Source organism: Schistocerca piceifrons, chromosome 2, assembly GCF_021461385.2.
Source record: "Schistocerca piceifrons isolate TAMUIC-IGC-003096 chromosome 2, iqSchPice1.1, whole genome shotgun sequence".
Classification (NCBI taxonomy): domain Eukaryota; kingdom Metazoa; phylum Arthropoda; class Insecta; order Orthoptera; family Acrididae; genus Schistocerca; species Schistocerca piceifrons.
The window spans coordinates 975,980,426-976,052,514 of NC_060139.1; the positions used below are offsets into that span (position 1 = coordinate 975,980,426).

The window sequence follows — 72,089 nt, forward strand, 5'->3', positions numbered from 1 at the left end:
GGATTCATGGGGTTGTCTCCATACTCATACAAGTCTGTCCGCTCAATAGAATCTGAAACGAGACTCGTCCGACCAGGCAATATGTTTCCAGTCCTCAACAGTCCAATGTCACTGAAGCCCATATCAATGATGTTTTGTTGAATGGTTTGCACGCTGACACTTGTTAATGGCCCAGTGTTGAAATGTGCAGCAATTTGTGGAAGGGTTGCATTTCTGTCATGTCGAACGATTCTTTTCAGTCATCGTTGGTCCTGTTCTTGCAGGATCTTTTTCCAGCCGCAGCAGTGTCTGAGATTTGATGCTTACCTGATTCCTGATATTCATGGTGCACTTGTGAAATGGTCATACAGGAAAATAGCCACTTCATCGCTACCTCAGAGATGCTGTGTTCCACCGCTTGTGCGACGAATATAACACAACATCCAAACTCACTTAAATCTTGATAACCTGCCATTGGAGCAGCAGTATCCCACCTAACAACTGTGCCAGACACTTGTTGTCTGATAGAGGCATTGCCAATCGCAGTGCCGTATTCTACCTGTTTACGTATCTCTGCATTTGAATATGCATGCCTATACTAGTTTCTTTAGCGCTTCAGTGTAGCTAAGTGTAGAGCACATAAAATTCATTAGCTTATTCAGTACAACCAAAGACCTCATCGGTGGAAAAGCATGTGTGAATAGACAGGAAAGAGTAGTATAATTGTAGTATGATTTTTTATGGGGGGGGGGGGGAGACATACCATAGAACAGAAATTATTGGCAATTTGATAAATTTATTAAGATGTTGATTAGTTTGTTTACCGAATCAGCAATTGTACGAAGAGCAAAAGATGCTTTCAAATTGTGGAGGAAGTCTGTTACTAATAGGTGTGTGGAATGTGTTTGCTTTTACAACCTGGTGCCCAATAAGAAGTCAACAATAAATGTATTTTCAACCACATGTGCATTTGAAATCAGTGAGGATAACACAACATGAAGTATGAATATTACACACTTCCTCTTGCTTAGGCAAGTGGTGCAAATCAGTTGGTTCTTTTTGCACATAATGTGGTCTACAGTGGGTCTTAAGAGGGTTATGGAAGCACCATCAGCTCATAGGTGGTTCCTTAAAATACTCCCAAACAAAGCTTTTTTTTTTTTTTTACCAAAACTGAGTAACAGGAAATGGGTGGAATTTTTACAGTATGTTCCTAAGATTCAGATCTTGAAGAGTCTTGAAATTTTTCTTACTTTTATCCATTTCTGAGATACAGAAGTTCAAAGTTACCCTACTTGTATGCACAAAATCTGTTGTGAGGAATGAAAGGTATTTTGTAAAGTGATGTGGCAGTGAGAAATATGCTATAAAATGTCTCTGTCATCATCAGAAGGGTTCTAGGAGCCCCATTTTGTAGTACTGAAGCACATGAAAATTTTTGTTCCTGTAAAATCTGGTCTAAGGTGTAAAATTAGTTTTGCTTTATTTCAATTTTGCGTAAGTAAACTACCCATATTTTACTGACCCATAAAGTTCTTTTCATATGATTGATGTGCCCTGCAGTGGCAGTGAAAAGAAAGGAAAATGCTCCTGTTGGAGCACAAAAAAGGCAAATATGCTCCAGTTTTAAAGACTGACTGAAAAGTAGGGCAACAGCAAAAGTAGCGTACCAGCTGCTTCATTCTACCTTCCGCAGCACCTTAAAAATTTTTGCATGGGAACATAGTCACACTTTTTTATGATGTGTGAGAAGGAGACAGCGGAAGTGGGAAAGAGACGGAAAAGTAATAAAGACTAGACAACAATGTGAGGGAAAGAGGGGGACAGAGTGTCAGTGGAACATAGTTGACAGTGACAGTACAGTGCTAGGAAAAGAATGGTGCCAGTGGGAGAGGCATAAAGAGAAGGAGAATGTGGATGTGGGTGAGAGCCAGTGATGGGAGACAAAAAGTCTTTGACAACGACAGTGAGGAAGAGAGATGTAGTGGCAATGTGAAGAAACATCAGCAGCACGAAGGAGTGAACGAGATAGTAGCAGTAAATGTGAATTTACACCTGTGCACCTAGCAGCTAGTAGCCGTGCAACTTCTTTCCCCACGCACAACTACAGGCACACGTTTAGGTGTGTGCCTCTTCCTCGACATGTGCGTGCAGGTGACTCCATTCACAGTGGACACATCTCCTGTGAGTGGGGCAAGCTGCAGCCACATGACGACTAGGTGCAAGGTGCACGGGTCTAAATGCACCTTTAGGGAGAGCATGAGGAAGACAGTGATGGTGAGTGGAGACATTAGTAGTAGGACAGAATGAAGCAGACTCTGGCTGTAAGACAGAGACAACTAGAGAGACACAAAGAGATCATGACAATGAGTTGGAATGAGTAAGTGAGTGAGAACAGACAAGTGGAAGTGAATGGATATGAGCGACTTAGAGTGACGGACTACTGGGTGTGAGTTACCATTAGGGGAGCTTGTGGGAGTGAGAGATGATTTGCACGTTAAAAGAGAGTGCAAGTATGTTAGCATCCAAAACTTTTGGGAAAATTTTTAAAGGTGCTGAGGAAGGTAGAAGGTTTTTCAGTCAGACTCTTTTGAAACAAGACCATATTTGCGTTTCTTTGTTCTCTGATAAGAGCATTATTCTTCGGCTTATGTTGGTCCACTTTTGAAACACAATACAGTAGTGATAGTGGGTGGCATGCATTCTACAAGTTCCTGGTAAGTTTTCAGAGGTACCTAATGTTTATGCATAGATCCTTCAATTGCCAAAAAATATGAGCTACTGAACTGTGGATGCGGAGCTCACATCAGATTGTGTTCCATCAGTTTCAGAATAGGTGAATTTTGTGGCCAAGAAATCAATGTGAGTTCTCTACCACACTCCTCAAACGACTGTAGCACAATTCTGGCCTTACGACATGGAAAATGCTATCAGTGTCAGGGAAGAGACAAGCATGAATGGCTGCAGGTGGTCAACAATAATGTTCACAGTCTGTACAATTCAGCAGGTGGTTTTTTTAAGTGTTGCCTGTGTTACAGGTATCATCTCCTCTTACAGAACTTACGATCCACTGGTTCTTTCTTTCCAAATTTGTTAATTCACTATGCGCTGCTATGTATAACATTATTTTGTGTCTTATTTCAGAGTTTATAGCACTCAATATAACATGCCTCCGGCCAGCCTCCTCATTTTGCTAACTATCCCAGCAGTAATTTTTCTGAACTTATTAAAGAAAAGCAGCTCTCATTTCCAATGTGGAAGTTAAAATTGGTATTTTGTGTACTACTTGTATTGTCTGCCTCCATAGCTGAGTGGTCAGCATGGCTGACTGCCATGAGGGGGACCTGGGTTTGATTACCAGTACTGCCAGGTTTTTTTCCTCGGTGGGACTAGTATGAGGTGCACTCCACCTCATGATGCCAACTGGGCAGCTACTCGATTGACTAGTAGCTCTTCCAAGGTCAAGAAACCTGACAACAACGTTGAGAGTGGTGTTCTAACCACATGCCTCTCCATATTTCATCCGATGACCCCATTGGTAGAGTGTGATATGGCCTTCAGTTGGGTGTGTTGACCATCTGAGCTCAGAATGCTCAACTTTTTTTTTTTTTTCATCGTATGGAATTTTTTTTTTTTTTACTACTTTCATCGTATGGAATATTATATTACAGACAGCCATGTTGTGGCAGTTCGGTTCAAGGAATCCTCCATAGACACGAGGCTATTTATGTGTTGGCCAGATTTCCTAGCATGGATTCTGTAGAGCACATCTAAGAATTCTGGGTAGCAAGTAAAAAATTGGGACTTGGATAGCAATAGTGAGATGGAAAGGAGAGTAAGAGCAGAGATATTACGATGAATGTAAGACTTTCATATGGATGTCTTGTACTGTATCATCATGGAAATAACTGTAGTTAGAATGTTCAATATGTTGCAGAGTGCTTCCACTAAACAATCACTATACTTCACAGCCACAGTGGTGAAACCTTGGCCAATGGGGAAATAGTTGTTCTTTTTATAAACATATTGTGTCACCAAGTTGGGATTGAGACAGGAAACTGCTGCAAGAATGTAACTGAGTAACTTCAGAATGATTTTTCAGAATGATTACCAAAGTGCGGGGCAGTCTCTGTCCTACAGTTATTGCCAGTCAGCAAAACAGATATCTGACTGCTGCAAATGTGGAATAGCAGACAATATTATTTAGTGCATCTACTTCCATGAGAGCATACATGATTTGTTGACTTAACAATCACTGAAATGTTATGTGTAATTGATTTTGGAATAATCTTATTTACTGAAATGTAAGGCCCATTAAAGACAGTGTTGCCCTCTGTTTATAGTTGGTAGCCATTGGAAAGAAGTCTATACCAATTATTGGCATTCACTTTCAGTCAACAGAGCTACTGCCATTGTAACCTCATTAAGAGTCTTCTTGTAAGGTGAATTCAAAAGAATACGAGTTGGAGGCTGTAAAATGAAAACTGTTGGAAGAATCATAATGTCACTGCCTGCGGAAGACAGTGTGGCCTGTATAAAGGTGCTGAGGCCTCAAACCCACTAGAGGGATATGGGGACACACTCACATGGCAACAAAGGGAACATGCACACATCCACTGTCCATTGTATTGAGTCACGCTGGAAACAATGAAATGAAGGCTTCAAAAGAAGAGCAAAGGTTTGTAGGGCTTTGTCTGGTAGCATAAGGCGTGGTGGGAATGGAAATTCATCGAAGAATGGCACAAGTGTATGGAGAGCACTGCATGTCCTCTGTAAGAGTAAAGGTATGGTACAAGTGATTCAGGGAAGGACAGAGTCGTAGGTTGATACTGCATGGTCTGGAGTGCCACACTGCATTACCAATGCCATTGTCCAGCCCATGGATGCCCTCATTATTCAAGGCGCGCAGGTTATGGTAGCAGCCATATAAGTTGGATTGTGCATCAGAGGTTTTCACACCATCATTAAGGACAGGTAGAAATTTTGCAAAGTGTGCACCCAGTAGGTGCCTCACTGTCTTCAAGCAGCACAGGAAACATGTTGAATGGGACTCTCTCTTGAACATTTGCAGTCCTAAGTCAAGGAAGTGAATGTGTTGTGACTCTTCAAGTTTTGATTTATTGTAAATAGTCTTCAAGGCTTTCATAGGTCACCTGAAAACTCTTAGATAGCAATCATCGGATTTCTTAGTAAGTTTAGATGTTGTGTCTTTGTTTACAAAGGTGCCCTTGCAGGACTCTTTGGAGCTCATTAGCAACAAGTTCGAGGAGGGCATAGTAGCATTATTTAACACGTGCTTACTTCAACATACTTCTTAGTTCATGACAAATATTTTGAACAAGTGGACGGTGTCGCCATGGGAAGCTCTCTGTCTCCTGTGGTGGCCAATTATTTTATAGAGGACTTTGAAGAAAAAGTACTGCAGTCAGCCACTCTGCGGTATGTGGACGATACATTTGTGGTGTGGCCACATGGACTTGATACTCTACCTACGTTTCTTCAGCATCTGAATTCGCTCCATCCGAATATAAACTTCACAATGGAAGTGGAAAAAGATGATACTTTATCTTTTCTTGATGTTTTGGTATGAAGGAAAGCAGATGGAACCTTGGGACACAGCGTCTACTGCAAGCCAATGCATACAGATCTATATCTGCAGGCCACAAGCTGCCATCATCCTGTACAATGCGGTAGTGCATTATGTACGTTAGTTCATAGAGCACATGTTGTATCTGATCCTGAAAGCCTGTCAAGTGAAATACAACATTTGAAGACAGTGTTCTGACAAAACAGTTATTCTGAGAGACATATACGTAATGCATTCAGGCCCAGGCAAGTTCAGTCTGAGGAACAGAATGAAGGTAGGAAGATACCCACCACTTTGGCCTTTTTGTCGTCTTTTGGTGCCATGTCGTCAAGAGTCGTAAGAGCCCTCGGAAGATATGGAATTAAGTGTGTTTTTCAACCATCTGCAAAACTGAAAAACCTGTTGGGTTTGGTTAAGGATGACCTCGGCCTGAGGAAATGTAGTGTGTACAAGATTCCTTGTCAATGTGGGGCAGGGTATATAGGCCAGACATGCCCCACAGTACAAGAATGCTGCGATGAACATCAGCGTCATACATGCCTTCGTCAACCGGAAAAGTCGGCAACTGCGGGACACTGTCTGAATACAGGACATTGGATGATTTATGAAAAGATGGAAGTTTTATCCCTGGTATCATCTATCTGGGATTGTGTCATTAAGGAAGCAGTACATATTCACAAGGCCGATAATCTCATCAACAAGTATGCGTATTCCAATTGAGCACATCCTGGAACCCTGCATTGGCTGCTATTAAATCACGGCGCTAAAATCAAGATTCTTTGATAACAGGCCTATCATAACATTGGTCTAATGCGGCCATTGGTGAGTAACATCTGGTCGCACTGTTTGCAAATGCAGCATACAGCGCAAGTGCAGGAGAGTCACTCTGTGATTTTCAGCAGAGGGAGTTTGATTATGTCACCATCTATCTGCAAATCATTGCATACGCACGATTTCCGTGCCTGCACATTCTTTGCATGTGTGTTCTAGAAACAGGGTGTCAACATGCAGATACTGTCAGTCATACCTAGCCACCAGCAAGGTTGAACCACCTGAAGATGTCGGACAGTTGCTCCAAGAAAATTTTGTGGAATTTGCACAATGTGATCCAGTGGCAAACCTGTGAAGACTATTTACAAATGAATGTGTTCTTGTCGCAAATGGTCAGTGGAGATGAGACACAGTGTCATTACTTCAAACCTCAGTCAAAATGACAAAATTTCCAATGCAAGTATGCAGGGTTGCTGCCACCCAAAAAATCCAAGGTCATCCCTACAAGTGTGGGAAAGGCAATGCACACTTACTTCTTTGAGCGGAAAGGCCCCTGCAGCATAGGAGAAACTTGGGCTGCAGTGTTCTTCTTCGGCATGCCGTCAGCAATTTTCCTTTGTGAGAGACAATTTGTACAAGATCATGTGTTGATTTAATGTTCTATATTCACTTATTTTATTGTTAATGTCACATCTTCTGCATAATCTTTGAGCAATTTGTAACAAATCTGCATTTGTGATTTAGTTACTGTAGCAGATTTTCTAACTAACATATTGTGTTACATCTAGTTTTCCCTTAAAGAGGAGTAGCCTTGTATATTATCATAAATTAACTCTGTTTTTGTGTTTGCTAACAACTATAATTAACATTAAAAGTTTTAGGAAACTAGTTATTTTTACCACAGGTTTCTGTGTTGCCTTATTAGAAATTTCGTTTTCTGTATCTGCTTCTATTCCTATAGTGAATTAGCAACTTTTTAGATCAACGGATTAAAACATAATCAGCAGGTTTAATTTAAATACATTTGTTCACTGCCTTTTAATATATTGCACCAGCCAAAATGCAGCCCCACTGTCAATGCTGTTGTCAAACATGGGATGAGTTGGTTGATATTGGTAATCAGATGGAAATTGCCCAGACTACTGTCAAACAATTGGCAGCTGCTGCGAATTGGTGTGTTGGAAGAGCTCCTTAGAGCACCTGTGATACCTGTCCCATAAGCACCTGAAGTACTAGCCTCTCCTGTGGATCCTGACTCCTCTGCAGAAAGTGCAGTGGTGTGTCAGTGGTAATCTAGGTGACCTGTACAGGATGGACAGAGACCAGGGAGGACTCAGGTTGTTGTAAAAATCCCTGTACCCAACAAGTTTAAGGTGCTGTCTTTCATTGAGATTGAAACTGAGGCAGTGGGACTCATTTCACCTATTTGGGGAAAATTTTTTTGGCCATTATCAACGGTAGGCAAACGCAAAAGGGTAGAGGTCCATTAATCATCGGCAGTTCAAATGTGTGGTGAATGATGGTACTCCTTAGGGAAATGGCAACGAAGAACAGGAAAGGATTCCAGGTGCACTCGTTGTGTATGCCTGGTGGCCTCATTTAGTATGTTGAAGAGGCTGTTATAGCAGCCACTGAGGGAACAGGGTGCAACCAACTGCAGCTTGTGGTGCATGTTGAAACAAATTATGCATGTCGTCTGGGCTCCTAGGTCATTCTTGGGTCATTAAAGCGACTGGCAGAGAAGGTTGAGAAGATCAGCCTTATGCATGGATTTTCAACAAAGCTCACAGTTTCCAGCATTGTCCCAAGAACTGATCATGACCTTTTGGTTCTGAGTCGAGTGGAAACGCTGAACCAGAGACTTTGAAGGTTCGGTGACAAGCTAGGCTGCAACTTACTGGAATTGTACCTTAGGGTTGAGAACTGTAGGGTCCTCTAAATAGGTAAGGTGTCCACTACACATTAGATGCTGCTACTAAATAGCTGACTATGTGTAGGGTGCACATAAAGGTTTTTTAGGTTAGGTGACACTCCATCCATTCCGGATACCAATAGCTGTATGAAACCCAGAAGTATCAATGTAAGATTGAAAGAAATGCACCCCACAGATAAAGAGTATTAAAATGCTCATGGTAAACTGCTGAAACATTCACAACAAAGTGCCAGAGTTTGCAGGACTCATGAAAAGCAGTGAAACTCACATAATGCTTAGGAACAGGAAGTTGGTTAAAATCTGAAATTGACAGCAGTGAGATTTTTGGGGAAATGGTTATTCGTAAAATTCTTATGCATTGATTGACACTAAGCTGTGACTTACCAACTAGAATAAATGGAGAAGATCTGAGAGTATGCTCTACATGTCGAGTAAGCTCAAGAGTTTTGAAGAGATGCTTGCAGATACTGCAAGATTGGCATCATGGATCACAGTTATGTTTACTGTTAAAATTCTGAGAATGCACATTTCCCCAAGGAGAGTGAAGCATAATACTTTATCTTATACAAAGGTGAAATTAAGATTGTAAAATCAGAGAAACTAGTGCTCAAATACATGCTTACTGACAGCCATTTTTTCTGTTCACTATTCATGAATGGAACAGGGAATGGGATACAGTATTGGCACCAGAAATACCCCCAGTCACAGTTTCCTTGCACCACATTTTATGTACCTACTGCATCACAAACTTTCTGTTTTATATGACAATGAGGCAAGTGTAGTGTATACAGAGTGAAGAAAAAAAGATGCACTTGGAGGTCAGCATGTGGTTCCTCATCCAGATTCAAGAAAAAATTTATTTAACAACATTGAATGTGTATCATCCCGCACTACTGTACCAGCCATCGTAGCTCATTGAGTAGACTGCTGGGACATCAAACCCACATCCACAATGGAGCTGTGGTTTGAATCCTCATCGGGTTCCTTTTTTATTTTTTAGATGTCCGTTTCCTAGTTGTTATCATTTATAAGCAGGACATCATTTTGGCGCACATGACAATAGCCTATCACATGACAGTTAGATCATTAAACTGCATGCATGTGTCTACTAACTGTGCAGTGGTTGCCATGCAGTACACAACCATAACTGGCCCTGTCAAGTTCACATAGGGTGGCTTCCCAATGGAGTGCACAAATGATGAAAATGTTAATGTGCTCTTGGTGCTGGGTGCATCCGATAAACAAGCTGCTGCTGCTCGTTCGTATGCTGCACGGGACCCTCAAAAGCACCATCTCGATAAGAACGTTCATTGTCACCTGGAGCAACGCCTTCAGGAAACTGGTAATATTCCTCGTAGGTAATGGACAGAGTTCATCCAAGGACTAGACCTACTCCATGGGCAGAGGATGCGATTCTTCAACTGTTAACCAGTCACCTCAGCGAAGTACCCATGATATTGCAAGCCAGTCCCAGATACCTCAAAGACTGACTGTTGAAGTGTTGCATGATGGAGAACTGCATCCAAATCTTAAGCATTAAGCATACTATTCTGTGAATGGCTTTTGCACCAAGTGGAAGATAACATTTTATAAATAACGTTATATGGACTGATGAATCTAACTTCTCTCATGGAGGTATTTTCAAGCTCCATAACAGCCATTATTGGTCGGAGTACAACCCATGTCACCCATGAACATGGCTTTCAGGCATAGTTTAGCAGAAACCTGTGGGCTGGAATCGTGGGAGGAGTGCTTTTGGGCCCTTGTCTGTTGCAGGACAAGTTGAATGCACCCCTGTATGGGATGTTTCTTTTGCAATACTTTGCCTTATGCATTAGAAAACATTCCACTTGGTTTTCAGTGACAGCTATGGTTTCAGCATGATGGTGCACTTCCACACTTCAGAATGAATGTGCATAAGTATTTAAATGAAGTGTTTCCAGGGAAATGGCTTGGTCATGGAGGTTCAATGTTATGGCCTCCATGTTCCCCAGACCTTTCCTCTAGAGTTCTATTTGCAGGACACTTGAAGGAACATGTTTATAGTAACCCACACATGGATGTGCACAAGCAAATAGCTCACATGCATGCCACTTTGGCAGTGTTGTATGCAGGAGTGTCATGTAGGGTCCAGCAAAGTGTGACCCAGCAAGTAGCGAAGTGTTTGCAAATGCAAGGTGGTCCCTTTGAACGTCTCCCGTAAAGTGAATGTTGTTCATATGTGTATGTACCAGCTCTGTGAAGATAAGTCTGGAGATCAAACATACAGATTGGAATTATTTTGTGCATAACATAATGTGCAGTCTATTGTAGCCTACCTATCGTATTTTTTGTATCTCATTGGATACAGACAATGTTACTGTATCCACTGTTATTTTCTATTGGCTTTATTTGTGCAATGGACGAAACAAAGTGGACTTTTACATGTGTAAGAAGCTCATTTATCTCCTAATGTTTAAATAACAGTAATAGTAACAGAAAAAAATACACAAGATACCACAACGTGGAGGTGTAAATTGGATACAATTTTATAATTTAGCTGAAAAAGAATATTGGGTGCAAACACAACTTGAACATCAGTTCTGTCTGTTCCCCACAGCATTACCTCATTTCATTGTGCTAATGGGACAGCTCTGACACAGCACAGAGCTCATACTCCTGCCCTTGGCCAGGCTTCAGGCAGTTACAGCATTGCTAGAACCTTGCTTTTTAGATCACATTTCTGTTAAGCCTATTGGTGGGACCAGGTTTTATTAGATACACTGTTTTCTTGAATTGGGATGAGGAATTACATGCTGACCGTCAAGTGCAATATTTTTTCTTTGCCCTGTATATTCTGTGTAGGTTCAGAAGCCCTTTGTTTTTTAAACTCTTTCATGTATCTTTTTTATGCTTTTGAGCATAGTCCACATGTTTATCTTTGATAGAGAACTTTGTCTCATTTGTGTCTCATCCTTTTATGCAAGGGCAATGAAGTTATTATGCACCCAGAAGCACAGGCCACAGGCATTTCCTTTCTCCTGTCCTTTTTCCAACTTAGATGATACTCCATCCCTATTGACTGTCACATCAACCAAACATTAAACTCGAATCTTCCGTGTTTTCTGGTGTCATGAGTTCATTACCTACTTAAAATAAAAATAGTTGAACCTTGTGGTGCTCATCTTCATCAGCCATTATCATGTGCACTTTTGTGTTGGCTGTGCTGCCAACATTCCTGCTGGTTCCTTGATGGGTTCTGGTACATCACAGAAGCTCTTACCGGGCATGCTCATACCAAACATTCTGGTTTATAACTGAAGCATTTCTACACCAGCATTCATATCTCATGTTGCTGTTTTTGCAATTCTCTATTGTCCTTGAAATTACATGAAACATTAATTGAAAACAGAATTTTGTGTAGCAGTTCTGTGTCTGATGACTTCAATCTCGATGGGAAGTTAAATCCTTATCTTCCTTCCTTCTTTTTATAAGAGAGAAGGAATGAGGTTGTATAAATGGACAAAGACAAAAATATTTACAAGCACTGAATTACTGTATTCTCTATTGCAAAAATGCTGCAACAAATAAAGCTGTACTATTGCACCACTTTGGCTATCAGCCCTTCACTGCACCTTTAACATACATTAAAAATCTGGCATCAATGCTTTTTTCTATTACACCTTAAATTGCAGTTTACAAGACTTGCTTTCAAGATTCTGTGGATATTATTAAAAATCACGGGAAATGTTACTCAAAAATAATACATTTATCGTGCATAATCAGACATTATCAGTAGTGTTTTTTTGTAACATGAATATTTATGTAAACTATTTAATTCTTATTTTAGGGAGACCCACAGTCTGAGACTGGAAGCCACTTGATGGGGAAAACCAAAGATCTATGTCCTGTAACAAATAGTCACACAAACACGAAAAATGATTTGTTTATTGTTTGCCACTGCCTTTAAACCTGCTGTTATTTATGATGACAAAAGTTTGGCTAAATGCTAGGTACACAAATAAGCTATCTAAGGCAGTGCCAAATGTGGAAGGTAAGCACTGATTTAATGCTTTAGTAAATATTGCAACCATCACTTAATTGTACACTAGATACCAAAAGATAAAGAGATTAGAAGGAGAGTCACTTCATGATAATTATCTTAACACTTGACTTTAGAATTTAAAAACGAACCTTGAGATCCTTGCTTACATTCTGTGGAATACTCCAATGTTGAGAGATGTATTATGTGCTGATCTGATCTATATGCACTAAAATCATGTGTGCAAAAAGTCACTTTGAGTGATTTGTAGAACGCAAGTTTCTTGAAGACTGTTTAACAAAAAACATGATTACTCTGTAAGCAGTTTTTCCTTTGCTGCTGGAAATTTTGAAGCCAACAAGAAGTCTTGCTATAAAGAAGAACTGAGGGCCCTTTACCATAAAATAAAATCAAAACATGCCGAAAAAAAATTTAACATGAGAGCAAATGTGAAAATGTTGGTGTCTGTCTGTCTTTTTTAACCTGAAAGGGTCAGTTCGCATGAATTTGTCCCTTAAGTTACCCAGCATTATTACATTCAAATGCTAAACAATGCACTACAGAAACAATTGAGCCTGTATTATTGCTAGTAAATGATTGTTTCTTCCATTATGACATTGATCCTGATCATGCTGCAGGCAGTTTTTGCTGAAAAAAAAATTGACAACATTTTTGCAGGCCCCCTACTCTCCAGATTCTGTCTCCTTAGAATTAGAAGGAGCCTTTTGTAGACAGGGGATGTGAAGTAAGGATTGCTGAATTTGTGAAGCAACATCTCCAAAAACAAGCACTTCAACGTAATTAATGTTTTCACACGTGGCTGGTGGTTGTGTAACTGATAAAAAACAGTATCTAGTGGAATCACCTTGCAGGATATATCCTCTCTGCCTGTAGAAAGGCATTTTTGGTCTCCCCCCCCCCCCCCCTTTCCTGTTTTAGGACAAACCATGGGCCACTCATTGCAGAGTCTAATTACTCTAGCTTAATCACTTGTGAGGTAGAAAAAACTGAAGTTTTAAGTCAGCTTGCAATGAGAAAACGGTGTTATCATTAAGCACTAGTCACAAAAGTCAAAGTTGAAAATTTCATTTACCATTATTTCAAAAGTGTATTTTTTTACGTAGTTTTTGTTTTGCTATTCTTGTATGAATTTTTCTTATTTACTCAACAGATACATCTTCATTTTTAGCTTCTGTTACTATTACAATTTTGCAAAAGATGCTTTCAGTTCACTCTTCTTTATTTCACACCTAGCAACCTGGCCCACCTGCACACGAGTAGCATTAGGTATCTACAGCAAGATGGCTTGACTTGGCGTAGTGTATATTGTTTGGGGCCACAAATAAAATTCTGAGAATAACATTAAGTAAGTGAATATTATCACTTTCACATAACTTATGTGATTTAAGCAGTGTACGCCATGAAAGTTGTCTGGAGGCATGAGTGTTATGGGTTCCATAATGATCCGGGGTTTGGAGTGGCAATGATGGGGAGCACATTGTGAGGTAAGTATTAGGTTTACAACCAGTGTAAATATTGTATGTGAATCATGGGTGTATGTGTGTGTGAGTGGTTCCGTATGTATCAAGGGTTGACTGAGACAGCACAAATAAAAAAAATAAAAGAAAAACAAGCATAATGTACATGATTAGCTCATATTTCAGCACTACTTTTGTGAAGCTTAGTACACACTGTGATGCATTGTTGAGACTCATTGCCAAAATTGTTCATTGTGGAGTCTTCCTGGTAGACTTCACTGCACGATGCAAAGAATCGTGTCCACATGCAGATTTCATTCGAGAAAAGCTGAAAGCTGAGTAATGTGCTGCTCTGCTGAAAGAACATATTGCATGTAAATAAAGCAAAGTTGATGAATTGATGAAGTACTTTTTTGGAAACATTTTACTTGAAGCATAAAAAAAGAAACACCATATTTTTTAGATTAGCAAGGTTTTTTCGCTATACAATTGTTCTCAAACAATTGCAGGGAAACTGTTGGTTAAAATGTTTGATTATTTCAAATTGTAAGTCTCACATCACAGCCCAATGACAAGGTGGTTATCTTTTCATTATTGGTCATATTTATTATGATACTTCAAAGTTGAGTAACTCACTGCCCATTGTCCAAAGAATTGGCAGTGAATTATGAATGTGAATTGCAACAGTCTGAGGGAAGCAAAAATTGTGCTCATATTTCAAAATGTGTTTGTGAACAATCTGTAGAAGTATTTCAAAATATTTTGTATTTATCCACAAGAAATTTCTGAATTCCAATCAAGAAGATAGTGACCAGGTCTTATATGACTTTTAAAAGACTCGAAACTCTTCCTTGTCAGTGGCAATTGATATACCAGTTCTCATGACACCCGTTCATGTTCATCATTTTTTATATACACTCCTGGAAATGGAAAAAAGAACACATTGACACCGGTGTGTCAGACCCACCATACTTGCTCCGGACACTGCGAGAGGGCTGTACAAGCAATGATCACACGCACGGCACAGCGGACACACCAGGAACCGCGGTGTTGGCCGTCGAATGGCGCTAGCTGCGCAGCATTTGTGCACCGCCGCCGTCAGTGTCAGCCAGTTTGCCGTGGCATACGGAGCTCCATCGCAGTCTTTAACACTGGTAGCATGCCGCGACAGCGTGGACGTGAACCGTATGTGCAGTTGACGGACTTTGAGCGAGGGCATATAGTGGGCATGCGGGAGGCCGGGTGGACGTACCGCCGAATTGCTCAACACGTGGGGCGTGAGGTCTCCACAGTACATCGATGTTGTCGCCAGTGGTCAGCGGAAGGTGCACGTGCCCGTCGACCTGGGACCGGACCGCAGCGACGCACGGATGCACGCCAAGACCGTAGGATCCTACGCAGTGCCGTAGGGGACCGCACCGCCACTTCCCAGCAAATTAGGGACACTGTTGCTCCTGGGGTATCGGCGAGGACCATTTGCAACCGTCTCCATGAAGCTGGGCTACGGTCCCGCACACCGTTAGGCCGTCTTCCGCTCACGCCCCAACATTGTGCAGCCCGCCTCCAGTGGTGTCGCGACAGGCGTGAATGGAGGGACGAATGGAGACGTGTTGTCTTTAGCGATGAGAGTCGCTTCTGCCTTGGTGCCAATGATGGTCGTATGCGTGTTTGGCGCCGTGCAGGTGAGCGCCACAATCAGGACTGCATACGACCGAGGCACACAGGGCCAACACCCGGCATCATGGTGTGGGGAGAGGTCTTCTACACTGGCCGTACACCACTGGTGATCGTCGAGGGGACACTGAATAGTGCACGGTACATCCAAACCGTCATCGAACCCATCGTTCTACCATTCCTAGACCGGCAAGGGAACTTGCTGTTCCAACAGGACAATGCACGTCCGCATGTATCCCGTGCCACCCAACGTGCTCTAGAAGGCGTAAGTCAACTACCCTGGCCAGCAAGATCTCCGGATCTGTCCCCCATTGAGCATGTTTGGGACTGGATGAAGCGTCGTCTCACGCGGTCTGCACGTCCAGCACGAACGCTGGTCCAACTGAGGCGCCAGGTGGAAATGGCATGGCAAGCCGTTCCACAGGACTACATCCAGCATCTCTACGATCGTCTCCATGGGAGAAAAGCAGCCTGCATTGCTGCGAAAGGTGGATATACACTGTACTAGTGCCGACATTGTGCATGCTCTGTTGCCTGTGTCTATGTGCCTGTGGTTCTGTCAGTGTGATCATGTGATGTATCTGACCCCAGGAATGTGTCAATAAAGTTTCCCCTTCCTGGGACAATGAATTCACGGTGTTCTTATTTCAATTTCCAGGAGTGTATATTGAGCATGCTGAGTTACTGTGCCGGCTGACTATTAGACCGTAAAACCAGATGCAAATTTGATCACCATTTCTGCTAATTCAGGCATTGTTGCTCTATTCAGTTATCATCATTGTTCCGGAGGTGACAATGGCATCGTTTTCACAACTTAACTTTAATCCATCAGAATTCAGACAATTTATGTGAAATGTTTATAAATCATGTACAGAAACCTTCCTCATGGATCAGTGTATCTGTTGAAAACCAATTAGTGATAGACAGATGGAAGCCAGGAAGCAACCTCAATCTATATATAGATAGATAAGCAGCTTTTATTTGTCTTCACTTTTGTGATTCTAGCATTGTTGTTTACTGTTGTGGCGTTCACATCTTGTAGAGTGATAGAGAAAGTATGCAAAGTTGGTGTTGGAGTAGATAAAAGACTATCTATCGCACATTCTTACCAGGAGGTTTATAGGGCATCTGTTAAGGTACCCAGGGAATAGATGTGGAAAAAATAAAGGAGACAAAGCTCAGGATATACACTGACAAGCTAAAACATAATGATTACCTGCTCAGTAGCGTGTTTGTCCAACTTTGGAATGCAATACAGAAGCAGTTCTGTATTTCATATATTTGATACATACTTGTTAGGCTTGCTGATGTATGTGGCACTAGATGTCTATGCACAGTTCACACAAGTCCCAGATGTGTTCTGTGGGGTTCAAATAAAGCAGATTTGGTGGCCAAGACACCTGCATGATTTCATTATCTTGCTCTCCAAAGCATCGTAGCATGATTCTGATTTTGTGAGATGCATAGTTATTCTGCTGGAAGATTCCATCATCATCAACGTAGGTTGGTTGATTTGGGGGAGGGGACCAAACAGCGAAGTCATTGGTCCTGTCAGATTAGGAAAGGATGAGGAAGGAAGTCAGCCATGCCCTTACAAAGGAACAATCCTTGCATTTGTCTGAAGCAATTTAGGAAAATCACGGAAAATTTAAATCAGGATGACTGGACACAGCTTTGGACTATCATCCTCCCAAATACTAATTATTGCAGCACCTTGCTCAGTCATCATCAAGGAAGATATCGAGTATGAAGGGATGCAGGTAGTCCACAAAAATGTTCACACAGTCCACAGCTGTCATGATGCCTTCGATACCACCACAGGTCCTGTGGAAGCCTAGGTAAAAATCTCCCATTACGTAATACTGCGCCCACTAGGCTACGTGTGCACTGCTGTGCATGTTACAAAGAGTGATTTGCCTGGATGATGGTTTATGTGGGCACAGCCACTGACGTACATCAACATCTGCATCTGAATCTACATGGCTACTCTGCAAATCACACTTGAGTGCCTGGCAGAGGGTTCATCAAATCACCTTCACAATAATTCTCTATTATTCCATTCTCGAACAGCACGCCGAGAAAATGAACACCTACATCTTTCTGTGCGAGCTCAGATTTCCCTTATTTTATTATGATGATCATTTCTCACTGTGTAGGTTGATGTCAACAAAATATTTTCGCATTCGGAGGAGAAAGTTGGTGATTGAAATTTTGTGAGATTATTCTGCCACAGTGAAAAATGCATTTATTTTAAATTTTGTGAGATGATTCTGCCACAGTGAAAAATGCATTTATTTTAATGGTGTCAATACTAAATCCTGTATCATGTCCATGACATTCTCTCCTCTATTTCACAATAATACAAAACATGCTGCTTTTCGTTGAACTTTCCAATATACTCTGTTAATCCTATCTGGTGAGGATCCCAGACCACACAGCAGTACTCCAGAAGAGGACGGGCAAGTGTAGTGTAGACAAGAGGCCAGTGTTCTGCCAATAAAACGCAGTCTTTGGTTTGCCTTTCCCACAACATTTTCTATGTGTTTCTTCCAATTTAAATTGTTTGTAATAGTAATTCCTAGGTATTTAGTTGATTTTACAGCCTTTAGATTTGACTGATTTATTGTGTAAACAAATTTTAATGGATGCCTTTTAGCACTCATATGGATATCCTCACACTTTTCATTATTTAGGATCAGTTGCAAAGTTTTGCACCATGCAGATCTCTCTTCTAAATTGTTTTGCAATTTGTTTTGATCTTCTAATGATTTAACTAGACAGTCATCATCTGCAAGCAACCTAAGACAGCTGCTGAGATTGTCTCCTAAATCACTGATATATAAGGAAGAGCAGAGGGCCTATAACACTACCTTGGGGAATGCCAGAAGCCTCTTCTGTTTTATTCAGTGCTTTTCCATCTGTTACTATGAATTGTGACCTCTCTGACAGGAAATCATAAATCCAGTCATATAACTAAGACAATATTCCATAAACATGCAATTTCACTACAAGCTGCTTTGTGGTACTGTGTCAAAAACCTTTTGGAAATCCAGAAATATGGAATCAATTTGGAATATCTATCAATAGCACTCAACACTTCGTTTCTGTAAAGAGCTAGTTTTGTTTCACATGAATGATGTTTTCTAAACACGTGTTGCTCTGTGTGTCAATAGACCATTCTCTTCGAGGTAATTCATAATGTTCGAACACAATATATGTTCCAAGATGCTGCTGTATATTGACATTAATGACATGGACCTTAATTTAGTGGGTTACTGCTACTACTTTTCTTGAGTATTGGTGTGACCTGTGCAACTTTCCATTCATTGGGTACAGATATTTTGTTGAGCAAGCGGTTGTATATGATTGATAAGAATGGAACTATTGCATCAGCATACTCTGAAAGGAACCTAATTGGTATATAGTCTAGACTGGAAGACTTGCTTTTATTAAGTGATTTGAAGATGCTTCACTACTCCAAGGATATCTTCTTTTAAGTTACTCAAGTTGGCAGCTGTTCTTGACTCGAATTCTGGAAAATTTATTTCATCGTCTTTGATGAAAGAATTTTGAAAGGCTATGTTTAGTAACTGTGCTTTTGCAGCACTGGCGTCGATAGTATTTCCATTGCTGTAACACAGAGAAGCCTTTGACTGTGTCTTGCCGCTAGCATACTTTACATACAACCAGAATCTCTTTGGATTTTCTGCCAGGTTTCAAGATAAAATTTCACTGTGGAAACTATTATAAGCATCTCACATTGATGTCCTTGCTAAATTACAAGCTTCTGTAAAATATCACCAATCTTGGAGATTTTGCATTCATTTAAATTTGGCATGCTTTTTTCATTCTGTCTGCAACAGTGTTCTGACCCAACAGTGTTCGGGTTTCGGTTTCCTGAATCAATTTATGAACAGGTTTTTTCATTAGATCCTGGATCTCATAGAGTTTTTCATTAGCATTGCAACTTGTTTTAAAATAGCTAACAATTTTTCTGGCCTTTTCCCGCATTATGCAGAGCTCACTGTTGCTGTTCAAATAACTTTTCACAACTAAATTGATGGTGTGTGCTAAACAAGGCACATGTTGCGTATCTATGTTGCCACTGTGAATAAGTTGCACGGCTGCCATCATGTTACTGGCGTTGTCAGTTGTGATGCTTACAACTTTGTTTTCAATGTTCCATTTTGAAATCACATTATCTAACGCCTCACTAATATTTAGCGCTGTATGCTTTTCCGGGAAACTGAATGTCTCCAGAGCTAAGGCTTTCAGGCACCAATTAGTGTTAATTAAATGACGAGTTACAGCGATATATGCCTCACTATTGAGTGAGATCCAAATATCGGTCGTTAAAGAAACACAAGTAGAGTCTTACACGGCCAAGTTTACAGCCTCTTTCTGTTTATGGTAATCGTCCTCAATCATGAGGCGCAACTTTTTTCTATTTGGTATCGAGTATTGTGGGTCCAACAGTGAAACAAAACGTCCAAAACCAGTGTCCTCGACGATTGAAAGCGATTGAAAATCGTCTGTTATCATGGCCACTAGTGCTTCATTTAGCTGTTGTTGCCGTTTACTTCCCTCTATGAAGATAAACGTAAGATTTAGATCAGTGCTCCTGCAAGGGGGTGCATTATGGTCGACAACTAGTCCAGTAAAATTACATATTGTATCGTGCAAAAGCTAGGATAGTATAGGTTTGATTTTGGGAGTATGATATCGGAGTACGATTAAAAAATCAATGTTTTTTAAGCGCGGCGGACTGCTTCGGACACTATCCGAACTTTTGCACGGAATTCACCTTTTGTACCATACGTACCTGGATATTTTGTATGTCTCCCACTATTGGAAGAATGAGTCTCTGTATCCACGGGCGTCGCTGTTTTATTGCTCGATAAATTGTGCAGTTTAAGATGTCTAATCATGCCCATTGTATTTTTTCATACATTATGGAGATTTTTACAACAAATGTTGCAAGTGACATTATCTCCATCCTCCGTAAAGTATTGCCAGCACCATGATGTTCGTTTTTGAGTGTCCATATTGATTTGAATAACAACTTTACTCGAATGAAACCTGAGATATAATAGTTACGATCACAGCGAGCAGCGAGCGTGTTTGTCTAGCAGCGGCATTCAATTCATAAAACAACAATGGCGCAGCATATGTTGTCGCAGCCAACTGGTGCGCAGCAGCACACGCCGCCGAGCCGTTTCTCGTGAGCTTCTCGAGAATTGCCCGAGAACTAGAGGCTCGAGGAATTCTCGGTGCGCTCGAGTCGCTGTGCCTCGTCATCCCATCACTGATGGGCCCTATAATGCGCCTAACATTAGAGCTCCCAACTACCAATAATCCCACCCTCTGTGATTGCCTGAATCTTGCGGACTGAGAAGTCCTCTCTGAAACAGGACAGGTGACTGCATTTGGCTGAGGGGCAGTGCCAGCGACAGACAGCAAATGGAACCTGTTTGTCAGACTGACCAGGGAGACCTTACTTGTGGCCCCTGGGAAGTCTTTTACCACCTGCCATGGCCCGAGGCAACCTCCCACTCAACTAAGGGTGAGTGGGTCAACCTCTGTGCGAGCAGTAACTGGGCAGGTCACCAATACAGGCCAATCGGCGGATTCGGACATGCTGGACATCTGTTGGATCCACTCGGCTGGCCTACAGGAGTGATGCCCATCCACTGCAGCTTCAGCTGTGTAACAGAAGCCATCACAGCCTGGAGCTGAGAGCAAAGTGTCACCAACTCTGCTTGCATCAAAATACGGCCATCGCACTCCCTATGCCTGCTAAAGACTGTGGAAAACCACACTACGCAGATAAACAAGAACCATTTGACACCTAGTGCGGAATTCTACTGTAGACACTGATGAAAACATAAGAACTGTATCTAATAAATTTGTTTAATATACAGAGAGTCAAAAACTGAGCTTTCCAGCATAAAAGAAAGCACGAGAACTGTTGCCTATTAAATATTAAAGTAACACACAGAAATTTAAGAAACTAAACTACCAAAGCACACAAATGAAACTACACAATTCGCTCCTGGTTAGGAACTTGTAAAATGTCACAAAATCAGTTACTTCCCTGTGGCTGCTAGAGTCTCAGCTGGCTGTTGCTGACTCACTGACTAGCAACAAGGGGTCACTAGCTTTCAAAACAAATGACTATTGACACGCGCTAGGGAACTCTACTGGAGACGTGAAGAAAAATGGAAGAACTGTGTCCATTAAATTAGATTAACGCCGGGATTAGCCAAGCGGTCTAAGGCACTGCAGTCATGGACTCTGCGGCTGCTCCCAGCAGAGGTTCGAGTCCTCCCTCGGGCATGGGTGTGTGTGTTTGTCCTTAGGATAATTTAGGTTATGTAGTGTGTAAGCGTAGGGACTGATGACCTTAGCAGTTAAGTCCCATAAAATATCACATACATTTGAACAATTAGATTAACATGCAGAGATTTGAAAACTGAACTACCAGGCCACACAGGTGAGATTAAATAATTCGCTCCTGATTAGGAACTTGTAATATGTCACAAAATCAGTTTACTTTCCAATGTAAATGAAAATGCAAGAATTGTGTCTCTTAAATATTAATTGCCGGCCGGTGTGGCCAAGCGGTTAAAGGCGCGTCAGTTTTGAACCGCGCGACCGCTACGGTCGCAGGTTCGAATCCTGCCTCGGGCATGGATGTGTGTGATGTCCTTAGGTTAGTTAGGTTTAAGTAGTTCTAAGTTCTAGGGGACTGATGACCTTAGATGTTAAGTCCCATAGTGCTCAGAGCCATTTGAACCATTTGAAATATTAATTTAACATGCAGAAACTCAAGAAACTAAACTACCAAAGCACACAGATGAAACTATACAATTCATTCCCAGTTAGGAACTTGTTAAACGTCACAAAATTGGATACTTCCCTGTGGCTGCTTGAGTCTCAGCCGGCTGCTGCTGACTGACCTGGTATAATAAGTCATTCAACCAAGAGACATATTTCCATTGATCCATGGTCCAATCTTGGTAATTCCATCCCCAGTTAAATGTTAACTGATGGTGTCCTTGAATCAACATGCGAGCACACAAGTGTCTGCTGCGAAGTCTCCTGTTCAACAATGCACTCTGAAAAGTGTGCTCCAAAACACTTGTGGCTGCACAAGCATTATTTCTGTCACAGTTCTCTGCCTATCCTGCTTTACAGAGCAGGCAAGCATCTGATCTCCACATTCTGTGATGAAGCATGAATGTCCAACACCTTGTCACCCACTCATGGTTTCACCACCTTCAACCACTTTCAGTAGATACCCATGATAGAAGCATGCTAACAGTTGACAAACTTGGCTGTTTTATAGAAGCTGCTGCCGGGTGCCAGGCCATAATAATCTGCCCTTTATCAAAGTCATGTCCAAGGTTTTCCCCATTTATGGCCTGCATCATTGCTAAAATTGTTCTCCTTTCGTCTCTGCTCCTCTCATATATTTTCATCACCACATCATGTGCCTGCAGCACCGATTGGCATTCAATCTCTCAGTCATCAGTGGTCATAATGTTTCGGCTCATGAATGTATATGCAGTAGCTTATTCACAGAATAACGAGTCGGTCACATACACAGAAAAAGAAAAGATATAAAAGTTGGTATTAAAACATAAAAATTTGAAGATTTCTTTTTTTTAAATAAATATGCATTTATTAAATCTGTAAAAGCTAAAATTTCCTCTCCTAATTGCATTAGGTAGGCGGCTGGTTATTACAATAGATTAATTTACATGTCAACTATACTTTTGTTCACCAAGCAGATAAGTGAGTGGGTTTGGCTCTTTATTGCATGTGGATGCTGGTATCTCAGAAAGCCAGTCAACAAAGTTGAAAATACTGAAGGATCCGGATGTCACATTTCGATACCAAGATCCATACACGTTCACCATATTACTGTTGCTTAGTTCCACTTGTTCAAAATTTAGTCGTATAATTAATGAACTATTTTGTCTTGATGGTGAATTATTTTATAAATTCTCTGTGCTTCTCATTTTCTTTTTGTTTTCATTTTTATACTTTTGTTTTTTAGTGTTGGGCAACTCACACTTGACTGATGGGGAGGACTCTTGTGTAAGCATGCTATCCATGCTAAAGGGCTTGAAGCAGCTTAGAGAATATACAAATATGTGCACTTCAAGGTAATGTTATAAGAACTGTGTTGTAAAACTATTGTGAAGCAAGATATTTTCAGTTTATGACACACAATCTTTATTACTTCTAGCTCCAGAATTTGTTGAGGACAGCTGTGGCTCCTTCCCTTAGTAAAAATTGGCTTGTTCACATTTCTTATAAAGGGTAAATTATAGTTTGCAGTCAAAGTATTTATTGGAAAGCTTGACTTTGTATGAAATTGATATGCACTTGGAAGCCAAAAATGCCATATTTTTATAACCGGATTTTTAAAAAAATTATGTTATACTGCCGCATCTGCTCTTTTCTGTTTCTACTAGCCTATTCTATTCAGTATCCCTCAGTTTTATGAGTCCACATAATTTTTAATGTATTTCCACTGCACCACATTTCAGATGCCTTGTTTCTGAAAAGTGATACAATGGGAATATTTTATAAATTATCTGGATTCACAAAATTGAGGGGTACTGAATAGAATTGGCAAGTAGGAACAGAAAAGAGCAGATGCAATATGTGTCATAATTTTAAAAAAATGTTATTCAGTTTACCAGTGATAAAATATAGCACATTTTATTCTTAAAGTGCACATCAGTTTCACAAAGTGTCAATTGTTTCATTAAATACTGTGACTCCAACTATAATTCACCACACACACACACAGGTGCATTGTCTGGAAAGCCGCCACTGGGAAAAGTGACGGGTTCATATCCATGGGGTCAGATAAGAAGGCTGAGGCAGGACAAGGTTCAGTGGAAGATGTCTAAGTCACCCTGAGACCAGAGTGTTCACTGGGGCTGTGGAGAATCATATGGCTGCTGAATAGGATGGTGGAGGTGGAAGTTGATTTTGATGGCTCTTTAGAAGTCCATGAGTGGAGGTCACAGTGTGCATCACAGACCCATGGCAGACAGATTGTCCCATAGATCCACACCATGGTTCCCACTTGGAAGGTAAAGACCTTGGCAACAGCATGCACTGGTGGTAGGCACAGTGTATATGAGAGGATGTAGTGAGGACAGGCATGCAAATGCTTCATTGGGCTGTGGCCCTTGATTGAGGTGGCCCTCTAAGTTGGTAGGAAATGACAGAGTTCATTAGGTGGGGTGTTAGACATCACTTCCTTGCAGACCTGTGTGGAATGTGCAGATAATGTGTTCTGCATGACTTGGAGATTGCGTGAAAAGGTGCAGTGCAAAGATGTTGAAAGGGATGCGAAACTGTTCAGAGTCAAAGGAGGTAAATGTCATCATGTTGCCAAAAATCGAAGTACTTGGTGTACCTTCAAGGGCAAAGATTTTTCCCAATGTCACAATAGTAGTGCCACTAGTGACCTGAAGCATACGGAACACAAAATGGAAGTAAGAAAATAATTACAACTGAACATGTGGAGCCAAAAAACAGTCAAGCAAGATGGCCAGAATAGTTGGTTTCATTTGAGACATGTCCCAGTCAGCAGCGTGGAGAAAGCGCAGCACTCACAGCCAACGAGAGAGAACAATCAGTAGGAGGCAGTGGTTCTCATGAAAGACCCACAACAGGCCCCTTGATTTAGGTGTAGTTGGTGCCACCTGGTCAGCAGAACAAAATTAGGCCTGGGAGGTGTGTCCAGCCACCTGTGTTGTGCAAGGTGACCATTTGAAAGATGCATCTTGGTGTTGTAATGGGTAAGAGAGTTCTAGTAGGTTTGCAGTGAATTAAGTGCAATTAGTTGTTCTTACTCAGAAACACTTGTAAGTCTTTTATATTTATGGTACAACTACATCTAATCAGTCATCACAACATAATCCCACATTGGTCCCACTCAGTTTGCCAAGGGTTTAAACTCTAACGGAAGATTGTATAAAGTATTTAACACTAGTGTATAAGACTCGGGACAACCTGGTGATCCAGGAAAAAGCTGTGATTTTTCGTTGTTTTAGATTTCACTTAAATTTTTGTAATTTTTACTGGTAATGAACGAATTACCTCGAATAAGCGTGACGTCACAACTGTTTACATTAGATTCATTTAAGTAGTTACTAGTGGGCTCATGCACACGCGCAGTTGAGTCACGTATGAACTGCGAGATCCATGCATGCGCAGCAGGCCCTGATCTGGGGAGGAGGGGTGGGTATCCGAACCGGGTGGCAATTTTGGGGGAGGGGGGCAAATTCATATTCTTGAGGTAAAAACCTTGTTTCACAGTGCATGTCAGGCTATCGATTATTCATATTATTTTGAAACACACCCCTGCTGGTTTTTGGAGATTTTTGAACAGTCTTTAAGTTGATTTCTGAATGAAAAGTTGATTTTTGAGTGCGTGCATAGTGTACATGAAGTCTCTGCCAGGGGAACCCTCGTCGCATCTAGAAATGAACTTTGCCACAGATAAAACGGGACGGGGTGTAGGGAAGCAGCCTACTCACGCCTTATAAAATTCGCATCAGTCTTTCCATTGTGTGCCAGCCTAGTCCGCTGTAACTAGCTCTGACGTCATAAATATTGCGCAATACTTTAAAATGAAGTAAATAACCTGAAACGTTTCTAGCATGTCAGAAGTAATACAAAATCAATATGTGTTGGACATCAGTTCAGTAACTTTAACCATTTTCGAAATTTGGATGTTTTTCTGTAAAAATCATTGGCGCAACAGAAAAGAGCTAGAAACTTAAAAATTTATATTTAGATTCCTTTTGCATAATAATTTAGTAGAAACAGTATTCTGGATCTCACAAATTAAAATTTTAGTTGAAATTCTTGATTTTCTGGTTTTTGTCTTAGACATTAAAGAAGCAAGATAGATTAAGTAGGCGAATAAATAAAGCTAGGATGTTTAAATTTAAGTAGAAGGGAGGTCTGCTATAATCATAAAAATGTGAGAAGTTTCAACAGAATAACTATAAAGCTATAGCTATAGCGTATCTCCAAAGAGCAAGTTCAGAGCTCGTCTACTGCGTGTACTGTAATTAAATTAATTCTCTCGCCCAAAATATTTGACTTAGCCACGTCAGACTTTTATTATGATTACTTACTTGTGTGCTGATTGCACAATTAAATTTAAAGCTTCATCGGCCATCAGCAAAGGAAGCAATGATTTATTCGATAACTTAAAGTGGTGCATTACTAGCCCAGCGGCTAGTCGAGAGAGCAGATTTGATCAGGCGTTCCTTTAGCCGTCCGCACCGCGGGTTTATATGTAAGAACGCTGCGCGAGAAAAGAAGGCCCCAGTTCTCTCCAGACGCTGATTAGCACACCACCTGTGCCGGGAGTCGCGTCGCGTCGGTATCGTTGATATAAACAGCCTTGGATGCAGTAATAAGTTACTCGGGATATGCGTAACCATGAAATCGTTTTCGAGTGAAGTGTCAATTTTGGGATGACGTTAATGATCTATCTTTAGTTTGCGTATGTCGTATTTTCACGTGCCGCTACAGGACAGACATTCTACCATTATTAGCGTGGCATTTGATGAACATTATCATCAAATTCTGGCGAGCATTCACTTAAACATTTAATTTGAACAGTTATAGTTGCATCAGCGCATTAGACTCTCAACTGCTCTGGTAGTTGGATTGTGTGGATTCTTTTTAGTCTGTGACTTTCGGAATATAGTGAACATTTTAGAGAGAATGGTTTTTGATTATGAATCCCAGACAATCTCCTAATTCCTCAGAGCTATAAGCTGTAGCTATAAATGTATTTCTCAGATGAAGTGGGCACTAGGAATTCTAATTACAGGCTTCACGTTTTGCTAATCACTTTCTGGTTGCTAATATTGTAGGTAGAGAGCCAGTGTTGAGAATGGCAAACAACAGCATTAAATAAATAATAGGAAAATTAACAATTATTCCACCTGCCGCCCCACAGGGGCTATACGAGCTGAGCTGAATAAAACTGAACCAGTCCATGCCAACTGCTGCTTGTTTATGTGATTGATTTGGATTGCAAATGTTCAGCGCTGTTTATAATTACCAACGAAATCCATAGATTCAGACTACCAGAGCGGAAATAAATGACTTAACAGGTAAGAAAGATTATGTATTATCTTCGCGGTGTACCCAAGAAAATGAAATTCTGACAGAAAATGTTTGGCCAGATCGCTACACTAGACAGGGCCAGTTGTAGTCCCCGGCTAGCTGCCACTTAAGTTCCATTCTGGGAGTAGTGCGGAAACATATTGTACAAACACATAATCACGCCTAACCGGAGAATAATCACTGGATAACTAAACCGTTGTTATTATGGCAACGTTAGCAAAGTTAACTGGAGAATGAGTTTTGACAGTGGTAGGAATAGTTACAGAATTAGTGATAACAAGATTGCTTGTTAAAACAAGGAAGGAGAAGAAATGGAGACATCACACAAATTATGGAAGAATATAAGGACTCCAAATTTATACAGAAATTTCGTTCTACTTTTCGGTCTCGTGCATGAGAAACTGGAGCATATGAATGAGATGTGAAACTGTTTCCTAACCTAAAGCTTTTTGATTGTAGCAGGCCAAATGGGTATTTCATATTGGTACTTTGTGAATTATATTGTTGTACTATAAAAATGATCATTATTGCCAAAACAGTCTCGCTTATTTGATGTGTGTTACAATTGCTGCAATATTAGAAAGGCCTATTTTGTTTTATCCTGCACACAGTGACAAAGTAGACGTAATCAGATCGAGAAACCACAACAGTCTTGTGTCCTATGTGTATTAACAGCTTTTTCAGTATTAGACGACGAAATTTTGATTTTTCATGTAGCAAAACGTTTTACGAGCTTTGATGAGGTAATAGTTCTTTCGCAGAAAGGAAAGCACGCCATGTAAAGTTGTAGCAAGATCAGAGAAAAAAATAGCTAGGACCTAAGGATTGAAGAAATGTGTACTGTCCTCCCTGTCTCTTGTCTTTACTGGTTTTAGGTATCCTACATTTAATTTTATGTCACACAGAAGAGCAAGCTATTAGCTAATAGGCAATAATGAGTCCAGGTTTTCTGAAGAGTTCTTGTTCTCCCGGTTACAAATAATGCCATCCAGTATCAATTGCAATTTTTTATATCTATTTTATTTTTAAAAGGGGCAAGATGTCAAACTGGCCGACTGGGATCAGAAGAGGTACTACAGGACATTTTAATTTCCGCTGTCCTGAAATAGTTTGATGGCATCCATTACAAAATATACACATCTGAGTTCCACAAAGCGAAATACAGTGACGTGCGGTATAAGAATGTCGTTTGAAGAGGCGTGGCACTGTACTTCGGCACACTTAAGACCAAATAACATGTCTTAATTTCCTCAAAGATATATGTTTTATGTATCAGACTCTTCACAAAGATGTGCGCTACAAAATTAACTTATGTTTGAAAAGTCTTTTTTTTTTCCATTTTTGATGTTCTGATGTGGAGAGCAGTCTGAGTTGTAGTGGGGGAGGAGGGGGAGGGGAGGGTTAGTCTCCACATGACCCGTGTTTACATTTAGTGATTTTTCTGTTTCCTGTTCCTTTACTGCTCTCATGTCAAATGAAAACAAGATGGATTTCTGTGGCTGGAAGCTATCAAGCGAATTAAAATACATTCACATACTTCCGGAAGGCTAAAATATGTAACTAGTTTCAGATTTTCTTTTATTTCCACCTTTCTGGCAGTCAAACATTAATCGCCTTGCAGGCAGAACAATAAAGTTATTTTTGTCGGTTTGCTAAAGAAATTTGGCTTTTAAGCTTTCCTGCTGAGGCAGTAAATTTATTTGAAAGGAAGTGTTTAATTCCATATTGTTGGCTAGTTACAACTGTTCGCCGCATTTCACTGGCATGTTTTCATCTTCTAGCACATATGGCATTATGCCATAATAAAGAACCAAACATGAGATAATACAGTATTGGTAATCCAAGAAAAATTATGTCCTGAAAATCACACCGAAAAGCTTAATATCAGGTCGGGGCCTACGTCATTGAGAATCTGGATACACGAATGTGTGCTTTAAGGTGAACTATGCATTTTAGTATGGTTCACGAAATTCCGATGCTCATGGAGTATCCTCTGATGTCTTGTTTCTTTTATGACATAATGTAAGTAAGATCTTACAATTATATATAAAAACAAAGATGAGGTGACTTACCGAACAAAAGCGCTGGCAGGTCGATAGACACACAAACAAACACAAACATATACACAAAATTCAAGCTTTCGCAACAAACTGTTGCCTCATCAGGAAAGAGGGAAGGAGAGGGGAAGACGAAAGGAAGTGGGTTTTAAGGGAGAGGGTAAGGAGTCATTCCAATCCCGAGAGCGGAAAGACTTACCTTAGGGGGAAAAAAGGACAGGTATACACTCGCACACACGCACATATCCATCCACACATACAGACACAAGCAGACATATTCTGGTCTTTAAATATGTCTGCTTGTGTCTGTATGTGTGGATGGATATGTGCGTGTGTGCGAGTGTATACCTGTCCTTTTTTCCCCCTAAGGTAAGTCTTTCCGCTCCCGGGATTGGAATGACTCCTTACCCTCTCCCTTAAAACCCACTTCCTTTCGTCTTCCCCTCTCCTTCCCTCTTTCCTGATGAGGCAACAGTTTGTTGCGAAAGCTTGAATTTTGTGTGTATGTTTGTGTTTGTTTGTGTGCCTATCGACCTGCCAGCGCTTTTGTTCGGTAAGTCACCTCATCTTTGTTTTTATATATAATTTTTCCCACGTGGAATGTTTCCTTCCATTATATTAAGATCTTACAATGTTTCATATGTACGAACATACGAGCTTCCTAGGTCACTGTAGCTGCGCAAGCTATCTGGTTACTGCTGAAATGAATCTAACAGGTTGCGGAAAAATATTGTGAATTGTGGTTCTAAAAGTGTTATTTTCGAAGTAAATTTCCTTTTACGCAAGTTTAACTATGTGCAAGAATGTACGATGAATTTCTTAAATCACAGAGCGTTTGTTCTCATTTAAAAATCAGCCCTTTGATGACGAGCCATTTAGAAGAATTTCAAGCCCAGAAGAAGAATTTCAAGCCCAGAAGATCACAGATTTATGTCGGTATTAAAAATTTTACTGGCGTATTTAAGTGATGTATCGTAAAGTGTAACATGCGCTAAACAGATCAACATTATATGTGAAAGCTTAGCTTCTCTTGTAGCTTATTAACCTTCGAGACAAATATTATATGCGAAAGCTTTGCTTTTCTTGAAGCAATGCTATGTATATTAACTTAAACCATTAACTTTTCCTGTTGGTGGAATTCGAATTTATACTTTCGTAGTACGCAAAACTGGGAGGGGGTGGGTTGCTAGCATCTCATAAGGAGGCCAGTTTCCCAGCTAGGAACACAGGAGGGGAGGGGTGGCAGTTAAATGGGCTGGCACAATTGTAGCAGGCAGCGGGAAGCGGCACATACTGAAGGCAATATGGGGACATGAATTGGAATATGGGGACATGAATTGGAAGGAGTGACAAGACAGAAGAAGAGGAAACTGTTGGGTGGAGCGTGCGGGAGTGGTAGGTTATGTGAGATTGAGGCCAGGATGATTATGGAGACAGATGATGTGTTGTAAAGATAACTCTTGTCTGCATAGTTCACAGAAGTGGGTGGTGGAGGGAAGAATCCAGATGGCTTGGGTTGTGAAATAGCTATTGAAATTGAGCATGTTGCGCACAGCTGTATGTTGTGCCACTGAATATTCTTGACAACAGTTTGGCAGTAGCTATTTGTCATGGATACATAGCCGGTTAGTTATGAGGCCTTCAGCATACTGGGTGACAAAGAAGTGTTTCCACTGTAGGGACTAGGAGAAGCAGAGTAGGTCTTTGATAAGTTCAACATGGTTGTATTTTAGGGTAGGGCTGAAGTTTAGGCCTTTGGATAGGACTGAAGCTTCTGTGGGACTGAGGTTTTTGGTGGAGAGGTTAACAGCAGTGTTTTGGGTTTGCTTGGGGTTCTGAGTTTTGTGGAGTGTTGGGAGGGAGTTTTGGAGGATGTGGTAAATTGAAGAGGTCAGCTAGGCAGGGTCTGAGCGCTATGAGGGGTTGACAAGGAGGTTCACTGTGAGAAGGGTGAGTGTACCCCAAGGCAGGAGTAGATGTCAACAGGTTGGATAGTTCATGGTGGTTGTGTCTGGAATGCTCCTCAGTGTGTTGAGGTGCAAAGGTTTCTAGTTCAGAGACATTGTGTGAGTAGTGCAGAACAACAGTATCTTGCAGAGGGGATGAAGGTATTTCTGGGAAGTCTGCAATGGAAATTTGTTTTTGCAGTATCAGGTTCTTGAGGGATAGCAACTGGCAGAATCCAAAAGGTGAAGCCCGTTGTGAAAGGAGGGGTGGGATCCAGCAAAAGAGATTTTTATGGTTAGGCAATTTGTGGGGGGGAGAGGGATTCCATGGGTTAGACAGCATTTAAGGAACGGGTTCTGGGGCAGGGTTTTAGCCAAGGGAAGAGATATTTTTTGGAGGGATAACGATAGCAAACAAATGGGGAAGTGAAAATGTTAGGTGGTTATAAGGAGAACTAGATATTATAGTGTGAGTTCATTGCATGAAGAGGGTGAAAGAGATTGTGCTGGGAGCAAATAGTATGGTTTTATGATGTGGCAATTTTTAAATAGTGTGTAACTTATCATCACATGCAGGCTGAAAAAAGGAAACACGCAAAGTTCTGATAGGAGGTATGTGTCAGGAGAGATGGGTGGATTCAGTGGTTAAATGTAGTGGTTGGTTGCTGGAACTGTGATTCAGTGGATGAGTGTTACATAGAACACGTGCAATGCAGTCGTAACTGCAGCGACTAGTGCTACAAGGTGTCACAAAAGTTGTGTGCAACCATATCGGTTGGCACAGGTGAAGCATGTGCATAACAACGGTGTGTGGGAAAACACAGGAAAAGATGCTGACAGACAATACAGACTGTCAAACAAGACGTAGATTACAGATAGTAACAAAAGAGGCACGATACAAAGTTTGGGAGGAAGAGAGCCACTAGGCAGGATGAATGTTGTAGGAAAGTTCATGTAGAATGTAAATACCACTCACTGAAAAGCAGAAGCATTGAATTATCTGTAGGTACACACAAAAGAAGCAAAACTTCTGGCATTTGGAATTATCGTTTGATGAGCTAGAGTAAAATACACAAATACTTATACACAAGCATACACATACCTATGTCCCTACATGGTGTCAGCTAGACTGACAGCACCAATGCTATTTTGTGGCAGGTCAACTGGTTGTGGTAAGGGTAGTGTTAGGTGGGATGGGTAAAGGGAGAGGGAAGTGTGAAGCAGTGTAGGGACTGGGGTGGGTGGCAAGCAGCTCAGAGGGAGGCCAGTTTGCCAGCTAGGAATGTGGGCAGGAGGGGAGGGGTAGCAGGTATATGGGCTGGCACGATTATAGGAGCCAGTGGGAAGCGACACATGCTGAAGGCAGTGTAGTGATGTGAAGTGGAAGCTGACAGGGTGGGGGAAGGAAAAACTGTTGGTGGGGGGGGGGGGGGGGGGGCAGCACCAAGACAGTGGGTTACCTGACACTCAGGCCAAGATGTTTAGGGGTTTGGAGAATGTGTTGTAAGGATAACTCCTGTCTATGTCATTCAGAGAAGGTGATGGTTGAGGGAAGGATCCAGATGGTTTAGGTATTGAAGCAGCCATTGAAGTTGAGTGTGTTGTGCTCAGCTGTACATTTTGCCACTGAGATGTCAACTTTGTTCTTGATAATAGTTTGGCAGTGGCTATTCATCCTGGTGGACAGGTGGTTGGCAGTCATACCATCATAAAAGGCCATGCAGTGTTTACAGCAGAGTTGGTATATGACATGGCTGCTTTCACAGGTGGCCCAGCCTCTGATAGGATAGGATAGGATAAACCTCTGACAGGACTGGAGTAGGAGGTGCTGGGTAGGTGGATTGGGCAGGTCTTGCACCTTGGTCTGCCACAGGACAAGGGACTGGGAGCGGGAGTGGCTTAGAAATGGGGTAGGGTGTTGTGTAAGTAGGGTGGCCGATGGAACACACCATTTTAGGGGGATTGGGAAGGACCTTGGGTGGGATGCCCTCTGTTTAGGACAGGATGAGAGATATTCAAAAGATATGGTTCAGTTGTTCCATTCCAGTGTGATACTGGGTGACGAGATGGTTGCTCCTTGGTCAAGGGTCTTCTTGTCACTGAAGATACAACTTCCATGGGTGGCTGAGGTGTATGGGAGGGAGTTTTTGGTGTGGAAGGGATGGCAGCTATCAAAAGTTGAGTACTTCTGGTGGTTAGTGGATTTACTGCAGACAGGGGTGTACATGGAGCCATCAGCGAGGTGGTGGTCATCATCTAGGAAAGTGGTGTGTCACTAGAGGAAGACCAGGTGAAATGGATGGGAGAAAAGGTATTGAGATTATGAAGGAATGTGGATAGGGTGTCGTGGCTCCAAGTCCAGATCATGAAGATATCAATGAAAATGAACTAGACTAGGGGTTGGAAGTTTTGGGACACTAGGAAGGTTTCCTCTACATGGCCTGTTCTAACGTTTTAACAACTTAAAGTGTGAGTGCGGGTCTGGGTTATACTGATTTATTTCCCCAAACCACATTCCACTTCTTTATGAGATGACTTACTTGGGATTTGCAGCCACTCTTCTCTCTCTCCTCTACTGGATAGCCGGCTGCTGGAAACTCTCTTGACTTCTTCTTTGTCAAATAATGTTAGGTACAGGAATTTTCAAGCCTCTTTCTACTAGTGAAATAAGTAGCTATACAAACTTCACATTTCGTCAATCAATGATGTATTTGAGTATCAAGCACAATAAAAATTCTCCCTTTCAACATAATATGTAAGTTCAGTAAGTCTCTCGTATAGTTGTATGTTAGAAACAAATTGATTTACATTTGGAAGAAAGTCTGCTTAGACACCATGACTTTTGGAACAAGAGACTAAAAAAAAAAATCATCTTCCCTCTCACAAGGCTGAGTCAAGAGTCTACAAGACTACTTTTTCAATTGTTCTTGTTTCACATAACAGTAGTCAATGACACAATAAGCACAGAGCTGCATATAGACTCCATGGTTCTTCCTTACATTCTCACTAACACAACTATGGATTGTCCAACAGGTACTTGTTGGTGTCGTTCGACCACCATGTCTACTTTCTTCCCGCGACTGATTTTAAACCTGCACACACAAACATGTGGTGTGCAGTAGGTAGGATTTTACCATCCCACACTCGTATCTAGAATATCGTGTGTTCGAGATGGTAGGAGGCTGAGTGGTTCTAGAATTTACACAGAAATTCTCGAATCACTACATATCCTCCCCCCCTCCCCCCCCCCCTTCAGATTGAACAAACATTATTTTATACATAATCATCATGCAAATAATATCACTCATAATAACATTTCATATCTTAACAGTATACTTTTTTTACTTGTGTTTATATATGTATCTCTCCTTTCCATAACAATTCTCTGTCCTCTCTTGCACAATCTTTTGATTATTTTTTTATCTACTCTTTTCTTACTTTACTTTGTTGTTAAGAGATGAGCATTTACTCGTGGTTTTAGTCAGCTTTACTAATATTTAGGAATTGTGAGGACGCTTTTCCTTTTCTTTTCTTTATTTCCTTTTTCAATCAAAATCTTCAGGTGTTTATGACGTATGAGTAATCTATTTCTGTTCTTATCTTTTTGTACTACCTTTTTCCTAGTATGTACTATTTTCATTAGTTGTAGCTTGGAGGAACTCTGGGTGAAATGAATGTGTTCTTTCAACTCTCTTTTACTTCCATGAAATATAATAATGCTAGTCGTTCATAGAATTTACACTTTCCAGAATAATTCCTATAAAATTTGTGGCTTTAGTCAGGATACTGTCTCTTCCTAGGATCAGCACCTAGTCCTTACTTGTGGGTTGACCTTATGAGAGCACTTCTCTTTCCATTCTGATACGTATGCCCCTTAAAAAAAAATCTCTGTTTTTTAGGCCACAGATCGTCCTATCTCCACATAGGTACGTCTGCCCTTTATACTTAGTGAATGCCGGGTACGCCCTCTTATCCTTTCTGGGTAGGCCTCATGGTTCATTACCCTAGTATATATTTCTGTGTTTTCCATAATTAAGTATCCTCTGGTAAAGTTATAAACCTATCTTAAACTTCACATTCATTCTTTAATATATCATTTACTCCCTAGAGTCCTCTGCTTATCACTTCTATATTTTCAATAGATATTATGTCTACATATACTATTTACATCCTACTATCCTTCAATTCATTAGAGTATTTATTACACTGACTTTGCTCACGCCTTTTTCTTATTTATCCATTACTCATTACTATTTTATAGTTGTTCGTTATGTATGGGCACCTCTCATTATGTATATTTGATGCAGAACTGTCATAACTCCTCATATATGTGTGCACAATTCCCTGTGTACACACCTTTTCCCCTACAACACCTGGCAGTTCTCACATCGTGACAGACTTTGTCTTATTTAATATTTGCGTAGAGGTGTATATTTGTGTATATGTGGATGTTTGTTTATGTAGTCTGATTCTTTGGCCTTTTTATCTAAAGATAAGATGTAGGTTATTAGTAACCATGGAAATAAGGAAGGACTTCAGCGATAGAAGTTTATGAATATGGAAAGAGGGTAAAGATAAACAGGTCCTCAAGATGAGAAGTAAGAAAGGAAAAAATAGATGTGGTTGCTAGGATCAAAGAAGAGAAAGAAGATAGCCCCAAAGACAGGAAAGCCTTCCCAACCCCCTTCCCCAGGATCCCTACCTCTACTTGAGTGAGACGCTGGAGGAGGTTTGGTGTTAAATTGTCTCGTACAGAATGGACTTCTTCCACCTTCACCCTTTGAAGTCTCCAAAGGAAATCCTAGCAACCCTATGGAAACGGCAAATGTAGAAGAATCAGGCACACTTGTTTGTGAGAGTTGTTTGAAAGTCACAATTTATCTGTTCTTGTAAATCATGCTTTTAACTACAATACCCACCCCTTTCAAAAGTTATACAAACCCTCTCATCTGTATCACATCTCATAAAAGGTATAAAATACTCAATACAAAATAGAAAAGCTATACAGTTCAGTATAACAGTTGTTCATTTAGTCACATCATATTACATTTTTCACAAATATAATACTCTAGTCAATTTATTTCATCTAGATTTCACTTTTTTTTCTTTTTTTCTATTTCATAGTCATATCCAGTTTTCTAATCAATAAGAATAAAGGATAGTTTTAGATTTTAAATGAATTCAATGCAGGAAAACTATTTTAGAAGAAACACTGAAAACAATTCGGGATCTGACAGTCATTACTCGGCCCGTAACTCAAAATGTTAATGTCCCTGGGGAATAGATGACTCCTCCCGGGTCCCATGGATCTGATATTAACTTTTCTTGTGCACTGGCAGACCAGTAATTTTCTTTAAATTTCTTTTGAAAGTCTTCCCAAGAGGAAAAATTCTCAATATTTACTGTACCCCATTCTGAGGCTTCCCCTAGAAGGTACCCCACCACAAATTCGATCTTCTTTGAGTCTTCCCAATTTTTTGTCAAAGGTTGGTTAAATCTTTTTAAGAATTTGGTCTGATGTACCTCTCTGTCCGGCTTAAACTTAGGGAATTGTCTAGATAACGCTGAATTAGTTCCCCATAGTAAATCAGTCACAGCTTCACTAGTTAATCCAGTGTTAGGTGAAGATACCCTTTTTTCTACTTTATCGTGGATAAGCTTAATCTCTTTCCACAGGTCATCCATACCTTTCCTGGTATCATTAAGTTCAGAAGAAGGAATAGGTGATACATTCCCGGACATTATTCTCTCGGTAACTTTTCCATCTATAATTTTCCCAAAGTGTTCCTCCAAACTAATTACATTTATAATATCAGAGTTAGCTATTTTCTCTTCTAAATTTCTTTCCACATTGTCTACCCATGTACTGACACCTGTTATTTGTGATTGAATGATTGACATTAACTTATTCTGCTTATCTACACTCTCTTGCAAAGTATACAACCCATGTCTTACATCATTATACGTAATATTGTACACGTTTTGAACGATCCTAACTTTTCAATAAGTTCCGATTCTACACTATTACATTTGTTCTCAATGTTAAGTTCTAACCTTTTTGACAAATCCTGAAAGGTATCATTCTGTTTCTGACTAAGGTCAGTAAATACATGATTTGTATGAGTCGTCAAAGCATTTATCAACTCATTCTGTAGATCTTCTTTTAAATTCTCTACTTTAATACTTATAGTGTCAAACTAAGTCTTCAAAGTACCCATGTCTTCACGCAGATTACTAAATTCTTCACTTTGAGATTTGACCTTGGCATTTAACAAACCAAAATTTGTTATTTTAATATTTAATTGAGAATTTACTAAACCTAATTCTTTCCTTAAGAGTCTCACTCTGAGCATTTAACTGCAGACTCTGAGCTTTAATTAAATTTATCAACTGATCTCAGTCAGGCACTTCCTTGCTAATTTTCATGAACCAGTTCTTGAGTGTCCCCAACCTGTTGTATATTTTCCATACTCTTGTATGCTTTAGCTCTTGTAAGCATTTAAAACTAACTTTAAATATGATAACTACACAAATAAAGTTCACTCAGCAGTATCTTGTACCACTTCATGCTAAAGTAATGAAGTTTTGTTTCACACTCACCTGGCACAGAAAACTCATAACATAGTTGAACGGATGTGGAGGCAGGTCAGCACTGGTGAACAACAACTGGTGACCGTGGCGTCGGATGTATGTTGGTTTCCGCGTCTGTGTCCCTGCAATGTGTGTGAGAGCTGTGTACTCCCCGCACTGGATCTTCTTGGTTAAAGCGTTCTATGTGTATTTCTTCTTAGACAAATACATTGAAATCTTCTTTTCTATTTTATCATTGTGAATTTTTCATGTCTTCACCCTTTTTCATTAAAATTCTGATCCATTAGATACTTGGACATATTCCAATGTCTCAGAGTAAATCCCTTGTCGTATTATGTATGGTTGCTATGGCAACACACAGCAGCTTCTTTTCTCGTTTTTTACTGAAAATTCCTGTTTTTTCGGTCCTTTCACACAGGTTCCCACATTCTAATGTTTTGTGACGTCTTAAAGTGTGAAAGTAGACATACAAACTCTCCTTTTCGTCAGTTAATGATGTATTTGTCATTCATGCACAATGTAATTCACACTTTCAACATACATATGTAACTTTCTGTAAGTAGCTCGTACTGCCAAACATTAGAAACAAAATGAGTTATAGTTAAAAGGAAGATGGCTTGACTACCGTGACTTTCTTAAAATGAATCAGAAAATACGTCTTGTGTCTACCAAGGCTGAGTCAAGAGTCTACAAGACTACTTTTTCAATTGTTCTTGTTTCACATAACAATAGTCAATGACACAATAAGCACAGAGCTGCATGTAGACTCCATGGTTCTTCCTTACACTCTCACTAACACATCTATGGATTGTCCGACAGGTACTTGTCAGTGCCATTCAACTGCTGCGTCTACTTTCTTCCCACGACTGATTTCAAACCTGCACACACAAACATGTGACGTGCAGTAGGTAGGATTTTACCACCCAACATTCGTATCTAGAATATTGTGTGTTCAAGACGGTAGAAGGCTGAGTGGTTCTAGAATTTACACAGAAATTCTTGAATCACTGCACTGTAAAGAGGTTGGCATAGGAGAGTGCCATGCGGATGCTGATGGCTGTGCCACAGATTTGTTTTTAAACCTGGAAAAATAGTTGTGGGTCACGCCTCTGTTCACGTTAAACCAACCAACCATGAACAGTACCCGCATTTCCACAGCTCCTATCTCTTCCACGCCAAAAAAAAACCCTCCCACACAGCCTAGCCATCCGCAGACATTGTATCTGTAGTGACGATAACTCCCTTTATGACAGATAGGCAGTAATCCCAAACCTAGCCCATAAATAGATTTCGCATGCCATATCTTCATGCATCCACAATCCTCCCACCACCCCAAAGGATCAGCTGGGAAGGAGCAACCCCCCCATGTCACCCAATATCACCCTGCACTGAACAGCTGAACCATATCTTCACCAGGTCTTTGATTTTTTCTCATCCTGACCTAAAGTGAGGGACATCCTACCCAAGATCCTTTCCACCCCTTCTAAAGTGGTGTTCTATTGCCGTCCCAAACTACGCAACATCGTAGTCCATTCCCGACCCACCCTCACTCTGAACCCTTTGCCAAATGGATCATATCCCTGTGCAGACCCAAATGCAAGACCTACCCAATCCACCCACCCAGCACCTCCTACTCCAGTCCTACCACAGGCTTATCCCGCCCCATCAGAGGCCAGACTATCTGTGAAAGCAGCCATATTATACACTAACTCTGCTGCAAATACTGCGTAGCCTTTTATGTTGGTATGACTACCATCCAGCTTTCCACCAGGATGAAAGCCACTGCCAAACTGTTGTCAAGAACAAAGTTGACCATCCAGTGACACAATATACAGTTGAGCACAATGTGTTATATTTCAGTGGCTGTTTCACAGCCCAAACTATCTTAATCCTTACTTCCACTACCAGCTTCTCTGAACTACACAGACAGGAGTTATCCTTGCAACACATACTCCACTTCCATAATCATCCTGGCTTCAATCTCGGGTAACCTAATGACCTCGCTCCCTCCACCCAACAGTTTCCCCTTCCTCCATTCTGTCATCCCTTTCCAATTTATGTCCCCATGTCGCCTTCAGCGTGTGCCACATCCCACTGGCCACTACATTCATGCCAGCCCATATACATGCCACTCCTTCCTTCTGCATTCCTAGCTGGCAAACAGTGTCCCTCTGACCCACTAGCCACCCACCCCCTCCCTTGCCTGCCCCCCTCTCCCTCTACCCACCGCATTCCACACTACCTTCACCACAACCCAGTCCAGCTGGCATCACGTAAGGGCATAGGCGTGTGTATGCATGAACGTGTGTGTGTGTGTGTGTGTGTGTGGGTGTGTTTGTTTGTATTTTACTGTAGCTTTTCAAAGGATAACTTCAAAAACTAGGAAATTTTCCATCTTTTGTATATGCGTACAGACACATTATACAAGAAATTCCTACAGCAAATAAGTCATTTAGCAAAGTTATATTGATCAGGTAATATTTGTACTATTGTTTCAGTAGCTGAGATGTTACATACTGGTGTATAGTGCAGAGGATCTCAGGTTCAAACCCAGGTCAGTTCTCTGAGTTTTTTACATTTCATAATACTGTCTCTATTGTATAGTCAATAAAGATAATTATAACACTATGTTTTGAAGCTAATAAGGTGGAAATATTGTTATCAGATGAATTAAAAGAAGTGTCAGTTACATGTATTAGTGAACATTGTTTAATAGAAAATATGTTACCTTTGGAATGATATAGAAATTTATTGAGGTAACTTATACAGTCGGTAGATGTGTCATTTTGTAGCAAACAACCTCAAGTTTGATTCACGCAGTGCATCAGTAGCCCTTCCACCACCAGGAGAGCCAGTACAGTGCACACCTACCAATTCTGTAGGTTATCTCAATAAATTTCTATATCATTCCAAAGTCCTTTAGACTCACCCTGTTAGAGAAGACATCAAACACTGTTGCCTGAAGTTCATTGATCAGCTATATAAAGAGCATGGCAGCAGAATTACTGCTACAGATCTAATTTAAATGTCATTTTATTTGTATATAGTAGCCTAAATGGAAACATAACTACTTTCTTTTTCTTTGAAAATTTTGAGAAGGCACTTGGCGCTATAAAAGCAGTTAGTACAAAAAATATTGTGTGTGGTGACTATAACATAGATTTCAACGAGAACTAAAAGGACTGATTTAACCGGGAGGATTTATTAAAAACTTATAACATGCACACAGCCGTTAAATCCCCTGCCAGAGTCACCTGTCACCCAGTGGTACTATAGATCAGGTACTAATAAAACAGATAAATATTTATTCAAAGCTGGACACATGAATACAGGTTTCTGTGATCATTATGCAATATTTATTTAATTCCCAGTAGAGACCATAGATAACAACCAACCACAAAAAATGAGGAAAGGTAGAAATTGTAGCAACAAAAACTTACACATCTTGGGCATTTGCTGAAAACAGGAACATGGAATGACATGTACACTGTGAGGGCACATGTAAAGTTTTAACATGTTCATGGCAATATTCTCACATTATTTCAGTATTTCTTTTCCAGTTAAAAACTAAAAATTCAAAACTAGTAAAAGAAATAGTTTTTGGCTGACAACAGGCATTAAAATATTTTGTGTTGAAAACAGAAGACTTGAAGAAATTTCAAAAGCACAAATTTCATTGAAGAATTTTTTTGTGTTTCAAGAATTATAAGAGAGTGCTTCACAAGGTCAAAAAAAGGTAAGAAAATGGAAAATGATAACTACATAATAACACCCAAAAACAAAATTAAAGCCATATGGAAGATAGTCAGACACCAAGCAGGAAATGAGCCGCCCTCCCCTCAAAATGTAAACATGCATCTAGACCAAGACAGCAAACAAATTACAAATCCAGAGGAAGTAGCCACTGTTTTTAATGCATACTTTTCAAATATTAGTGAACAGTTTCTCTGTGGTATAAAATCTTCCAGTAAAAATTCTGTCAGATCACCAGCAAATCTAAATAGAAACCCTGAATCCCTATTTCTTCCTCCAACCAACCCTGAAAAATTATGCTAGCAGTTAGTAAGTTAAGAACAAAATTTTCAACAGGTATGGATGAGATTCTGCATTATGTCATTAACAATGCAGGAGCCTTCATTGCGGTACTATTAGCTGAGCTTTTCAACAGTTGATTAACAACTGGAATCTTCCTTCCTGCTTAAGGATAGTGAAAAACCAAGCCACTATTCAAAAAGGGCAAGAAAGAAGAAATAAGCAATTATAGACCTCTTGCTTTGTTATCAGTATTTACAAAACTACTAGAAAAAAATTATAAGAGATTGTTAGATTTTCTAGAATAGTGCAACATACTATCCACAGCCCGCCATGGCTTCCAGAAAGGCCAATCAACAGAAATCACAATATTTGAATTTCTAAGTGAAGTGCACCAAAAACTTGATAGTGGGGAAAAAGTAACTGGCATATGCCTTGATCCGTCTAAGTGTCGTATCACTATCCAGTTTGTAGATGACAAATATTTTAGTCAGTAAGAAGACAGCAGAAATGTTACAGACAACACTATCTGAGACATTAACCGGTTTTGTAAGCTCATTCAGCCAAAACAAACCAATAATAAATAAAGTAAAAGAGAAGTGTTAAATTTTCATAATGTCTATAAAAACAGTGGAGAGTGTATAAAATTTCAGATATCGGACACAGATATTTCAGGTGTGGCTAATGCAGTATTTCTGGGGATCTGGTGCAAAATTAACCTTAGATTGGATACTCACATTGATAGCATGTTAGCATGTGCTGTTTGAAGAGTGCTTGAAAACTGTTGCCATAAGGACTGTCTAATGACTGTTTATTATGCTACGCTCTGTTCTGAAGCATGGGATCACTTTCTGGGGTAAATCACCATCCTGCCAAAAATTCTTCCGGTTGCAAAGAAGAAAAGTGAGAATCATTGCTGGAATAAAAATGTATTTACATTTCTGAAAGTACAGTGTTTATTAAGAAATACGCAATAACAAATCCTAGTGTCCTCTTCAAAAATGAAAATCTGTATCACCATGACGCAAGACAGAAAACTGACTTTCACATGCTCCAAATAGAAAGCAGTTGTGCCAAAAAGGAACATTACACCATGGTAAAATTATTTACAAGAAGTTTCCAAATTAAATTAAAGTAATAAATGATCTACAAAAATTAAAGCAGTGTTAAAAAAATATCAATTAATGCATTGTTTCTATAGTCTGGAAGAGTTCCTCCAAAATCTTTGAGAGCCTAAGAAAGTTAATGTCAAGTGTGTAAGATACATTCTTTATCACATACAAAAATATTGTGTAAATATGGCTATCTACTTGTAGCCTGTAACCATTAATATTAGTTTAGTCATATTTCCAGTTGTAATTTTCTAGCTATAGAGGTTTAATTATAAGTCAGAGCTGAAAAAAAATGTATTCAGTAATGCACACAAAACTTCATCTAAAAATGAAGACATATATGCACTGATCTATCCAGTATCTGATGTGTTGTTCTGTAATATAAACTGGACCAAATAAATACAAATACAAATCATACTGTACTTTTCATTTTCCATGTGTTCTAGCCCTTTATTGTGTGCAAGAAACTAGCCTGAAATTAGCTTTGTTTTCAGATCTTTTTAACTACTTTGTGGCAAGGGGGCGGGGGCAATGTATGTGATTAGAGACTGTGCACAGATTGTTTTTGACCACAGCTCAGACACTAATGCAACCAGTAAAATATTCAGACTCAGATATCACATTCACAAGCATACAATCATATACAGGGAATGTGAATCCTTAACAGAAGTGGTCCATACATAATGCAATAGCTGCTAAACTACACATAAATACCTATACAAAATTTACCAAACAATAAGTATAATGTACTTACATAGTGCTTTACAGTAACATATACAGTTAATAGAAGACACAGACTCATGGCCACATAGCAAAAAGTGCACTTGAGAAACTGAAACTAGTCTCAAATGAAATTTATCAAACTCACAAGAAGAACTACATCCAGACACTGGGCTCAGCAGATATCATGTTCAGACAGCTGTAACTACAAAATATGAGCTGATGCCACAAACCAAAAACCAGCATACATATAAACACTTCTTCTTTAGTGTTGTGTGTAAAAATGAAATGACATTAATGAACCGATTAGGAGAAACAGGCAACTGATATTGCAAAACATACATGCTGTGTGTCCTCAACCTCCAACTTCAGAAATCTATATCTAAATAAATATCTGCTATTGCAATGAGCCACTTGCAGTATCCATAGTACATGCCTTACTTAGTTTTGTGACAAAAAAATGAAGCCAGATTAATGGTCATATTAGGATATACCAGCTGCTGAATACCAAAGAAAAGACTCAATGTGAGCCCTTACTCTCTAACTTTAGAAGTCCAGAAGTAAATAAATATCCACCATACAATATGCCACTTGCAGCATTCACAGTACACTCATTGACCTCTGAAGTTACGGTCTGAGTGTGCCCACCACATATTTTTGTGATATTCAGTTGCTGGTGTCTTCTAATTGGATTGATGATCTGGCTTCATTTTTTTCTCATAGTGTATTACTCAGGTTCATAGGTATTGTTGGTTATACATTTCTCTGTGTTTTCCCCTCCATCTTTCTAAAAATTTCAAACATATTCCACTTATATTGATTTCTGATGTTCTGAAAGAAGTATAGCTTTTCTTATTCTTCTTCCCATTACTAATTATAAGATTAGCATTAATTTCATAAGTACTTTGTGCTTTCTGAAATTAGTCAATTCTTTGTGTAACTGTTCAATTTTTTCTTCTATTATTTAAGTATTGTTCTAGTCATCAACTGACAAGACTGAGATATGAGACTGATTTTCTTTCCTTCAACCCATATTTACCAGTGTTTTGGGCTTCCTTTCTTTTCTACTGTTTGATTAAAATCCCAATTCTCAGATTTTCATTCTTGTCACTTAATTTCTCAGTTCTTCAAAAATATTCTCTACAGCCACCCTAACATTTAATATGTGGACATATACATCTATACAATAGCAATTGGCAATGTCTTTGATTCATTCTTAAAAAGTAAGATTCAACACTTCAAGAACACCAGTGTTCTAAATTGAAAATAAAAGTAACTTATTCTTTTTGTGATGTTCATTGCCCCTATTTTTCCCATTGTTCTAGCAACTCTTTACAGCTCATGTCGTAATATCTTTACATTACTTGTGCATAATCTTTTTGCACACTGACTTTAGTTTTCAGCTCTGAGTTAAACAGCATCTACATTTAACAAGATGTCTTTCTCTCTAAAATGGTAGTACTAAAAAATGAAAAATAAGTTGACATCTGTAGCAAGTCACTTATGATATTATTAATAGAGTGCTACGTGTTTCAAGATTGTAATCCTCTTTGTTCTGATTTATATTTGAGATACAGCATGTTTATTGGTGTCTATCTGAGTCGGTTATTGTGGCAGTAGAGCAGGACACTGCTCTTCTGACTTAAGAGACTTTCCTGTGTAAATAAGGGTAACACTTATTTGATAACTCCTTACCTTCCCTTCATTTTCAGTTGTGGCTTAAGGTTTTCTAATAGTGTTCTGTAACTTTCACTTGACTCCATTTACCAGTGTGTTTGCCTCTTGACCACCTGTCAACATTTCAAATGCTCGGACTTCTGGAAACTGCATCAAGAGATTTCAGCTGAAAAGTGAGTTTGTGTGTGTGTGTGTGTGTGTGTGTGTGTGTGTGTGTGTGTGTGTGTTTTGATTTTTCTTTGACATCAAGGACATTTCAGAAAAAGCTAAATATGCTAGGATATGTTGTAGAATGTGAGGAAAAGGTTAAACAATTCAGAGGGGAAGGCAACCTGGTTCAGCACAAATACATAGAGAACAAAGTCCCTGAACCAAAACCATCAGTGTTGAAGATGCTGACCCTCATTGCCACTGTTTGGATGAGAGTTTAGCAGAAACCACAATTTTGCCTTGTCGCTACTGTTGAATTCCATTGTGATTAATGCATGCTACAGAGAATGATCTTTCTCTGGTTGCAATTAAGAAAACTTTTATTCACAACACAAGTTCACAAAACAGTTTGGTTCTGGCTAACAAGTGAAAGATTGTCTGTGATCATGTAAGAGAACCAGAAACAAAGCCTGCTGCTGTAATACCAATCCTACAGTGGAGTCTCATCTTAGGTGGCTGTTGGAGTGACATCCACAGCGCAGTGTATTGAGACTTATGGGCCTACAGTGTGTTGTGACATCATGACATACAGATGGTGTCACACTTAAGACAGTGTGAAGACAAGTGCGAAGTGGTGCAACATGATGGTGTAGAGGCAAGCATCCAAACTGGTCTCAGTGAAGTTCCAACTGATGGGCTGCAAAGTGCAGCCTGCTTCTGGCCCGGAACTAAGGAAGTGATGGATTTCTGCAGGTTGCTCTCTGCCTTAAATATCTGACAGTCTGAGTGATATCCGTGGTAATTTGGTGACTGCATCACCTGCAGACAGAAAGTGGTTCCTCAGTAGCAGTGCTACCATTTTACTGACATGCGGTGCTAGGGAGCATGCCTGAATTCATGTGTCAACATATTGTTTATAAACGGAATCACATCCGCAATGTGCAATCCTCTTGTGATATTTGTAGACAGCCTTGGAAGAGAAAGCCTGCAGCCCAAGGATAGGAAAACCTGCAGGGTGAAGATGATGTGCTGGAAGCATAATGTAGTCATCATATAGTCAAATTAGAGCATTTAAATAATTTTGCAACAACAAAAACTCAGGGTGATAAATATGGTTTGAAAAATCTGTGACAATTGCAACTGTATTTGTGAAAAATACCATTAATAATGAAATCATATAATATCCAAAGTAGCTTAGAATGTTACAAAACAGACAAAGAGGTACAAGAATATAGTAATGTCCGTATCAACACTGAAGTTAATGAATAATCCAAGCAAATAAACTTACAAGCCACCTAATGGTGTTTGTCAGAGGGTACTTTTTGTACCACTAACTGAGCCCTCCAATCCTGTTCCACTCGTTAACAGTGTGTGGGAAGATTGATTATCAGTAAGCCTCTGTATTGGCTCTAATTTCTCAGATTTTCTCCTCATGGTCATTAAGCAAAACATGTGGGGATAAGTAGTTTGTTGTCCAACTGTTCCCAGAAACTCTTTCAGAATTTCAGTAGTAAATATCTCCAAGATGCACAATGCCTCTCTTGTAATGTCTGCCAGTGGAGATAGTTTAGCATCTCCATAACACTCTCACACTGCCTAAATGATCCTGTGGGGAAACATATCACCCATCATTGGTCTTCTCTATCTCTTCTATCAGTACTTAAGATTCTTCTAATGAATCTGTGTTTGGCATCTGCTTTTCCCACTATCTGTTTTACATACTCATTCCACTTAAGATCATTCTGTATATTTACTCCTAGATATTTTATGGTAGATACGGTTTCCAGCAATTTGTCATCTTTAGTGTAGCCGTAGCCGGCCACTGTGGCCGAGCGGTTCTAGGCGCTTCAGTCAGGAACTGCGCGACTGCTACGGTCACAGGTTCGAATCCTGCCTCAGACATGGATGTGTGTGATGTCCTTAGGTTGGTTAGGTTTAAGTAGTTCTAAGTTCTAGGGAACTGATGACCTCAAATTTTAAGTTCCATAGTGCTCAGAGCCATTTTGTAGCCATATAGTAGTGGATTTCTTTTCCTATTATGTGCAATACATTACATTTATTTATGTTCAGGATCAACTGCCAGAGCCTGCAGCATTCATCAGTTATCTGGAGGTCATTCTGCAAATTGTCACTATCTTCTAGTGTTGTACTTTGTTATAGACAATCACATCATCTGTGAACAGCCTTAAAGAATATCCAAAACTTTCTTCTGGATCATTTACATATACTGTGAATAGCAACAGTCCTATCACAGTTCCTTGGGGTACTTCAGAAATCGCCTCTACATCTGTTGATTTTGCTCCATTAGGTGCAAAAGTGTTGAGTTCTATCCGCAAGGAAGTCTGGAATCCAGTCGCAAATATTCAATAAGCTCATATTTTTTTTCGCTAAACAGCAGTGAGACAGTGTCAAATGCCTTACTGAATTCAGCAAACACATCAACAACCTGAGTACCTTTGTCTACAGTGCTGTGGACCTCATGAAGGAACAGAGAAAGCTGAGTTTTGCAGGATCTCTGTTTGCAGAACCCATGTTGATTTTTATAAAGGAGAATTTCATTCTCCATAAAGTCATAATTCCGCAACAGATTGACATCGACGATGTGGGTCTATAATTGTGTGCATCTGTCCTACAGTCCTTCTTAAAAATGGGAATGACCTGCACTTTCTTCCTGTTGCTAGGTACCCTTCATCACTCAAGTGATCCATGATAAATTACTGCTGGGGGGGGGGGGGGGGGGGGCGAGTTCCTTAGCGTAATCTTTGTGGAATCATATAGCTATTGCATCTGGTCCTGATGCCTTTCCACTACTAATCGATGGTTATCTAAATATTTGTCATTTTGACATTTGTACAGTGATTGAAACTAGGAACCATGTTACGATGTTCTGTGATGAAACAATTTCAGAAGACCAAATTTAGGACTTTTGCCTTCTCTCTGTTGTCTGCTGTTTTGGTGCCACTATGTTCTCTGAGTAAATGAATAGATGATTTTGACCAACTTCCTGATTTTACATATGACGAAAACCTCATAGGTTTTTTACTCAGGGCGGTTAACAGCGTTTTTCTTTTGAAATCATTGAACATTTCTCTCATTGCTCTCATTACAATCATTTTCACTTCATTCAGCTTTTGTTTATCAACTAGGTTTTTACTTCTCATGACTCTTGAGATGAAGTTCTCTTTGTTTATGTAGCAGTTTTGCAATATGGCTATTAAACCATGGTGGGTCTTTCATGTCATTTAAGACCTTACTCAGAACATACTTGTGTAGGGCATATTGAACGATTCCTTTGATTTTTTTCCATTTGTTCTCCACATCTTTGTCTCATCACTGAATATTTGATGCCGACTGCTCAGATACTCTGATGTTTGTATGCTGTCACTCATGCTAAGCAAAAAATCTTCTACCTTTCTTAACGTTCTTTGTAAGACCCATTGCCATAGATGCTATCACAGCCTTATGATCACTTATATCTTCCTCTGCCTTAACTGATTCGATAAGTTCAGGTCTGTTGCCAGAATGTCAAAGATGTTACCTTCATGAGTTGGTTCTCTATCTGCTCAAAGTAATTTCTGGACAAGGCATCCACAACAATGTCACATGAATCCCTGTCTCTGGCAGCAGTTTTGATAGCATGGCATTCCCAATCAGTACCTGGCAAGCTGAAGTCACCCCCTATTAGAACTGTATGATCAGGAAAATTATTAACAATATTCTGCAAGTTCTGTCTGAAGCACTCTACAACTAGAGCTTCCCACCCAGTTGGTCTATAAAAGCATCCAATTACCATTTTTGACTGATGTATAATACTTAACTTCACCCAGATTAATTGACAATTGAATCTGTAATGATCTCATTAGATTTTATCAAATTCTGTACTGCAGTAAATACACTAGCACCACTGGTGACCAACCTATCCTCTCGAAAAATATTCCAACATGAACTCAGGACTTCGTTGTCGTTACTGTCCAGTTTCCACTTTCTGTCCTAATACTATCTGTGCATTATAACCTCCAGTATGCAATACTAATTCTGGGATCTTTCCTTGGATGCTCCTACAGTATACTGAAATCAGGTCTCTGATCCCCAAGGACAAACATTCTTTGAGGACACTGTGGCTAATTTATCAGGCAAATCGTTTTTGAACTCAAGGCAGGGTTTCTCTAACCTAAAAATGCCACACATACTCCACTACCATAGTAGCCACTTCCTGCGTGTAGTGCACACCTGACGTACTAAGGGAAAGCCAACAATTTTGCTCCTGATAGTGGAGAAATTCACATCCGATACCACCTCAGAGTCATCTGAGCCTCTGGTTTAGACCTTCCATTCTCCTCCAAACAAGAGGACCGTGATCAACCCTGCGAATCATGCTGCAAATAGACAGCTTAGCCTGTACGCCGCATGCAATGCTGGTTGTCTTACCAAATCAGCCATCCACTGAAAAACGCTGAGGATGCCCTCAGAACCCAAGCAGCAGCTGTCATTTGTGCCCACACGTGCCACTATAAACAACTGGTTGCACCCAGTGTTCATGTTAGCCCCTGGCAGGACCACCTCCACATCACAGACGAGACCAGTGGCAAACTTACTGAGTGTACACTGGCATTCTTTCCTGTCTTGCCCACTATTTCCCTGAGGGGCTCCATCACCTGCCTAACATTGGAGCTCCCAATTACAAGAATACCCACCCTCTGCACTTGTCTGGGCTGGTAGGAAAATCAGCCAGTGGCCCAACAGGAAGGGCATCCTGTGCTGGCTCAGAGTTATCATCAACACTAGGTAGCACCTCATACTTGTTGCTAAGGTGTAGGGAGCCAGCCATGTGACCTGCTCCCTCTTTTTGCCTCCCACAAAGTGACGCACAAACCCACCACTGTCTACCATTCACTCTTGAGTGAGAACAGACTGGTCAGATGTTGCGTATCAGAAGATGCATCAACACCAGCTCACCAGGGGATTCCAAAAGCACCAAAGGTATTACAAGTCCCATCACCAGCACCCCAATGTCATCACAACTTTGAACATTAGCCAGAAGCATGTCGGCAGTAGCAAATGCAGCTTCTAGCTGTTTACAGACAGCAGCCAAATCTCCTTGTGTCCACTCACAACTAGCACAGTTCCTAACCATATTGTAGCATGTAAAAAGTAGTCATACGGTCTCAAATGACGCTACTGAGTTTTGAAATTACGCAAAATATAATGAGGAGAATAAAGAAACAAAAAAAATTGCTCTGCAGAGTTCTCACTGTACCCTGAGGAACAAGCTCTTAAACAGAAATAAATTTCTCTTCTGAAGTGGATGTATCTGTTACTAGAAACTCTGCTTTCCCAAAAGCTACTGCATGAGATAAGTATGCAGACTAGAATGCACTGATCCAAACTTTATGCTATGTACCAGCATAAGATTTAAACTTATTGGCATGACGTGGAGTTTCAAACGGCAGGAAAATTACTCTAGGAGGTCATCTTACACAAGGATATGTACCAAGATTTATGCAAAAACAAAAACTTGGTGTAATTTGAGAACCACTAGTCTACACAGAAAAATACATTGGTATAGTTCAGTTCTTTGCGAAAGCACGTGAACAGAAATAGAAGCCAAACTAAATTACTGTGTATGAGAACTGCTGCTGGCACGTCTCCTTGGCTCGGTATCTGCCTGTACACTAAGGGTGAGCAAGAAATCACTTATTTGTTACAAATCACAATGATTGAGAAGTCACAAATATAAAAATATAGAATCTGACTGTAATTTCACTCACAACTAGGAGTCGCAAGTAACATTTAATATTCAATGCCATGTGCCATCTGTTGGCCGAATTTCATGCTTGTTCATGTGTATCATGTGCCATGCTACAATTTCAGTGATAAGTCACAAGTAGCAACTAAAAAGCACAGGTAACTTGCAACGTCAGGTGCTATCTGATGGCCTACGTTCATGCTATTGTTCTTCTTTGTGACACGCTATCGAGCCTAACTGCGAATTCTGTGACAAGTCGCAAGAAGCAACTAAAAAGTGCAATTAACATTAGATGCCATGTACCATCTGTTGACCTGTCTTCATACTTGGTTCTAAGAACCTTGTGTCCCACGATATGTATGTATTACATAGTTATGGTCGAAGAAATGAACCAAGAAGGTAATTTGTTCTGAGAAAAATTTTATAGTTACTTGAGAATTGGTGCAGCCAAGGAATGTGAATGTTGAATCAAGATTGTGCTAATAGATAGACCTATAGCATAGCCTGGAATTTTTGTGACATATTTAAACACACTTTTCATCGTAAAAGCTAAAATTGCAGGGTTATTTCGGAAAACAGATAATGCATACAGCTCTGAAAAGTATTTTGACGTGTATTACACACAGATATCGTACATAACTACTAAAAATGCAACTGGTGTCTACTAAGTAACTTTTAGCACATGTTTAACAGCTGTATTCACAAGAGGCTTTTTTTTTTGCGGTACGCAGTTGAACTTTTCCTTGTATTCTCACATATTGCATTAACACTATTTCCAATGTCAACTTTTAAGTGTGGTATGAGTACTTTCGACTGTTTTCACCTGCACATCATCAACCTTAAAACTCGCCACTTTCCAACCTAACCTAGACCTTGGGCTATGCCACAGGTCAGTCTGTCATCACATCCAACAAGGCAGTAGGGATGGACGGATCAATATCACACTCTAGCAAGTCTTTATCACTAAGTACACAGCAGAAAATTTTGGGGTATGGGGCGGCTTAGACAAGATGAGAATGGAATTTTCATTATTCAGTCACAGGGTAGTTCACACTTATTTATCATCCCTTTTAAATCACATAATGGCTTGAATGACACTCTGTACCTGTAAACATTTTGTACATTTATGTTATCAATTATGGCTCGCTGTGAGTTCTTCAAGAGTCGTCTTTAATCTTCACGATTATCCTTGGAGCAGCCAGTAATCGAAATGGGAGCAGTGCCTGGAAAATCTCGAAGGTTGTTTTAACTTCTATATGGCTATTAATTACAAGCAATATAATTATTATACAACAGGTAATATTTATGCTAATGAAACCAGTTGGGGGGGGGGGGGGGGGGGGAGGTTTCACACTTTGCCTAAATGTGTCCTTACTTTCATTCACAAACTTGGAAATTAACCTTACTTCTGACGAAGATGGTGTAATGACGCTGTGGGAACTTCTCTAGTTCTGCTGTCACTGATATTTTCAATTATCGCTAGGTACATTGAATGACTGAAAATGTGGTTCAGATACCTGTGAACATAAGAACATGGTTAGAATCCATATTCTAAACATGAACTCTTATGGTACTGTGTGGTAATTTGTGTTATGATTATCAATATCACAACATCAGTATTTTCACACTTGTTCTGTTAGTACAAAACTAAAGCCAAAGGAAGAACGTAAGTAAAACAGCCGAAGGAAGAACATAAGTAAAACATACTAATTAATGACAAAAACATTTTAAAGAACATAGTTCTTATTATAGAAAACAGCAATCTATAATTATTATAAATAAACTGGAGGCAGTCTTGATCGCATAAATTTTTTAATGTGGTGACCGGTTTTGATCTAATTATAAGATCGAAACTGGTCACCACATTAAAAAATTTATGTGATCAAGACTGCTTCCAGTTTATTTACTGACTGTTTTGTCAAGATAAAATTTTGTCTGTGGGCAAGCATATCTTTTGTATATCATGAAACAAACAATTGGTGAAGAATCATTGGAAATATTTTAATAATATCATTTCACATAACCTTTTCTCAGTTGGGTTACTGACACATGACGACGTATTTCTTGATTATATTGACACAGTTCAGCTCTTACTTGCATCTAATGACAGATTGTTTGAAAACTATATGTAGTACAGTGAGTATTGTTGTAACACATTGTTGCAACAGGGGGAGCTGGGGTCATGCTGTGAGGAGGGGGCCGAATTGGAGTGTGAGTGAGTGGTGTATTTCACTCCTGGTGGAGGTGTCAGTGACACAGTGATATCTGCAACAACATTTATTTATTGTGTAAAGTGTACAAAGTTACATGTATCACCAGAGCAGCAGTCGAGCGTAATCGCACATGCCATGAAGTAGTGTTGATGCCTAGTCAAGAGAGTCATGACATCACCCTGCAGGCCAGTTCCATAATCACTTGCTGTGCTGGTGGCATCTTTGGGGTGAAGAGGCATTGCAAGCTGAACATCCCACGATACAGTGTTGCTCCCAGCTTAGCACTCTCGAAGACAGCCCATCTCCTGTTCAGGTGGAGACTGCTGACTGTGGTCCAGGATGTCAGTTGTTGTGAAGACTAGGCCCTTGTCTTCCTCCCTGGATTGACCAATTCTCATGAGTCAGCTAGGAGGCTGCACGAGCATGTCACACCTGATCATTGTGTAGAGACAGTAAGTAGCTTGCAGATCATCCGCAATGACCCATTACTCAGTAATGGCAGACCAAAGCTGTGGTATGCATCTGGTTGGCCGCATCTTAGGTGGGCTGTCATTGATCAGCTTGTCACAGTTTTACTGGAACTCAATAAACTGACTTTCTCTCTTGTTCTAGTGACACGAACAGAATGACAGCATGACTGGATGTGTCTATTAGCTTGAAATTCCTTGTTATTTAAAGAGCCTCCTGGTGTACGAGCACATTTACCCTACATTTGATTTTGCTGTGGTGCTGGTTTTGAAATTACTTAGTGTCACCTCACAGTGCCTCACTATGTAGCATACAGTGTTTGCATTTCTGTCCTCCTCGCTCTGAGATTGTGTGGCCATGTTCACCTCGTGCCCATGTCCATTGCACTGGCAGTACATCTTGCCGACAGTCTGAGTGGCACACTGGCCCAGAGCTAATCTCTCTGTTCTAAGCTCGCCTGGTAGAACTTTTACAAATTTAAACATATACAGTGAAATTATTCTGCTGTGCATCAATACTGTACAGTAGGAATTTAAGAAGGTAGTGATAAATTAATACTATGGGAATTAGATACATACATCATGCAATAGTTACTTAACATAAAGGAAAGGCAACCACTCACTTATAGCTGACTGATGTGTGGCACACAGAAATACGCAACAGTAAACGGTATTCATGCTATCTTTTGAGCTCTTGCTCTTTCTCTACACAGGGTGTATACGCCCCGGGAAAAACCCGAAAATTTTTTCATCTAGGAAAAAACCGGGAATTTTTTAGAATTATGGGAATTTTTCAATGTCCTAGTTTTCAGATACCTTTTTGTAATTTTGACTGGTAAGAACTGATACTCTAACGTCCGTCAACAGCAAAATGTGTCGAAGGCTTTAGGACGAAGACTGCAGTACTTCATGACAACGAGCGTGACGTCTCAATTGTTTGCGCTATACCGTGCGCGAACGCCTGCAGTTCTGTTGTGTTACCGCCTCGACTACAGTTTTTCTTTATTAAACAATGTCATCAAAACATTGTCGTTCACCAGGCGACAATCCGTTGCGCCGTGGAGTGCCATTAAATAGTCAGGCTTTGGAATTGCTACGGAGGACGCGTGGGTTTTACGAGCAAGAAAAAGAATTTGTTTCTGGTGGGCATGCGTCGATTCCTGCCGATAAAGTTTCAGAGCGTACATCGAAATCTCTACGATTCAGTGAAAGAACAGTTATAAGGAAAGGGGGGGGGGGGCTACTTGAAGACTTAAAAGACAGTGAAGTAAACCGTGTGGAAGAAAGCCCCTGTGGGAGAAAGTGTGTTTTTAAGTACTCCGGGAAAGGAAAAAAAAGCAGTCTCGTCCTTTACAGGTATTCGTTCCAATCCGATGCAATTCGTCGGCACATATACGGACACTATAAAGGGAAAGAATACCCCACAATAGCGAAGCTGCTAATTTCTTTAAAAGGAAATGAACTTTCCTCAGGGGGAAGACGTTACTTACGATGATATTAAAAAGTATGGATTTCCGTTTTAAAAAGTTAGATGGACGAAAACTGTTACTTGAAAAAGCACATGTCGTTGCAGCTCGTACCATTTTCTGACACAAAATTGTAGGAAAGGACATATATTCAGTCATTATACCTGCACGAGATATATATTTGTATACGTTCTACCACCGTAAGCCTATGTTATTAATTTACTGTATAATTACAAACTCATAATGTAACATGACAACTCCTATATCATTGTATATGATAAAATAGATGCTCAATAAATAACAAATATATAGTTAGGCGAAACCTGGGTCCTTTCTCTCTGCAATCGTGTAGGCTATGCATGTTTTGCTTTACTTCTTTCTATGAGTGTGGATAGCGTGTTTTTTGGTATACTTAGGTTTACATTATTATACGCCGTTTTACGTGCCGCCATTGCGGTAACAATTTTGAATGACTTTTCATAGATAATGTCATTAACGTCAGGTGTTTTTATTTCTCGGTTTCACACACTATCAAACGCTTAGTCTCCGTCGTCTTCTCTCCATTGTTAGAAAAACAACGTGTAAACGTTGATTGTAGCTTACATTTGCAAAACGTATTTCGGAGTTGTGGGCGTGTGCTATGGCAGCTATTGCAACCCCGCAAACGCAGTATAGCTACAGTTTAAAGGCCCGTCCGCACGCAACGATCTGTCTGCGCAAATGTCTGTGCACATCACATCTGCCCAGACAGATCGTTGCGTGTGGACAGGAGATTTGCACCGACATGAGGTGTGTGCAAACCTCGAAGTTGGAGTTGGAGGTTTGAGCGAATCGTCTTAAAAGCCCGGTCCACACGCAACGATCTGTCTGCGCAGACATCGGCGCAGATGTCTGTACATGCAAAAGATCGCTGCAAATGTGATGTGTTCACACGACACAAACCCCAATCTACTACTCGCTCGCCATCTGTCGGTGTAGAAATGAAATATCAGTGGCAAGTGACTACGCTCCCCGTAAACGTCAAAAATTTAAATCAGTTATTTTGAAATATAAAAATGGAGGAAGTTCTGTTGTGGTCTGTGTTCGCAACTTGTGTTGCAAAAAACATTCAGAGCAACCGCAGGAAACAGAGAAAGCGGTCAAAATAGTGTCGACAGTTGCTGCTAAAGCGAAAGCTGTTTTCTCACGTAAATTTACTTTGAGAATTGCAGGGCGAACCTGTTTTGTTTTACATTACCTCGTGTTCCATTTCCTCGCACATTGACACTCCAATTTCATCTTCAATTGTACTCCTGCTTGGTCTTGGCGTTTCTTGATCACTAAGAAAGCCAAGCAGATCAAAATAACAAAGTTGGCTGTTATACTTGATCTACTCCTACACCAGATCTTCTAGATTTCTGAACTTTGGATAACTCTTTTCGGTAAACAGTTCGCTGACAGACTTCATTTACTTGACTTGCCTCCATGAACTCATCCTTCAGGACAGCGTAAATAGCTTCACATGTGTTGGGTATTATTTCACTCAACGCTTGTTTCGATATTGCAGTTGAAAATTCCAAATCCATGTAGCTCCTACCTGTTGCTAGGAATCTTAATGTTACCGCCAGCCGTTCATGAAGAGAAATTGCCCTTCTCATATAAGATTTTTTCTCGTAATATGAGGGGTTACAAGTTTTAAGAGGTAATTATAAGTTTCGACATCCATCCGTAAATAATTTCGCCAGTTCGCAACGAAATTATTTTTTATTACCGTTTCTCTGTTTGCCGAGTCGTCAACTGCCCGCAATTTTTCAATTAGAGCATTGTATGCTGCTGTCTTTTTGCCTCGGTCACTATATTTTTTACTGTTAATCTTCCACAAACATGGGTGGTTTCTATATATTTCAATGAATTCACTTACAAACTCTCGAAAACACTGACGAGTATCCGCCATTTTAATGCCCTGTGCGCACATATACAAACACTAGACTGAGCAGACAGCTGTTTCGCTCCAGATTTGCAGCGATCTCCTGTCCACACGCTCCAACTTGTCTGCGCAGATGTGGTTTGAACCCACAGATTTGAGAGGTTTCGCTCAAACCTCCAACTCCAACTTCCAGGTTTGCACACACCTCAGGTTGGTGCAAATCTTCTGTCCACACGCTACGATCTGTCTGCGCAGATGTGATGTGCGCAGACAGATCGTTGCGTGTGGACGGGCCTTTAAATCTGTGGGTTCAAACCACATCTGCGCAGACAAGTTGGAGCGTGTGGACAGGAGATCGCCGCAAATCTGGCGCGAAACAGCTGCTTGTTCAGTCTAGTGTTTGTCTTTGTGCGCACGGAGCATTAAAATGGCTGACGCTCGTCAGTGTTCTAGACAGTTTATCAGTGAATTCATTGAACTTTATAGAAATGACCCATGTTTGTGGAAGATTAAAAGTAAAGAGTACAGTGACAGGAACAAAAAGACAGCTGCATACAATGCATTAATTGAAAAATTACGAGAAGTTGACGCACCGGCGAACTGAGAAACGGTAATAATAAAAAATCGTTGTGGACTGTTTGCTGCAAATAATTATCCAAAGTTCAAAAATCTCGAAGATCTGGTGTTGGAGTGGATGAAATATACCAGCCAAGTTTGTGGTATTTTGTGATTCAAACACGTCTAAAACAGCAAAAATATTGTGATTCTTCATCAGCAAAAATATTATTTGTAAGTCGACAGAATTAATGTACTTGACTTGCCTTCATGAACTCATCCTTCAGGACAGCGTAAATAGCTTCACTTGTGTTGGGTATAATTTCACTCAATGCTTGTTTAGAAATTGCAGTTGAAAATATAAAGTCCTTATAGCTCCTTCCTGTTGCCAGGAATCTTAATGTCACCGTCAGCCATTCATGGAGAGAAATTGCTCTTCTCATTCAAGTATTATTCGTATAATATGAGAGGTTACGAGCGTTAAGAGACAATTATAAGTTTCGACATCCATCTGTAAATAATTACGCCAGTCGTTATGTTGGCCCTGCAACTCTCGCAGTAAATGTACGTGCGAAAAATGCTTCCGCTTTAGCAGCCACTATGTATACCATTTTGACCGCTCTCTCTGTTTCCTGCGTTTTGTCTGAATGTTTTTTGCAACACAAGTTGCGAACACAGACCACAACAGAATTTCTTCAATTCCTAAATTTCAAAATAAATTAATTAAACTTCTGACGTTTACGGCGAGCGTAGTCGCTTGCCACTGGTATTCCTTTTCTACACCGATAGATGGCAGGCGAGTAGTAGATTGGAGTTTGTGTCGTGTGGTCACAAAACACATTTGCAGCGATCTTCTGCATGTACAGACATCTGCGCAGACAGATCGTTGCGTGTGGACCGGGCTTAATATATACAGTCGCGACACTCACTGCTGTGAAAGTTCTTTCCATTTGACAGTTCAAGTGACACTAGTGGCCAGAATGCTCACCTCAAATGCGACGTAAAAATAATGATGGTTTTTAATTCGTTTTGTACGTAATTTACAAAATAGTTAGAATATTTTTGCGTCACAAGTGTTAGGAGAACAGCGAGAGACATAAGTAATCGTGAAATATAAGTAAACAGAGCACGAACTATTGAATGAAGTGACATAAGCTGCAACATATTCTTGAAGAAATAATTCAGAAGTTGCATACAATCGCACTTCTTCCACTGAAAGTAAGAGAATACACACTGTATATCCCACATATGAAGTATATAGATGCTCTTCCTTGTGTAAAAATGAAGTGACACATCACTTTTCATTATGTTCTGCTTTGCAGGAAGCCTGCTTCCAAAAATACAATTTCCAGCTTATTCTTTGTGGTATCAGATTATCTCAATAAAAAGCATGACTGTTTTAAAAATTTATTATATCCCATTGATACATTTAATGAAAATAAAGTTAAATGAATGAGTCAGTCCTAACACTTTAGCAACCCAAATGTGCCAGCTTTATCACTTTCTTATTTCTTCTCTTGCTCCTACAGATTAAGTCTTGATTCCTGAAGTTAATAGGCCTAATGTAAAATAGCCTCAAATTCACTAACAGTCTTATTAACGGCAGCTTGGTTTCAGCACAGCACCCAGGTGGAAAATTGGGGATGTCCATCAACATGTTCACAAAGAAAGCACCACAATTACTTCTGTGAGCGTATTCATCAAAAGTAGAAGTCATCTTAGTCTCACAATGAGTTACAAATTCTTTGACATCTTCTGTACAAATAAATAGGCTTCCAAAGTTGCCTTCATAACTTTTAAAATGACAATAAACTTTATCATTTACATCTAAGTCTTGGCTGGCATCTACAACCACTGTCCTACATTTATAATAGTCATGAATTGTAAACAGTTTCTTTAATACATAGCCAAACACGTATCTCATGCTGTTTGCCTCTCTGAGGTCTGATTGGACTTCCACATTTGGTAGTCCGATCACTGAACTCGTGTCACTGATGTCCAACAGTGGTGAAACAAGTAATTTGGGCGCTGCTTTCATATCCACTAATGTCTGATCCCAGTTGATCCCCTCACAATTGGTGGTAGCTACATTGTGTGTGTTCATTAATTTTCTTAAAGAACAATTATTGAATACAGCACAAAACTGTCGTGGTGATGGGTTGCTACAAAAAACACCTTTATGCCTTATCACTGAGAAAACGTTTTCCAGTGGATCTTGATTAATTTTGCGTGTTAATAGATATAACGTGTTTCCATCCAAAACATCATCAACAAACTTGTTCAAAGCGCTTATGTTACCCAGAAGTCCACTAATACACTTAATCCTAGATGAAAAATCTTTCCCATCAACATCTACAAATTTCCATGACTGTATCAATGGCTTCAATGTCTTTAGTATTTCTAAATGTCTTGAGGCACTTGAAATGCAGTTCCTTAAGGATACAGGCCCTTTAACACTATATGCAGTAAATATGTCAAAAATATCGATTACTTTTTGGCAAAAATCTGCAGTAACAGTAGCAGATGATAATATGGTGGCACAAGTAACAAGGCCTCAATGACTATACCTGAATAAATTATTACGTATGCCTTTTATCAAGTGTGGGGTGTCATAAAAAAGTAGATCTTACTCCCTTCGTGTACTAAGCATGGATTAACTGGTGTGATACCCAGTCTGTGCCTCCACTCCACAAAATTCGAGCCTTGTTGCTGGGAGTTATCAAGTGAATTAAAATACATTCACATAGTTACGGAAGGCTAAAATTGTTATTATTTTTTTGTAATTTTATTTTATTTCCACGTTTTTGGCTGTCAAACATTAAACGCCTTGCAGTACAATGATGTCTTTTTGTTGGTTTGCTAAAGAAATTTGGCTTTTATTAATCTTTTCCACAGAGACAGTCAATTTATTTGAAACAAAGTGTTTTAGTCCAAACTGTTAGCTAGTTTCAACTGTTTACTGAATTTCTAGTGCACGTTTTCATCTTCTGGCACATAAGGCGTTATGCCATAATAAAGAACCTAACATGAGATAATACAATAGTGATACCCAAAGAAAATTTACATCCTGAAAACCACATTGAAAAACTTAATATCAGGTTGGGGCCTACTTCATTGTGAATCTGTACATAAGAATGTCCACTTGAAGCCGAATTATGCATTTAATATGATTTACCAAATTCCAGTACTCTTGGAGTATGGATGTCCTGTTTCTTTATGACGTATTGTAGAGTCTTATGAACATACGGGCTTCCTACATCATTGCAGTTGAAGTGACGCCTGTTTTCTGACCCACTCTGGCAGCTGCTAAAACGAACCTATTTCTAACAGGTTGCGGGAAAACATTACGGATGCTGGTTAGTTTCTCTTTTATGCAAGATAAATTATGTGAGAAAGTTGGATGAATTTCTAAAGTCACAGAGCGCTCGACTCTCATTTATAAAGCTTAACACTTTCAGGAACAGCCGCTTGAAAGAATTTCAGACATTTATTCATTATTTAAAATTTTACTGGCACATCTGTGTGATATATCGTAAAGTGTAACACACTCCAAACATGACCAATAATATATATATATATATATATATATATATATATATATATATATATATATATATATACACTATGTACACTGTATATATTAACTTAAACCATAAACTTTTACTATTTGTGTTCGTGCTACTTAACAGTGATGTTGCTATTGACTGACTACATAACCTGGCCTAAGCTCTGAAATCTGCTGTCATCGGCTGGCGAGATCACGTGATATGAGCTATGAGTGGTCTAAAATGGCACATCACGATCTCGATTTTAATGCTTCGGAAACTAATGTCCTGTGTTTGGTGGAATTCGAATTTATAGTATCGTAATACGAAATAAAGCAGCGGTGGTTTCTTTTCTTTTTTTGCCAGGTTTTGTTTTCTAAAGTGCCGGAAAGTTCAATACCCGTGTATAAAACCTTAACCACTCACAGAATTGATAAGTTTTACAATCCCGCGGGAAAGTACACTGTCCCTTAGCATGAAAACTGTGTACTTTCACTGGGGAAAAAGTGTATTTTTAACTGGGAAATCGGAAAAATTCGGGCCTTTTTTTCCTTGTCCACGTGTACATCCTGCTAGAGGTAGTAGATGCTTTCACGGAAACATAAGAGTAAATGCAGACATCTACGGCCATGACCTCCATGTAACAGCTATTTTCTGAAACATCTGCTACTACTGCTTGTTAATCTAGCCAAATGTATCTTAACTGTGAACAGAAGCTGATAAGCAGCTATGTTCACAACTGTGAAAAAAGGTCTAATGATTTGTGAATTAGTTACCAGACTAAAATATATAAACGAATCAGCAATTCTGCAAGAAAGTAAGCTGTCGGCAATGATGTCGTTAAAGTAGAAGCAAGGCAATATCTAAACATTCTCAAAATATTTAATTTAAAATTATTATGTCTTACTCAGATGTTACCGTGTACCATCATCTTCAAAAGAGTCCACTTGGAATGTAATACACTGATCCAAACATTTCTGTCCATTTTTGAGTCATCAGTCTTCTGACTGGTTTGATACAGCCCATCACAGATTCCTCTCCTGGGCCAACCCCTTCATCTCAGAGTAGCACTTGCAACCTACATCCTCAACTATCTGCTGGATGTATTCTGGTCTCTGTCTTCCTCTACAGCTTTTGCCGTCTGCAGCTCCCTATCGTACCATGGAAGTCACTCCCTGACGTCTTAACAGACGTCCTATCATCCTGTCCCTTCCCCTTTCAGTCATCTCCAATTATGCGCAGAGCCTCCTCATTCCTTACTTTATCAGTCCATCTAATTTTTAACATTTGTCAAAAATATCGTTTACATTTTGTGCAAAAATCTGCAGTAACAGTAGCAGATGATGATATGGTGCCACAAGTAACAAGGCCTCAATGCGTGCTGCTACTGTATGACTCAACACACGAACTGCAGTGCTTACCTTCATTTTTGAAAATGCTTGCACCCGGACAGCTCTTTTAGTTAGCTTGGGGGCCAACTTGTTCTTCCTTTCACAATCACATGAGTACAACTGACAAATGTCCTTCCGTGAATCAGTGCCAATCCATCCTTCCTCTGTTGTGTGGATAATGTTATACCTGAATAAATTATTAAATATGCTTTTTATCAAGTGTGGAGTGTCATAAAAAAGTAGATCTTACTCCCTTCGTGTACTAAGCATGGATTAACTGGTGTGATACCCAGTCTGTGCCTCCACTCCACAAAATTCGAGCCTTCGTCAGTCACACATGTTTATACAACCAAACGAATCTCTGTGAGTTTTTTGACAACTCCAAAAAATATGCACATCAGATAGGTGGCTCCTACTGGTCCTTTGGATAAATAATATAGTAACAGCTGTTTAAAATTTGAGAAGATGCCGTTAATCATTATAACTAATGCAGTATTGGCAACCACAGGTGTACTTATGAAACCCATGTCTTCAAATCTAATAACACTAGACCTGTCATATATCAAATTTTCCATTAGTGGCATCTCATCCATAGACATAACTGCTGCACTTTCTGCTTTAAAAGATGAACTATGTTATTATTTATCCCACAATTTAATTGTATATCTTCCACATACCTTTGTAAGGTACGTACTGATGGAAGACTAAAACAGTGTGATAAAAACTGTTTGCCTGAATACTATAATACGACAAATTAAGTGCAAATAATTTAGTTTCATCTTTCCATTTCGCACCTCGTTTTCCATTCAATGGTATACTGATTTGGCTTTTTTCAAGTACTTGGAACCAATACTTTTTAAAATGAGCTTGTCCTTTTGTACTTGTGTCCTGTGACGTTGTCGTTGCAGTTTATTCTTCCGATGGGCACTTTCCTTGTCACGTAGTAATTTTGTACAAAGTGTAATGATTTGCACGTTTTCACATTTCACACGATTTTCCAACACGCGAATAATTTCACGTAATCTAAGCATTTCATCTTCGAAAGATGTCTGTTTTGCAGATTCGTTGTTAGTGATTTTATATATGTCTCTCGTGTAGGAACATTTGTGGCAACTGTTTCTTCTGTGACAGGAGACAGTTTTATTGTTTTTGCAGTAACACTTTCAGGTTTGTATGGCAATTTTCTCTTCATCGTCACTAGTTGTGGCTTATTCGGCACGTCAAATAACGTAGGAACTGCATTCCATACCAATGTCTTCTTTTCGGCGCTCATGAACTGGTTTGACTCGAAATGTAATGCACAAAACTTCACGTTATTGTGCAAATAAAGGACATCTTTTTGCAGCAGGTCCTGTCTTCTACTATTTCTTGCTCCTAATTCAATACAGTTTAGAAAAAAATCGGAAATAAAGGGCGCTCTACTGTGATGTTTCATACCTCTCAGGGTCCTCAGGAAACCTGAAGAATGACAGATGTGGTGTCTTCTTCCTATTATTACTGCAATTGATTACGCTATATACGCTGTCTTTCGTAAAAACCATGTTAAAAATCGATATAAATGATGCGGTTTACATTTACTGAATACCGTATTCAACAGCGTAGCTTCTCCACCGCTTGGGGCGCTGTTGTAGAGGTGTATAACAAATATCAGCTCAAGTGTCGCAACTGTATATATTAAACTGTGGTATAGCCAACCACACGCGAGCCGTCAAGTGACATGTTCCGGCCCGGGTATATGTTCGTTTGAGCACTTCCCCGCGGGCTCACAGGCATGCAAGTTGAGTCAATTATGAGCAGTACCTTCTCCCGCTTATGGCTACTTGAAGTGTGGCTGTTAGTGATTTTGCTGCTTCCTCTTCGTTTCAAGCTCTCACATCAAATGAAAACAAAACGGATTTCTGTGACTGGGAGTTATCAAGTGAATGAAAATACATTCACATAGTTATGGAAGGCTAAAATTGTTATTATTTTTTTCTAATTTTATTTTATTTCCACGTTTTTGGCTGTCAAACATTAAACACCTTGCAGTACAATGAAGTCATTTTTGTTGGTTTGCTAAAGAAATTTGGCTTTTATTAATCTTTTCCACAGAGGCAGTCAATTTATTTGAAACAAAGTGTTTCAGTCCAAACTGTTAGCTAGTTTCAACTGTTTGCTGAATTTCAAGTGCACGTTTTCATCTTCTGGCACATAAGGCGTTATGCCATAATAAAGAACCTAACATAAGATAATACAATAGTGGTACCCCAAGAAAATTTACGTCCTGAAAACCACATTGAAAAACTTAATATCAGGTTGGGGCCTACTTCATTGTGAATCTGTACATAAGAATGTCCACTTGAAGCCGAATTATTCATTTAATATTGAAACACGTATGTATTCATTACCAGCGATGGCGAGGCATGACAGAATCTCTGACCAGAGAGTTATTTATCGTTGCTAGTCTGCGCTTGACCGCGCAAGACGACAGTTGTGTGTAGCGAGTCGGCAGGAGCAGTTGCGTGTAGCGAGTCGGCAAGTTCAGTTGTACTCTGTCTGTGGGAGTAGTCAGTCGACAGTAGTAGCGAGTGGACGGTTGTACTGAGCAGGCGTCGGCAAGCGTTGACGGCATGTTCTTCTTGCGACTCTGGTCAGGATTATGGTGGACGATGAGTATTGTTGTAGAAGGTAATCAAGCAGCATTGCGCACATCTAGTAATGTATGTTAATTGTAATTAATTTGTCCAAAAAAATGCCCCAATAATAATTTTTTATAAAGTAAATCTTTTAACGAAAAGTAATCATTTCAATTTAAAGAATTTTTCCACTCTTTTGAAGAAAAAGCATTCATTACAATTTAAAGAATTTTTCCTATGCATTTCCTCCAAGAATCAAAATTAAATATACGCCAGCATTGCACGAAGCTGTGTCGATAGATAAGAGCAGATATAGATGCAGTTTTTATTGAGGTAAGAATTTTGCTTGTTTTTATTCAGAATACAGGGCCGAAGGTCAGCGCTGCTGTCCTCATAAAATTTATCAGGTTTAATTATTTTCACAGGGCCAAAGGTCAGCGCTGCTGCCCTTATAAAATTTACCAGACATTATTATTTCTGTTGAGGTGTTAGATACGGTTCATGGTTCATTATCTAATTAATATTATTGTGTGGTTCATGGTCAATTTTCATTTATCAATTTTGTGGGGAGTTCACACATGGTTGCATTTAAAATTTTTTATGAAACATTGTTCTGTTGGGAGGTTACATTTGGCTTCATTTTCTTATTTTTCATCATTATATTTCCTGCGGGGAGGTTACAATATGATTTACCAAATTCCAGTACTCTTGGAGTATGGATGTCCTGTTTCTTTATGACGTATTGTAGATTCTTATGAACATACGGGCTTCCTACATCATTGTAGTTGAAGTGATGCCTGTTTTCTGACCCACTCTGGCAGCTGCTGAAACGAACCTATTTCTAACAGGTTGCAGGAAAATATTACGGATGGTGGTTAGTTTCTCTTTTACGCAAGATGAATTATGTGAGAAAGTTGGATAAATTTCTAAAGTCACAGAGCGCTCGACTCTCATTTAAAAAGCTTAACACTTTGAGGATCAGCCGCTTGAAAGAATTTCAGACATTTATTCATTATTTAAAATTTTACTGTCACATCTGTGTGATATATCGTAAAGTGTAACACACTCGAAATATGACCAATAATATATATATATATATATATATATATATATATATATACACTCTATGTACACTGTATATATTAACTTAAACCATAAACTTTTACTATTTGTGTTCGTGCTACTTAACAGTGATGTTGCTATTGACTGACTACATAACCTGGCCTAAGCTCTGAAATCTGCTGTCATCGGCTGGCGAGATCACGTGATATGAGCTATGAGTGGTCTAAAATGGCACATCACGATCTCGATTTTAATGCTTCGGAAACTAATGTCCTGTGTTTGGTGGAATTCGAATTTATAGTATCGTAATACGAAATAAAGCAGCGGTGGTTTCTTTTCTTTTTTTTTTGCCAGGTTTTGTTTTCTAAAGTGCAGGAAGTTCAATACCTGTGTATAAAACCTTAACCACTCACAGAATTGATAAGTTTTACAATCCCGAGGGAAAGTATACTGTCCCTTAGCATGAAAACTGTGTACTTTCACTGGGGAAAAAGTGTATTTTTAACTGGGAAATCGGAAAAATTCGGGCCTTTTTTTCCTTGTCCACGTGTACATCCTGCTAAAGGTAGTACATACATTCACAGAAACATAAGAGTAAATGCAGACATCTGCAGCCATGACCTCCATGTAACAGCTATTTTCTGAAACATCTGCTACTACTGCTAACAGTAAAATACTGTTAATCTAGCCAAATGTATCTTAACTGTGAACAGAAGCTGATAAGCAGCTATGTTCACAACTGTGAAAAAAGGTCTAATGATTTGTGAATTAGTTACCAGACTAAAATATATAAACGAATCAGCAATTCTGCAAGAAAGTAAGCTGTCAGCAATGATGTCGTTAAAGTAGAAGCAAGGCAATATCTAAACATTCTCAAAATATTTAATTTAAAATTATTATGTCTTACTCAGATGTTACCGTGTACCATCATCTTCAAAAGAGTCCACTTGGAATGTAATACACCGATCCATACATTTCTGTCCGTTTTTTAGTCACCAGCCTTCTGACTGGTTTGATACAGCCCATCACAGATTCCTCTCCTGGGCCAACCCCTTCATCTCAGAGTAGCACTTGCAACCTACATTCTCAATTACCTGCTGGATGTATTCTGGTCTCTGTCTTCTTCTACAGCTTTTGCCCTCTGCAGCTCCCTATCGTACCATGGAAGTCACTCCCTGACGTCTTAACAGACGTCCTATCATCCTGTCACTTCCCCTTTCAGTCATCTCCAATTATGCACAGAGCCTCCTCATTCCTTACCTTAATAGTCAATCTAATTTTTAACATTTGTCTATAGCACCACATTTCAAATGCTTTGGTTCTTTTCTGTTCCAGTTTTACATAGTCCATGATTCAGTACCATACAATGCAGAAATTTCTTCCTCAAATTAAGGCCTATGTTTGATTCTAGTAGACTTATCTTGGCCAGAAATGCCCCTTTCTGCCAGTGCTAGTCTGCTTTTTATGTCCTCCTTGCTCTGACTGTCATTGGTTATTTTTTCTGCCTAGGTAGCAGAATTCCTTAACTTCATCTACTTCATGACCATCAGTCCTGATATTTTTAAGTTTCTGGCTATTCTCATTTCTGACACTTCTCATTACTTTCTTATTTATTCAATTTATTCTCAGTCCATATTCTGTACTCATTGGACTGTCTGTTCCATTCTTGCACCATATTATACTGTAGAACGCTTTTTTCTAGGTCGACAAATCCTAAGAATGTGTCTTGATTTTTCTTTATTCTTGCTTCCATTATCAACCACAATGTCAGAACTGCCTCTCTGCTGCCTTTACCTTTCCTAAAGCCAAACTGATAACTTTCTAATACATCCTCAGTTTTCTGTTCCATTCTTCTGTATATTATGGATGCATGAACCGTTAAGCTAATTGTATGATAATTCTCGCACCTGTCAGCTCTTGCAGTCTTTGGAATTGTGTGGATGATACTTTTCTGAAAGTCAGACAATATATTGCCAGACTCATACATTCTACACACCTACGTGAATAGTCATTTTGTTGCTGCTTCCCCTAATGATTTTAGAAATTCTGATGAAATGTTATCGATACCTTCTGCCTTATTTGATCTTACATGCTGTTTAACGTATTGTGCTATTTTCCTCTCAGTTTCTCGTTCATTTACTTTGCCACAACCACACCTCGCTTCATAAACTGCCACAGCATGTAGTCAATCAATCACGTCCATTGTAGGATGAAAAAAAGTCTTTTATTTTATGTTTACTGTAAAATGTAGTCCTTAAGCCATTCATCCAAAGAATTTCCCCTGAGTAACCTTGCATGCTCCATTGAGGACCTTGCAGGATCAGATCACTCGCTTCCTGAACATTTTCTAGTATGATGTTAGTTGATGGCCAAATGGAACAGTCGTTACTATTAGTAAAGTAAGTCTTTGAACAGATCCAAGGTACTGAAAGCAAATGCTTGCTTCAACATTTGCTGCATTTCTGCAGCATTGTGGCCAGTATTTAAAATATAACGTTATACAGACACTGCCCCCTCAAGGGAGTCATCACAAAACCGAGAACTAACAAAAACTCAACTATGCAGACATGCTTTCGAACTAAGCAAATACTCGGCTGATCACACTGATTCAAGAACAATGTATAAGGTGGCACCTAGTAGTAACCATTTTGAAGCAAAATTCTTATTTCACCGGATATCGAAATGTGGTCCTATAAGAGTTTATTGGAGTTATTTGCAACCATACAGTAGGCTACATGCAACAATTGCAACTAGAAACCAGCTGTGTAGTGTTTATTGTAAAGTCGGAAGCTATAGTGAAGCCTCTTGTAGTGCAAATACATTGTGTATACTATCAGTTTCTCGTGTGATTGTTGTGGTCACTACTGGAACACAGAAATCATATCGAGTGCACTTACATGTTTATGTTCAGATCTAGGGTTCTTTAACAGGTGCAGGTGTATGTAGCTGCTTTTGGAAAGCCTATGTCCGTATATACATTGAATGGAGAATTAGTATTGAATGAAAACTCCAAACATGTCATAATGCAGCCATCCAAAACAAGATGTCACCTGGAGAGCAGAATACAGTGAGCTGTAGGTTATTGTTCATGCTGACACCTTCTTCTGGGTTCATGTTAGCACCTGACTTTTGAAGCGTGGTGGAAATGGTGAAAGCAGCTTACTTTATCCATAGAGTCTCAGCATAACACGGAGGAAAGTAGAGTGAGTGAATTAGATGTTTGTCATGTCTGTTACAATCTCCACTGCAGCTTTTCAACCTGTGCTACTCCCAGTAAGAGCTTTCAGATTTGAACAGGATAGTTAGAGTAAACATTACACTCCAGAAGTGGTTGAATGGATGAAGAGTATGTGTGCAGTGAAAGTATGATATTTTGAAGGCCTGCCCAGTTAGCCGTGCGGCCTAACGCACAGCTTTCTGTGTGGGAAGGAGAACCTGCACCCGGCATGAGTCCGCCCGGCGGACTTGGGACGAGGTCCGGTGAGCCGGCCGGTCTGTGGATGGTTTTTAAGCGGTTTTCCATCTGCCACGGCAAATGCGGGCTGGTTCCCCTTATTCCGCCTCAGCTACACTATGTCGGTGATTGCTTCGCAAACAAGTTCTCCACATATGCGTACACCACCATATAACCCTGGGTTCAGTGTGGGGCGGTGGAGGGGTGAAGTGGTCTACGGTAGTCGTCGTGGGGTTGTGGACCGCTGCGGCAGGTACGGAGCCTATCCGTCGTTTCTAGACCCCCGGTTAACATACAATACAAGACTTACAATGATATTTTGAAGCTTCCAAATAAATGTGTGTTTGTCCTCCAGCGAAGTGTGAAATTAGACTGCAAAATACGGAAAAGGAAAATATAAAGATGCCAATTCTTAATTTGCAAAGAATTCTGCAATACTGGCTTGGGATTGATCTCTTTCAAGAATGGCATATGATTTGTTCTAAAGTGTGTACTATGCAACTGAAATAAATGATGTATATCTTTGTTTCTACTTGAGGCATCTGCTTTGGGTTTCGAAACAATATTCTACTCTTGTTTTGTGTGGATGGCCACACAAACAAACTTAATATTCTACACACTTGTAGCGTCAAAAAGAAAAAAAATCACAAAATGAAAAATCGATAATTTTTGAACTGATGCAGTGAGATATTTATTTTAGTCAACAAAAGTACAAAAAACCACACTGTTAGTATATTTGTGTGGTCAGTTTTTCAATGGCAACAGAACAACTAAGCAAAATACTTTCTATATTGTTAATTCATGCTTCAAAAGAGTATTAATTCATAATAACATTGATCAGACAGTGTTCTGTATGAGGGATCAGCAGATTTCTAGAACCCAGAAATTACATTTTCAGAATTTGACTGTACTGAGAGGCTGGTATGATCATCTACAATGTGTTAAGTGTAAATTGGTTGATTCCAGAGCAAGGAACAGAGGAAGCAATCCCAGCACCTACATAGGCCATCATGGGATGAGAAGCTGTGATTGTTGTCCATATCCTACATTTTCTGGTAAATGAATATAGATTTCGCATTTTAAATTAAAAGATGAGAATATTCCATACATAAATTAAAAGGAGGCTTGTGAATTGACTATAATAAAAGCTTATGACACTCTCCTTAATTGCACCCTTATTGGAGATGATAAACACCAGATGCTGAAAACAGGATTGGGGGAGATGGGGGTAAAGCCACACTTAAGGTAGAAACCCACACTGAGTTTCTGAATTGACTGTCATCAGTTTAGGAATTGACCTCCAGGTGGCGGGTGGCATGTTTGTCTTACTGTTTCCTGAAAAATTGTCCTGGCTGCTCCAGAGGTGAGAAAATGAGGAAGTCTGTTCTTTTTCTCCCCTAATATGTAAATTTTCAGATGTTTCACTGGAACATGGTGTAATGTAGGGTTTGAAAAGAGGAATCAATGCTTTACTCATTGACACTTCTGCGTTTAAGCTTTACTTCCATGTGGAAATAAATTTCCAAAATCAACATGGCGGCTTTCAATGGTAGGCAATGAAAACCTCTTAACTTCATTTTGCTAAATTTTACAAGAGAAGCAAAATCAGTTTCTTAAAAAATATACAAAGTGATACAGGTAATGTTGCAACATGTGTAACTATATAGTTGATGCCAAGCTACTGACAAATTAGAGAAATCCAGACACCACCAAATCCCTCTTTGGTAATGGAATTACTGGTTACTGAATTGCAGTATTGAC

At 39.7% G+C, this 72,089-nt stretch overlaps 1 long non-coding RNA gene across 1 annotated transcript; it reads left to right on the plus strand.

Annotated features, from left to right (window-relative positions):
- The first annotated feature begins 12,105 nt into the window (after positions 1 to 12,105).
- LOC124775023 lies at positions 12,106 to 40,906 on the plus strand. Its single transcript, XR_007015587.1, has 3 exons — positions 12,106 to 12,303; positions 23,506 to 23,614; positions 40,716 to 40,906. It is a non-coding gene; the product is annotated as an uncharacterized LOC124775023 (long non-coding RNA).
- The last annotated feature ends 31,183 nt before the right edge of the window (positions 40,907 to 72,089 follow it).